We start from the raw sequence: 70,229 nt of genomic DNA on the forward strand, positions 1-70,229 counted from the left end.
GTGTGTGACTAGTAGCTCTAGGACCACCACCACCATGGATCACAGCAGGGATTCCCATTCTACGGAACGCCCTCAACTTTGAAGCAAAATGGTGGCAAACATTTATGTGCAGTCGCATAGATCCGAGCCAAAATGAGAACAATCTTCCAATTCCTCGGGCAGTCTTAGTTGCATCTATCATGGTCGGGTACCCAATTATTGTGGGTGCCATCATGTCGGCCAACATGTCGGTGGTTGTCAGGTAGAGTGAGAGCTCCTACCCGTATCCCAAAACTATCACAAAGTATCTCACGGATGCGGGGGTGGAGCCTAGGAGCTTTGATACGAAGGTTCGGGATAAGAAGCCTTTATCCTGGTATTCTCTGAAGGACCCAAGGAACCCAATGAACAAGGGTAAGTTGACTACTACCATAGGCCAGTCTGATGAGGCATCGGTGGTGGTTGCAGATTCAGATGCTATGCCTTCTACAACTTCTATGCCTTCCACAGCAGTCGGTCCTTCCACCGAGACAACTGGCATGACACCACCTCCATCTTCTAGACCATCAACATTAGTATCAATTCCTTCATCCTCCACATATCCACTCACTGCGTTGCGAGTCTCCCAGACATTGGCGAGTCTCAACAACTGGACGAAGACAGCTACTGCAAAGCTGTCTGACATATCCAGTACCGTTGCAGCACAGTCTTCTGCCCCAGCACCCCAGGTTCCTCCGTTAGTGGAGGAAACCTTGAAGAAGATCTTGGACAATCAGAAGACCATCATGGATACCTTGGTGGCACATGGGGTGGGGCTATTGAGGAGCTGGGTAAATAGGTGAAGAAGATGAGGAAATCACAGGCCTCGAGAAATTCAGTGGACAAGTTGAGATGTGAAGTGACCAAGATAGCAACAACTGGTGATCTTCCCTTTGACTTACTGATGGAGACAGATCCATCAATACCAACAGACCCAACAACACTATCAGCACCAGTGGCACCAGCTGGCCAGTCTAAGGAGCCAGACCTCGCTGCCCACACTACCGAGGAGGTGTTACAGATGTTCACCAACCACGCTACTCCCCAATCAGAGGATGATGAGATCCAGTTGGAGGAGCCTGAGGGTGGTGATGTTGCTATGGACACCGAGACCACATAGGGAGTCCTCTCTACTCTTTTCCCTCAATTTTTTGATTTTTGTTAAGCATTGAGGAAAATGCTTATTCTTATTCAGGGGGGTGGTCTATTTTGATTTGATATGACATTTGACATTGGCCTGTAATAACTATAATACTCTCTTTTTATTTTTATTTTTATTTTCATTATGTATATATTCTCCTCTCTCTATTGATGTATATATTTTCTTGCCCTTTTTCGGTTTGTATATTCATTTTTACTTTCAGTAGTTTATTTTATAGCTTCTTTATTCTGTTTTCTTAGTAGTCTAGCTTCTCATTTACTTTAATAGCTTCTTTTTGACTTAGTAGCTTCTTTTTTATGTTTTAGTGATCAATAAGCCTTTGATTTTTTTAATGCCACGGTTCTTTCCAATGGTGGTTTTTGTGTGAACCGGGTGGCTCTTCCCAACGATGGATGGCGTGACAACTTTCTTAAGGGATTGGGTCCGTTTTTGATGTTTAGGTAATAATGAATAAGAGAGTCAAGCATGCTTCACTTGGTACCAACACACTTAAATACACGCTTATGATTAAAAATAAGTTCTTGGAAAGAAATGGCTCTAGTTAGTAACCTTGTGATTCTTGCGTGACTTAGGCAATTATCGAGTAGTTTAGTTGAACCATTAGTGATTTTCAATATTGAATACGGTTGTTGTGGTCCCTCGACTCTATCCTCTTTAACAATCCAGTTGTGTGAGAGGCGGGATATTTTGTTGCAAGTCCAAGTACACGTGCGAATGGTCTAGAACTTGCCCCGAATGTGTTTCTAGGCGAAATTTTAAGTTTTGCTTAGCTTGAGAAGTGATTGTAGGCTCTCCTTGACCCGTTTTGAAATATTCCATGGCCCACTAATGATGTTATCCCTAGTCAACCCTTTTTAGCCTAAAGCCTTTCTCATTTGATAACCATGTTACAATCCTTTACCCGTTTTGTAGTGACCCTCTCTTGGCACTCGAGCTTTCCTTAACACTCATGAGAAGCAATTGGCGAAAACATAAGTTTGGAGGAGAGACGAGGAGTTTGAAAGTGGTATCAAGGTACAAAAAAAAAGAGAAAAGAAATGAAGAAAAAGAAAAACACAAAAAGAAAGTAAATAAATTTAACAGTTGAAGGGATTCAAAGAAAATCAAAAGTGCAAAGCATGGAGAAAATAAAGAAGGAGAAAATGAATATCATGACCAAGAAAGAGTGATGTCAAGTCTCTCTAGTTCCCCTAAGTAAAAAGAAAATAAATCAAAGAGTCGGCAAAGTATGAGCCAAAAAGGGAAAATGGAGTGCTTAACGAAAGATGAACCCGTTCTATTCCAACATTTCCTACCTTAGTCCAAAAGCCTTCATTACATGCCGAAAAAGCCCTACGTGATTTCAAGACGAGTGAGCTTACATTAGTGGTGATTTATATGAGGGAAAGCATATGGTACTTAGAGTCGTACTTGTGATATTCTTTTGAAAGTGATGAGCGAACTTTTCACAAATTACTGAATCAAGTACTACATTCTTAAGTGAGATGAGCTAACAGAGAGTATAGGAGGAGGAGTTTAGGATCCACAGTGATCTACATGAAAGTGCGAACTTCCTTGATGAGTAAAGTCAACTTTTGATGCTCAAGTATCACATTAGAGCTATTTGTGCTTTAACCTTCAAAACATTGCCTTGTTGATGATTCATGAGTGTGTGGGTAATTGTTGGTCCTAATTGATGTATGTTTGATTCACCTTAGCTTAGATGGAATGGCTCTTTTCTTATGGAGGTAGGAATTACCTTATTTGCTTGAGGACAAGCAAAAGCTTAAGTGTGGGGGAGTTGATAAGTGGGGATTTTGACTACTTATTTGCGTCGTTTGACTTTCGTTTTAGTTCAAAAATGCTTAAATGTATTTCCGAAAACTGATGAAATATGCTTACTTGCAGGAGTATTGGAAAATGAGCCAAAATGATGAAATTCAACTCAAGAAGGAGTGATTTTGAACAAGGACAAAAATCAAGCAAAAAGGCTAAAGTGTGGACCGCATAATTTTGTCTGCGGCCGCAAAACAAGAAGATAATTCAACAAAGCTTCAGTGTAAAGTCCGGACCGCACAATAATTGTGCGGACGCAGAAGTCAAAGTTCAGAGAGTGTCAAATTCAAGCACAACAAGAACTGCGAACCGCACTATAATTGTGCGGCTGCAGAAATCAAATGTGCGGGCGCACCCAGAATTATGCGAACCGCAGAACTCAAGAGATGCGGTTGCAATCCAGAATTATGCGGCCGAAGAATCCACTCCTGTCAAGAGCTGAAGAAAAGTGCGGACCGCTCACAGAATTGTGCGGCCGCAGAACCTCCTAAAAGGCAATTTTATCCGAAAATTCCAGCTTTATATAAATAGACTACTTTCACGAAATTAGGTCAAGTTCTGAATACCAAAAAATCTGTAGCTGTTTTTCTTTACTCATTTAGGCAACTTTAGCTCATCTTGTTAATTTTACATTGGATTTTCATCTATTTATCTTTCAATATGAGTTTTATCATCTTTTCTTCTTTATTTTCTTCATCACCCACTATGAGTAGCTAAATTTCTAGGTAGGGTTGTGACCCAACCCTAGTGTGGGCACCTAATGGTATTTGATTTAGGGCTTGTTTATGGTTGTGAGTGTAATATTTAGCCTAGTTCTTGCTATAATTGTAAAATTAATAGTTGCAAATATTGATTCAAGCCTATTTGACTTAGTCTCTACTTGATAAAGAGAGACTTAGTCTAGGAAAACTTGGCTAACAAGAAATTGGGATGAACTCAAGAAATTGATAGTCCCAATTAAAGGGTTGAATCTAGAGATAGTAAAACCCAACTTGAGCATCTATCAATCGTTTTGTGCATTATCCATTTGGACTTGAGAAAGCCAAATTGGGCAAAACCACTCCATTATCGAGAGGTATTGATTGGGTAATTGTGTGTTGATTGCTATAATACACCCCGACCAACAAAACCATCTCTAAAGCCCACAACCCATTAGGAAAACACCTAGGTGGAAGTCACAACCCTAGATCTTTTACATACTTGAAAAGCAATACCAAAAATATTATTCTCTAGCTTTACATTTGCAAATCGTAGCATAATTTAGAAGTAGAATCAAAACACAGTTTGTGGAAGTGTATCTTAGACACTTTGCGTGCTTAGTTCGAATATATACCTAATCTCATCTACGCTCCCTGTGGATTCGATCTCGACTCCTAGTTGGGTATTATTATTGCAATCGACCTCTTCACAACACCAAACTGAGGTATGATTTAGGCGAGATCAGTGGTACCTTGGGGTCCAAACTCAGCTTATGCACGGATATTTCCGTCGGGATACCTGTCATATTATCGTGCGACCATGCAAAACAATCATCATTAATTTTAAGGAATTTAATAAAACCAGACCTAAGCTCGGGATGCAGTCCTGTCCCCAAGTGAAATTTTCTTTCTAAGAATTCTTCGAACAATGCCACTTGCTCTAGTTCCTCTGCCATGGATTTTGTTGCGTCCGTCTCTTCCGGAACTTGGAAATATCTCGACACCTGATACTGTTCTGATGCCTCTACCCCTTGAATAACCTCTTCTAATTCGGTAGTAGGTGCTGGTTACTGCAATTGCTATGATGTGTGCTCCTTCCCTTTGCTACTAGAAATTGAGATTGCATTCATCTCCCTCACGATCACCTCTTACCTGTTTGATTCCTTCGGGCGTTGGAAACTTCAGCAATTGGTGATATGTCGAAGGTACAACTTTCATCTCGTGTAGCCATGGCCTTCCCAAGATGATGTTGTATCCCATGTCACCATCCACTACTTCGAAGAGAGTTGTTTTCATTACTCCTTCAGCATTCATGAGTAACAAGATCTCTCCCCGAGTCATCACACTCACAAGGTTGAATCTAACGAGGAGTTTTGTTGCCGAAATAATGCTTCCGGTGAGTTTAGCTTGTTCCAGAACTCTCCATTGTATGATACTAGTCGAACTTACTGGATCCACTAGGACACGCTTATTTTTAAAATCTAACACATTTAAAGAGATTACCAATGCGTCATTATATGGTAACAGTAATCCGTCTGCGTCTTTCTCCGTGAAAGTGATATCGTCCTCCCGGAGTCTTTTGCTGTGAGTTACCGATACTTTAGTCTTTTTTGCTGTCGAAAAGGTGACCCCATTAATTTTATTCCCCCCAAAGATCATATTCATCGTCTAGCGTGGGGATTCTTCTCCTGCCTTCGAAATTGCTCTTAACTCGATCACTGAAGAATTCTCGGAGATGACCATTCTTCAATAGCATTGCTACCACCTCCCGAAGATGTCTGCAGTCCCTTGCCTGTTAACCATTCGTCCCATAGTATTCGCACCATAAATTAGGATCCCTCTGGCTGGAATCAGACCTTATAGGTCTCGGTACTCGTGCTTCTTTAATGTTCCTCATGGCTGACACCAGTTCCACTACACTGACGTTGAAGTTATATTCTGACAGCCTGGGGTGAGAAAGGTCTCGAGGCCCTGACGTTTGTTTATCTTGAAGTAATCTATTATTTCAACCACGATCAGTCCCTCCGTCAATGGTGAACTTGTTTGCTGCTCGAAAATTCTTTCCACGGCCTTTAATGCGCTTATAGGGCAAAAACCGACCCCTGAAAGTCTGCCTATCCGCGTCGTAATCATCCTTTGATTTTTCTCTATTCTTCTCCCTCCCTTTGGCCGATGATGTAGAACCGACCTGTTCATCTTTGATACTTATCTTTGACTCATAACGGTTGTGAACATCTAACCAGGTCGTTGCTTGAAACTCAAGCAGGCTCTCCTTCAGCTTCCGGGAAGCGTATGAACTTCTCGGATTCAATCTTTTGGTGAATGCTTCACCTGCCCATTCATCTGGGATGGCCAGGAGCAACATTCTTTCTTTCTAGAATCGGGTAACAAACTCTCGCAATAATTCGGATTCTCCTTGTGCGATTCTGAATATATCGCCCTGACGTGAGCTTTAATAAAAGAATCTGCGAGCATCTCAAAGGAATCTATGGAATGCTCGGGCAGTGATGAATACTACGTTAGGGCTCCCTCGTGAAAGTTTCATCGAATTTCTTTATCAACGCAAATTCAATTTCGTGAGGACCTAGATCATTTTCTTTCACCACCGTTGTATAGGTGGTAATATGTTCTTGTGGGTCTGAAGTTCCATCATACTTTGGAACTTCAGGCATTTTGAAACACTTCGGGATTAGTTCTGGTGTTGCACTTGGCTTGTACGATAATTGAACATATTTCTTCGAGTTCGAGCCTTTCAATAATGGTGGTGCGCCCGAGATTTGATCCATACGGGGCGTTTACTTCCCTCATGAACCGCAAAAGCTCGTCTTTGAATGAATCGTTCTCGTTGTTAAGACCTGATCTGCTCCCCCCAGCCCCATCGGAGCCAACTTCACCCCTGAGAGTGTTGTTGTCGACTCTCTGTGTTGTTTGGTATGCAGGAACAACGGGAGGAACTGGGTCGTGCCTGTTTGCATTATTCGAAGCACCTGATAACACCTGCTTTAGTTCCATCATAACCTGATCCTGCCACGTGAGATGGCCTAGTATCATCGGGGTGTTTGCTCTTGCAGGATCCTCATAGCATCCGCTACTTGTTCCTCGTCAGCATCATCGGGGGTTGTCTCCCGAACCTCTCGAGGGTACCGTCGGTCATACACCGACGTGGCGCCATTTCCCTCATTGCGGGTGTCACTGATCGAGTCCTCGAAATGAGGCCGATCCCCTCGAATTTCAGGGTCGCGTGCATCGTTAACAATGTTATTTACCATTTTTTGCGATTTTTTCTAAGACAAAATAGTCAAAAAACGTTAGTAAAAAAGGCAAGGATCAATTTAATTGCACGACTGTCTAGGCCCCACGGTGGGCGCCAAACTGTTTACCCGTAAAATGGTACAGTTGAATTTATACGTGATTTCTAGACAAGTAAACTAATTTGATCCTGAAATAATATAATAATTGAAGAAATACACAATACTTAGCCTTAGAATGTAAATGAAATAGCAAAGATGATGATTCCGTGAACACGGTTTTCGAACACAACAATGATGAGATCTAAAAGCAAGAAAGTGAAATTGTATAAAGCTTTGCGTAGAATATAGTATATGTTCTTAACAGAAAATTTGTCCCCCTTACAATGGTAACTGAGCTCACTATTTATAGCTAGGCCTAGGGAAAAAGGTCTCAGGCTCATGCCCTCCTTTAATGACAATTATGGGGGTCATTGATGAAGATGTAACGTTGGGTATAAATGTCAAATTCTCTGTAACGGATCGTCGCTCTTAATACTGTAGAATATTCCTTAGTAAATGCTACCGGGCGCAGAGCATTTAATATACTTTTATGAACGTTATCCGTTCCGGTGACAAGCGCAGTGGCAGCATTCGGTCCTCAACCATCCCATTTTGGATTCCACATGTCCTCCTTTTAGCCAGCCACGTGTCATATCATATTTTATCCTATACAATAACGGTGGGCAGTGAATGTCATACTCTCTGTAACGGATCATGCACTCAATGCAATAGATTATTTTTCATTGAATGGATGACGGCATTTATTTTGTCTTTATGAATATTATTCTTTCCGATGACATACGAAATCATTGCATTCGGATTTGACTATCGTCTGTCTTCAGTTCCACGTGTCGCTTCCTTGTGCAATCATTAAATATGAACATATTTTACCCGGTACAGAAATAACATAGTAGCCAATCGTGTAGTTCTAGAGTGGGGAATACAAGATCCAAAGGGGGTTGATAATTTGATTGGTGAATCTTCGAAGTATCAACAAAGTGGATATTTCTGTTTCTTTCTGTATGTACAAGACGTTACACGAATATGCAAGAACAATAAAGATCCAATGGCATATGTAGCCCGTGAATGATAAAGTACACTCGGTGAGGTTAGAAGGTGCTAAATTAAATAGTGTATAAGTTGCTACAATTACTTCGACAGGAACTACTGTTGGTATTGGAAACATCCTTATTTCCTCGACTCATTATGTGACGTGAAGTCCCTCGTTTGCAAAATAATTATTTGGTTATATATGCCATTTTGGGTTTTGCTCTAGTAAAAAGTTTCAGACATAAAATTATTAATACTAATGTTTTGGTACCAACCGTATCGTAGTACAACTACAGCTTTAGTTAGGTAAAATGATTGGAAAATGCAGTTGTGTTTGTGCTTGTGGAGCTGTATCTTTGCAAGAATGTTGATGAGTTAACTGATTTATAATTGGGAGAAAATTCATATTGATCAAGTTTAGTCAAAGACACTGGGATATATATATATATATATGTTTGTTTCATTTGTTATAAATTTATTCCCGACCGAATAGAATTATAACAGTCTATCCTTGTCTTAATTTGATATGTTCATGCTTGGTATCGCGACTCATTGCATGCATTTCACAGGTTCATAAATTAATCAATTAGTATGTAAAAGAAATGGCTACAAATCCAGAAATTACCTCAGTTTTATGAACTCTTAAAAACAGAGGTAGGCGATAATAGTCACCTGCTAGTTTTGTTGTCTTTGTGCATTCAAGCATATGTGGTTTAATCGTCGATAAAGCTTGAACGAATTAAAAACCACAGAAGACGGAGGTTTGAATCTCAATAGAAGCAGGAAAATCAAGAAGAAGTAATCTTATTTCATATGTGTAAATTTGGATTAGGAAAATTACTCGATATCATTCTAGTTGAAGAATACAAGTATTAGATGAAATAATTGAAGCGGGAGCAAGTTAGCACGGAATACCACCGTTGCCATAAAAGAAAAACGGTCATGTTAAGCTTTGTGCTCCTTTGTTAATAGGTACTATTTCCTACTTTCTGGATTTCTTGGTTGATAACTCGAATGAAGCTACTGCATCATTTAACAAGGAATGTACAATATTAACAACTGGTGCTAACGAACTCTCTGCCTTTAGCTTTTAAACCATATACCCATTTGTGTGCATCTGTGTATTACTAAGTTCGTACTCATTATCACAAAGAATTAGTGGACACAATAATACTTCGCACCATTGAGTAAAAATTTTAAATATCGTTTCTATTTTTTACCTTCTTGTTCTAATGGTGAACTAAATGGGAGATAACAAACTTAGTGTGCGTTGGTATGGAAAAAATCGTTTTTTGGAAAACGTTTTCTAACTCTTTCATGTTTGATTGGTCAAAATATTTTTAATTTTTTTTATAGGAAAATAAGTTCCTTAAAAATCAGGAAAATGACTTTTCGAGTAAGAAAAATAAGTTTTCTAAGTGGCATTTCATGATGATTGTCTCCTCTCCCTCCCAACATCCCACTCCACTCCTTGCCCTCCGCCCCATAGTATTAACCTAAATTATATACAATAAATAATCTTAGAACAATATTTTTTGCTTATCAAACACAAAAAAATAAATTTAAAAAATTACTTATTTTTCGGGAAATCATATACTACTATCTTTTTCGTACCAACAAACCCTTAGAGTTGTTTAAACATTGAGGAACAATTTATTGTTAGTAGTTTTTATTCGTTATGTTTGATATCATAAAGGACCGAATTTAATTGTTAAAATCTTGAGGTCTTAATTGATTCTCACATGTGACAAACTAGCGGGTCGAGTCGGATATAAGACGGGTCAAAAATGGGTAATGCAAAAACGAATAAATTATACGATCCGACTAGACCTATATTTAATACGGATAAAAAATAGTTAATCGACGGATCCATGGTATATGATCATTCCCCGGAGAATTTCCTAATCTCCCAAACTTAGTAACTTTCAATTTGAAATTTTACAAATATAAAAGTTAAACTCATTAGTTATTCATTACTTATATTTTTATCTATATTTGACCTATTTTAAAAAATTTATTATCCAACCACAGGATAATATGATTGAATAATCATTTTCTTTTATCCATTTTGGCATGTCTAACCACTGAGTCGATAATTTACACGGCAAAACTAGCGTTAACGCATTGACGTACGGGTAGAGTCAGCACAGAAAGAAAAAATCCGAAACGCCAAAAAAGATTTGATTGATCGGTTTTATATTCACGTACTCTCCGTGACGGTGTGAGACAGCAAAGAGTTTTGCTCCACCTTTATGGTTATGGTGTACGTACACAATGCAACCATCCAAAAAACCATTACCCTCCATTGATCTGTGACCAACCTGTCACCATTTTCTCTCTCTCTCTCTCTCTCTCTCTCTCACACACACACACACACACACACCAAAAGCCATTGATGTCTTCGCACTTTCTCGCTTTTCATCCGATTTCAGACGTCGTCGTATGTGTAAGTTTTCAAATGCCCATACGAGAACATGGTTTCTTTCGTGATTTCTTCTTTATTTTTTATTAACTTCTTTTTTGGAATTAATAGATAGAGATTAATTCATATGCATAACGCCAACTAGTTGTTGTTGTTGTCTTCTTCATTTTTTGTGATTTCTCGGAGATAAGTTAGTGATAGTACATGCATGCATTCGGTTGGCCTTCGGTTGAAATTTTGATATGGGTTGTTAAGGATTCTCATGATTTTATTGAATTTATACATCTGAATGTGCAAATTACCCCTGCTTGGTTCCAGTGAAGAAACAAAAAGTAACAAAGGATATGAGAATACAAGAAGAGTTTATCGTGATTGTTGAATCTAAGGTGCACTCCATTTCTTGAGTTGTTACATTAGGTTAATTAACGCCTCTACTGCAATTCCTCTCCGTACAGAATATGATTAATGAGTCATGCTACTAGGAGAGGATCCAGAATTTAAATTACTTTATGGGTTCGAGTTCGTGATTCTACAAAAGCTTCTAAATTAATTATTTGTACTTATCTAGTGCATTTTTAATACATATAGGGTTCGAGCCAAAATTACTGGGTTTGATTGAACCCATAACTAATAATGCATCTGCCCCTGGGTACTAGTCTTGATCTGTATGAAACACACAGTTGCTTTCAGTTACATTGATAACTGACATACATACTCTAGAGGGGCGCTAATGTTTGATTAATAACATATCAAAATGGCTTGAAAAGGTGTACCTGCTATTCTAGGCTCGTTTAGCTTCTTCAAGCTTCTGCCCCTTGTTTATAATTTTTATCAGTAATGCATGCTGCTGAATTCTCGTTTCAATGCAGATTGTTGAGCCTCTAAATAGCTTGTAAATCCTTTAACTATAGGCTTCAGCCTTCAAGAATGTCAACACTTTCTGGGGATGTATCTAATCATGGCAGTAGTATAAGAAATGTGGACTCTTTCAGTAGTGTGGCCGAATTGGAAGACATTGATTTCTCGAGGTTACCTAGGCCAAGACACTTAAATGTTGAGAGGCAGGGCTCACTTGAGAGGTCCCTTACCGATACTCAACTGGGCTTCTCTCCTCATCCCCCTTCTAGAGCTGAAAATTTCTTCCGCGCTTTGGACCACTTTGATGGTGTTTTTTCACCCTCAAAAAGATCGGGGTTCACTACCCCTAGGTCACCTTTTGGACCTGGGCCAAATCCTATGATTGCCGAGGCTTGGGAAGCTTTGAGGCGTACCTTGGTACACTTTCGCGGGCAGCCTGTTGGGACTATTGCTGCACTAGATAATTCAGACGAAAAGCTTAACTATGATCAGGTAACGTGTATTATGTCATTGTAAGGTCAACGGTATTGTGCATTGTTGTTTTAAATAGTTAACTTCGTAGTGATCTGAGGAAGAATTTTAGTTTTGCTTAGTTTGAATCACTAATTTGACATTACATATTCTGCAGTCCATTACCTTGCTAAAAGTTATCTGTAGTTAATTTGATTGAGCAATATTTTTTGCTCTTTAACAGTAGAAAACAGCTTAGTATCTGTGGATGGGATAATTGTACTCTCTAGTAAAATTAATCAGGTCAAATTAGTTTTACCTTTGGGAATCATGTACTATCACTCTCTTAGGCTTCTTGGTCCAAATACTAAGTGCTCTTTTAAAGCCATCTATTGCAAGATAAAAGTTTGTCGGTCAACTATGTTTGGCTCTAGATAAATTATGGTAATTGCAAGAAGTCCTCTACTCAGAGGGGAGTTGAGATGCCATCTTATTCCTCTGAGCTTGTTTTATAGGCTTTCAATTAATGAGCTATAGTTTCTTTTATCATTGTAATGATGAGAGTTTTATCCTTGTCCAATTAAAAGTGTTAATATCTGGAACTAATTGCATCCCAATAATGTGTATTATTGCACTCTATCCCCCTTCCAAATTCACATTTACTGGGATATCCACTCTAGCTGTCTTTTAATACACTAATTTCAGGACTGGGAAATTTTTTATATGCTGTCAAAAAGAAGTCTGGTCCACTGAGCAATTGAGTTGATTTCTTCCAAAATCATTGGTTAATACAATTGTCTGGAATATCCCTCTTTTATAATTATATAAATGTTTCTAAAGACATGAAAAAGTGATTTTCATTTGTTGTATGTGGCATTTGGAAGAGTAAGCTGTACAAAAGTTCTAGATGTTTGTTAATAGTCATCTATAACTTCAGGTGTTTGTCAGAGACTTTGTTCCAAGTGCGCTGGCTTTTCTAATGAACGGGGAACCAGAAATAGTGAAGAATTTCATCTTGAAGACTCTTCGTCTTCAATCATGGGAGAAAAAGATAGATCGATTCCAATTGGGAGAGGGTGTAATGCCAGCTAGTTTCAAAGTACTCCATGATCCAGTTAGAAATACCGAGACATTAATCGCAGATTTTGGGGAGAGTGCAATAGGAAGAGTGGCTCCTGTTGATTCTGGATTTTGGTGGATTATATTACTTCGTGCATACACAAAGTCTACAGGGGACACTTCTCTATCTGAGATGCCTGAATGCCAGAAGGGTATGCGCCTGATACTCAGTCTATGCCTTTCAGAGGGGTTTGACACATTTCCGACTCTTCTTTGTGCCGATGGATGCAGTATGATAGATCGTAGAATGGTGAGTTTCCTTCTTGTTTATCCTTGTTCTCACTGTTCTGAAATGATATAGAAAGGTCTCCATATGTTTTGTATACTGAAGTTTCATTGAGGTTGTAAATTCAAATTACAAGGGCTGTCATCCTTGCAAACTCAAATCATCACTCTCATGTTAGTATTTTACCAAATTAAGGAGTAGGAAGTTGGAACTCAATTTGTTTTTGCGTCAGAGGTGTTAGATTTGTTCCAAACTTCCAATTGCTAATTTAATTTGGAATGTTCTTATACAAATTTATCCAATAAATACTATCAGCTGAACTGGACGACCAACGTTGATGATGTCCCTAGAATACTTTCACATACCACACATATAAGCATCATATTTCTGTTACCTTTTCATCTAGTTATATTGAGACATAAGTGGTATCTCTGTCTGGAATTTCCTAAACATTTCTCATATGCAGATCTCTCTTTATCTCTCCCTCTCTCATATTAACCTTTACATCTGCATAGCAGAATTAGCAAACATTTGCTGCAACTAAAAAAAACTAGTTCTTCTATCCCTTTTGTGCTTAAGTATGCACTTGTATCCTGAAGTTTCACTGACTACTTTGTGATACACAAACATTATCAGGGTGTTTATGGATACCCAATAGAAATACAAGCACTATTCTTCATGGCTTTAAGGTGTGCACTTCTTTTACTCAAGCATGACGCTGAAGGGAAGGAGTTCATAGAACGAATTGTGAAGAGACTGCATGCATTGAGCTATCACATGAGAAATTACTTTTGGCTTGACTTAAAGCAACTTAATGACATATACAGATATAAAACTGAAGAATATTCCCATACAGCAGTCAACAAGTTTAATATCATGCCTGATTCTCTACCAGAATGGGTTTTTGATTTCATGCCAGTTTGTGGTGGCTATTTCATTGGAAATGTTGGTCCTTCGAACATGGATTTCCGCTGGTTCTGCTTGGGAAACTGTATTGCAATTTTATCTAGCTTAGCAACTCACGAACAGGCAACTAAGATCATGGATCTTATTGAGTCACGTTGGCATGAATTGGTGGGAGAGATGCCTTTGAAGGTTTGTTATCCGGCTATAGAGGGTCATGAGTGGCGGATTGTAACAGGATGTGATCCAAAAAACACTAGATGGAGCTACCACAATGGGGGATCATGGCCAGGTACCTATTTGTTCCTGGGTGTATACTGAAGTTTGAAATAGAATAGTGATGATCATCTCAGGGAATAGCAAAATGTTCTTTAATTATAGTTTGAAGGTTATTTTAATCATATTTGAAAGATATAATTTGGTTGAGATATTGAATTACACTTTTAGTTCCTGGTAAAACAATCCCAAGGACTTCCGAAACTGCCTTAAACTGGGTCTTCAATTCTCTAGAAGCGGTCAATGATGGAAAAGTTTCTTGTCATGGATGTGCCGCTCATCTATGTATAGTATTTACTTATTGTGTTTTTCCTTATATGGCCTATCTTGATCTTTTCTCAAGCAATTCCATAATTCAGCTTAGATGGTCTTATCAAATGCTTAAGAATTATTAAAAAACAGATCTGACTTGCCATATGAATTCTTTAGTAATTTTATATCTTCTCTAAGATTGTGTAGAGCATTCTCTCATATTTCATTCTGTCTCTGGCTGCAGTGCTTCTATGGCTCCTCACAGCAGCGTGTATCAAGACCGGGAGGCCTCAGATTGCAAGACGTGCCATTGAACTTGCTGAACTTCGGTTGTCCAAGGATGGGTGGCCTGAATATTATGATGGAAAACTTGGCCGATTCATAGGCAAGCAAGCGCGTAAATACCAAACATGGTCAATAGCTGGTTATTTGGTGGCAAAGATGATGCTTGAAGACCCATCTCATTTGGGAATGATTGCACTTGAGGAAGACAAGCAATTGAAGCCTGTCTTGAAACGATCAGCTTCGTTTTGATTGCTATATCTCAGCTTTTGCATCCGGATGTTGCCTACTAGAAATGACAAAACTTTGTAGAATTAGTATACAATGTAGTCAGAATGGGTTAGTCTGATTCTTTTTTCCTGTTTACCTACAATTTTCTTCCATTCTTGCTATTAGTTTCTGTTCACCCATACTTGCTATCTTGATTCTTGAACTCCATTTAGCTGTATTATTGACCTGTCTAGTTTACCTGATGAGTTATGACATGATTTTTCAGCCGTATATTGACATGTAGCTCTTCATAGAGTTATATCTATGATGTGGAATGTCTATGATGTGGGTTATTGTCCGACTGCAAAGAGACAATTCAGTAGTGAAGACGTGAGGTGATGTGTAATGTCCGTAAATATAGTATGTCGTGCATGCATTCCCAAATAGACAATTCAGTAGCCATAAGTTGATTCTAATTGTAAAGTTATGGGTCCGAATCAGTAGCTCTGTCCGTGTGCTTGGAATATTACAGGAACATCACCTATCTGTCACCTTTTCTCCATCAGAAAATATAGTGTGTGTTCTAAAAATTGTCACTGAGCAAGAAGAGCTTTGAAGGAGCAGTCACTCCATGTTAGTAGCAGCTTTTTAATTTTGCTAGTTCCTTGTTAACTCTTATTGCTTGTATGTGTACTCATATTTTCATGCATCTTTCTGTTTTTTCCAGTTGTACCTGTCGTCTATGGGTCATTACAAAAAAAAGGGCAGCCCGGTGCACTAAGCTCCCGCTATGCGCGGGGTCCGGGAAGGGCCGGACCACAAGGGTCTATTGTACTCTGTCTTACCCTGCATTTCTGCAAGAGGCTGTTTCCACGGGTTCAAGAGGCTGTTTACACGGCTCGAACCCGTGACCTCCTGGTCACATGGCAACCGCTTAACCAGTTTCTGCAAGAGGCTGTTTCTTTCCCGTAGCGTGATCTTAATAAAAGAATATGATTCTGGAATGGAACTTTCACACTTAATTGGTTGTCATAAAACTTGGAGTCTATAGAACAAAGATTGCAACTCAATATTGATGATTAGAAACATTGAAAAGAACCTGTTACTAAACGCAAGAGGAAGATATTGTAGATGCTAAAATCTACTGGCATCAGGAACAGGGCCACTGGCAACAAAGATGGTAAAAAAGTGAAAGAAAACAACGATAAAATGAAGACTCATGATGTCGAGAAACCACCATGAATGTGGCTTCTTTTGTATTCTGATTTGAGTTAAAGTTCCTAGTAAAATTACAGCATCATCTTTCAATTTCCTAGAGTCAATTTCGAACAGAAACGCACAACCGGAGTAAAGTATATATGATCATGGCTGCTATGTGGCTAAAGTCCAGGTTACAGTACTTGAATATTTGTATACTCTAGAACACAAGATCTGTATCCAGATCCAGTGAATATTTGTATCCAGACCCATCTTCATTGTAGCTCTAACATGCCTCGGGCTCCGTACCAAACATCCACACAAGTCTAATACGGATTCGCTCGCGCGATCAAACCACCACAATAACATCCGAAACCACGAATTGGACCTCAAAACACATGAAATTTACATTGAAACTCAAGAATTTCTAAAAACACAACCACGCGTCCGATTCCTATCAAATCAACTCGGAATGACACCAAATTTTGCACACAAGTTCCAAATAACAAATCGCACCTATTCCAAGTCCCAAAATCAAAATCCGTACCCGATATCCATAAAGCCAAACCATAGTCAAACTTAAGGAATTTCTAAACCTTCAAATTGCCAACTTTCGGCAAAACAAGCCAAATCAACGTAGGGACCTCCGAATTCAATTTCGGGCATATGCCCAAGTCCAAAATCACTATACGAATTTATCGGAACCATCAAAACACCGTTCCGGGGTGGTTTTCACAAAATTCAAACCTCAGTCAATATTTCCAACTTAAACTTCTAAATGAAAATCACTCCTCCAAATCAATCCCGAAACATCCGAAAGTAGAATCCGACCATACACGCAAGTCATAATACAGAATATGAAGTCACTCAAAACCTCGAACCACTGAACGGAACGCTAAAGCTCAAAATGACCGGTCGGGTCGTTACACTACTATCCCCAGACTCTACTTGTGGGATTACACTACATTCATTATTGTTGTTGTTGTTTCTATATTTTGTTGATTCGATAATTCAAATAATTAGCCAATACACGCTTTATGCAATTCAAAACACATATTTCAAATTCCTGCTGATCTAGTGTATTACCATATTCCACCAATTGTCATTCTTTAATTATCTGGTCATATTGTAGTTGCTAATTTTCCTGTATTTCTTTAGCCAAGCCTGGTCAAAGTTTGGAAGTGCATATTTACCAAAACAGAAGATTTTAATATTGGCAAAATTTAAGAGGAAGTAACATGTTTCTATTTTATCATCTCAAACATAATTCTCATACTATGTATGTGATTAAAATTTTAAAATCTTTGTATTATGAAGTTTACGAGCTACCCACAATTTTGAGTGAACTATGTTGGTGGAATATCATGGTTATCCATGTATGAAAAATTATGGTATTGCTAATCCAATGGTTGTTATGTATAAAAATAGTATTAAATAAGGTGTATAACTAATACAAGTATTGGTTATATATAGATTGAAAAATACTACCAAACTAGAATGATAGTACAATATATATATATATATATATATATATATATATATATTTTATTTTATTTTATTTTTTTTTTTGCTATTGTTTAGTTGACCTCTGTTTTCACTTTACTTCCCCAAAGCCTAATTTTTATCCTTCCGAAGCCCCAACAAGGTATACTGGTAAAAAAAAAAAACCATCGGTTAGTGTCCAACAAGATCGACTCCTCTTAATTAATGAATTCTTTCGCTACATATTCTATTTTCACCAATATTCACCTCCTCGTATATTTCAATCTTAAAGTTTAATTTCGTTATCGAATATTAGTCATATTCATCCGCAAATCGAGAAAAAAAAAACAAGCAGCATGAGGACGACACGGAGGCCGATCCACGCCGTGTCGACATGGGTCCGCCGGCAACCGCCAAAGGTGAAGGCTTTTCTGGCGGTCATCACCGGCATGGCGGCGCTTGTTCTCCTACGCGCCATCGTTCACGATCACGATAACCTCTTCGTCGCCTCTGAGGCTGTTCACTCCATTGGAATCTCCGTTCTCATCTATAAGCTCATGAAAGAAAAAACTTGTGCCGGTAATTAAATTCATTCCTCCCTTTATTTACGAATTGTGTAATTGTTACCCGTTGTTTTATTGTCAAAAGATTGCTTCGTTTGCCTGAATTTAGAAAGATCTAACTTTTTGGGTTCAGCTGTTGATGAATTCTAGGGTTTTGTTTGTTGATTTAAATTAGGAATTGAAGTAATCTAGAGATCGTTGCTTAATAATTTGGATAACAGATCGTCACTAGGTGCAATTTCAGATTAACAGCTTTTTTTTATGGATTTGATGAGTGGGATGGTGTTGGGGGGGGGGGGGTTGATTTTGTTGACTCTATAATATGTTATGATTGAAGGATAGCCTCGAGGTCGGTAAAGTTGTCTCCTTGACCTATATAGGTCACTTGTGAAATCGGTCACGCTATGCGTCAGGGTAGGCTACCTACATAATACCCTTTGGGTGATCGTGTGATCCTTCTTGCATCGGGCTGCCATTATTGAATGTGACTGATGAAATTTATGATGCAACAGTTTTCTAGGCGGAATATTAAGCAGTGTGACGCAGACCTATGTTAACTTTGCCTACCGGTGCTTCTGTTCTTAAAGAATGCAACCATTCTTGTGGGTTAAGATGAAGTGGCGAACAACTTGCTAGGGTTTTTTCCTTTTCATTACAAACATTAGTCATAAGGAGTATCTTCAGATATGTAAAGCAGTCCTTTTCTCGTGGCTAATAATTTTAGATTAGGGAGGTGACAGGTGAATAAGAGCTAAAGCACTTGCTTGATTTTTTGGAGCTCGTGCTGGTTATGGTTTCTTTAAGGACTAGTAAACATGGCTTATACTATTTTATGCGCATGCTTAAAGTTCTTTGAAAAAAAAAACGTCAATAAACAAGTAAAATATGAGACTGTGGAAGTAAAAGGCAGACTGGAACTTTAAGCATGCGCATAAAATAGTATTTTGGGAGCTTTGCCTTTTATTTCTGTTTCAATCCTTTGCCTCAGTTTTTTCTGATTGCATATTCCATAAGCAACAATAGTAATTTATAACTCTGTCGTATATTGTTGCAGGGCTTTCACTCAAATCGCAGGAGCTCACTGCTATGTTTTTGGCTGTTAGACTGTATTGTAGTTTTGTCATGGAATATGATATACACACTTTACTTGATTTAGCTACATTCGCTACGACCTTGTGGGTTATTTATATGATCCGTTTTAAGCTTAAATCAAGTTACATGGAGGACAAAGACAATTTTTTAATCTATTACGTGGTAAGTCACAAACACCTTATGCATACCTTTTTTTCAATTTTCTTGTTAAGTGGTACTTAGTTGTGTCATTGGGGCTAGTTTCTCAGTTGGCATCTTCCTCTCAAAGAAAGATACATGATTCCTGGTTTTGACATGTTAATAGTGTGTTTATGTATGTGTGTGCATAGCTATATATACATGCGTGTAACGAGGCAACTATGAGTTATTATGGCTTCAGAAGTCTATACCTTGATGTAAAGGTCTATGATTGATTTAACAGTCCATGATAGATACAGCTCTCACCAGGATCTGCTAGTGTTGAAAAATCCAGTTTTACAGATATAAACAAAGAAAGATCTTGACAAATGACAAGTTTTTGGTGTGGATAAAATCTGACATACAACTTACTCATCCAGTCTAACAATTCAAAAGTTTAAGTTTAGTATGCACGACTAACAGTATCATGCTCTTGGTCTCATCACCTGCAATGCTATTTCCAAAAAATGATTTGGTGTCTTTTGTTTTCGCCATACAAAAGTAGATTCTGGTTCAATCTGATGTTCGATTTCTTTTTTTTTTTTTGCGCATAAAATAAGAAGTCGCTGGTGATTTTTGCACTACTTTGTCATAATTAACAATTTGCTCATTATATGAAAATGATATTAAGTTATAGATGAAAGGTTATTTTGCTCTGAATATTTTATTCTACTCACTCTTCTCTGCACTGTTTTTTTATATGAATTGGTTGCTGGAAAACGATAGGATAGTTATTGAAAACTGTAGAATGCCAAAGTCTAAAAGGATTACCAGGACGTCGGCACTCTCTTTTATGCCATTCTCCATGTACATGTACTGTCCCAACTCTCAAGTAATGAAGGATAACATTTAGATGCGTCTTTAAACTTTCTGTCAAATAAAAGGTTGATGTTTTAAGAGTTGTTTGACCTACTTTCTATTTTATCAGAAAAATGTGTAAGTATTAACTTTTACATATTTTGAGTTTAGTAATATTTGTCACTCGTTCTGTCTATTCAAAATTAATGTAATTGATAGGAATCCACTATTGTTATAATAACAAAGCTATACTATGTTTTCATCTAAACTATCCAGGATATGATAAATAGATTTTGTTCATTTTAACATCATAATTGCATATAAATAGATTTTGTTCATTTTAACATCATAATTGCATATAGTGTGGATCCGATGATATTTTCTTATCAGGTGTGATTATTTTCAACATAATGTGCATTAGGTCTTTGCTTAGGCAAGATACACATTAGATCCGACATATGACGCAAAGAACTAGCTCACATTAGGTTTTTGCTTAGGCAAGATACACTTAAGCATTGATATATGTCAAAACTTATTTGTATTAAGTTATCAGGATCGGTATTATTTAGGGGTCTTAAGATAATGAAAATTGTTCAACTAATTTGATTAGACGTGAAGATTAGAGGAAAAAAGAATTTTATTGTATCTATTGGAAGAAATAAAGAAATATAATCTATGTCTAATTATCATATTTAATGTCAAATTTGAACTTAAAATGGTTCTCAATGTATTTTAGTCAATTGGGTGTATCTCAAGTTACAGATAGCTTAGGCCTCCTCCTAGTAACCTCTGCTCCCACAACAGAAGAAGGTAAAGGCATAAATGAACGGGCTGATCATCTTGTTATAACTTTTCCTTGTTTTCTATTTATTTATTACTTTCAGTACGGCAAATCAAATTCAATAATAAAGCACCTTTCTTGGTAATATAAGAGTAACCAAAAGTTCAAAACACAGTTCTTCCTTCAGGAGCCTAAGAACTGAAACACATTTAGTTGTTGCCATCTGCAGTGCTGTATTTGCTATCTAATTTAGTTATCCACTTCATAAATTTATTAATCTTATGTTCCTTTTGATAGATGAAAGCTAAAGGGTTTATTGAACTCACACTCAAACCTCAAGTGCTATCCAATGTTGATATTTGATACCAGCATATCCTATAATCTCTCTGCCCCATTTTTATGGTATTCTTCTATTTTTTAAAGTTTCGACACTATTCCACTAAAAATCTTATTTTATATAATATATACAACTTTTGTAATTTATAAGATTCAGAATTTAAACTTTGATGCCATGTTTCCTCTATCAAACTTTTTTTCAACCTTTAAAATAATAATTTTTCTTCCACTATTACTTATATAACACACAAGTCAAATTCGAAAGCTTAGACTCAATGTCCAATCAAATGGTGTAAAATAAAGTGACATCGAGGGAGTACAACCTATTTTCTAGTAAGCATTTCGAAGTAGTAATTTATTCATGGATTATTTTGCCAGTTTAGCAATGCCATGTTAGTGAAGTGACCAGAGACTGCTATTTTGCCATTGCTATAGAAGCTACCCTTCGGACCAATATATCTCTGGCATTGGGGATTAAGAATCGTTTTGCAAATAATTTTCTGTGGACTCTGAATGGAGTCTGTGTGGCTTTCAGTTTTATCTTCATTTCAAGATTGTAAAGTATCTTTGATTCATTCAAGCAGCTGGTTTCATTACGTCTCCTTGTTTTTGTATTAATTTTGTTTGCATGACTCTTGTAATGCCATCCTCTGCAGAGTTTTTTCTATTTTCTTTTGAGAAGAATGTATGTGTGTTTTTTTCAATTTTCTGCAGGTGATCCCTTGTGCTGCCTTAGCTTTATTAATTCATCCATCTACATCACATCTCTTCGTTAATAGAGTCTTCTGGGCTTTCTGTGTTTACTTGGAGGCAGTTTCTGTGCTACCTCAACTTCGTGTCATGCAAAACACTAAGGTATAATTGCATGTAATTATTTATGAAATGCAGATCCCCCCCCCCCCAACCCCCGTCAGTATTTTTGTGTTGCGGAACTAGAATCAACTGCCTTTGACAAGTCCTTTGATGTTTTGTATACAGATAGTTGAACCATTCACAGCTCATTATGTATTTGCATTGGGTGTTGCAAGGTTCTTAAGCTGTGCTCACTGGGTTCTCCAGGTTTGATTTGCAAACTCTCAGTTCGTGAAGTATTTGGATATCAAAACTTGTCAGATAATTTATTTCTCAAAATATCACAATTTGTCAGATAACTTTATTTGAAAATGTCATTCATATTTCCTGGATGGAGCCGCGTTTTACGATTTTACCCAGCATAGTTTGTTCTGAAGAAATTTAACTAGCTGATATGATGCTCAGATTTTATCTTCTTTTTTTTAATAACTGCCTAATTGGCTTAGCTTAGGGGTACTGTATGGAATATATTTAGTTAAGCAGGCATAGAATTGCATTGTTATCATACCGAGTTCTCACTATGTTGTGTGGAATTCATTAAGAATGTTCAATTATTTTTCACTTGGTTGATCAAGATGTTTGATGTATGATAAGTTGTCAATGCGGGAATATGTATTGGTTGGTCATATATTCACATCGTAGGATCTTGTTGGCATTATAAACTTTGCTATTACTATTTAAGGAGTATTTGAGTTCTCTTAGTCTCCAGATTCATTTGTACACCCATGCTATACAGTTGTGATAACCTTCTGGTTTCTTCTTGGCTTTGTGTCAGGTCTTGGACAGTCGCGGTCATCTGCTGGTAGCATTGGGTCATGGTCTATGGCCTTCTATGGTTCTTATATCCGAAATTGTCCAAACCTTTATCTTAGCAGACTTCTGTTACTACTATGTTAAAAGGTTGAAAATGCTCTGCATGTCAATTTGTTTCTTATCTTCTGGCTTTCACAAAGCTGTATTGACTATGACATCTGCACATTTTAAATTTATTGCAGTGTTTTCGGTGGACAGCTGGTCATGCGCCTTCCTTCTGGAGTAGTGTAACTGATGATTGTGTTGGTCATGGACAGAAATTTCACATACGTTTGTTGCCTTCCTTTTGCTTATCTTTGGTCTCTCTACAAGGTCAAAATCTGGTCTAGGGCTCTCCAGGCGTAAAATCAAGAGTGCGGTGGTCTGTGAAGTTAGTATTATCTAAAATATTTTCTGGTAATCCTAGATTATACTTTACTTTTTTAGCAGTTAGCAATGTCTTAAAATGAAGCAGTTGATTTTCTCTCAATCCTAGATTACTTTACTTTGTTAGCACTAACATCATATGGCTTTCAGATATGTACTCATTTTTGTACTTATGTACCACTGTGAATGATTAATGATTCTGATTCCGACACAATTTATCCCTGTTTGTTGAACAACTGGATGTACCCCACCCCTCCCCCCTTTCCCTTTCCCTTTCCGGATGGTCATATTGCAAGGGACTAAGAGTTTGTACCTTCCAGTCATAGAGGCTTTCATTTGTACGAACTTGTGACACAATTTTTCTGAATGGATATGCAACAATGGATCTACCACTCACTCCACCACAAAGATAATGTTACTTTCATTTCTATTGGCCCCTCAGGCAATCATCTGCTTTTGTTGAAAATGAGAGGTATACCTGCTTTTAGGTCTAAAGGATTCTTGGTCCTTTCGTTTTTTTTTTTCCTTTTCTGATGAGGTGGTCTCTGAGGCAACTTGCATGCGCTTCGATTATTTCACCGGTTATTTTTGTTATTTCCACCAGTACAGTAACTCTTATTATGGCTAAAGATATATATGAGAATAAATCACTATGTCTTTGTTGGGAACTCTGGCTTCACACAGGGCGGGCCTCGACCTTCATTTTATTGTAAACGGTTGGGAATTTTTGGTTGGTGTTTTAACATCAGAAGTTTGAAATAATCCTTTTTTTTTCCTTCCAGCTCTTTCTCTTTATAACATATGTTGTCCCTCTTTATCCTTGAGGTTACTTATAGCCTGTTTGGCCAAGCTTCTCCGAGCCAAAAGCACTTTTTTTCCCCCAAAGTTTTGAGTGTTTGGCCAAACTTTTAGAAGAAAAAAATTGCTTTTGAGTAGAAGCAGAAAAAAATAATTTTTCTTCAAAAGCACTTTTGAGAAAAATACACTTAGAAGCAGTTTTTAAAAGTTTGGCCAAACACTAATTGCTACTGAGAAGTGTTTTTCAAATGAATTAGCCAAACACAAAGTGGTTCTCACCAAAAGTAGAAAAAATACTTCTCAAAATAAGTTGATTTTTGCAGCTTGACCAAACAGGCTATTAGACTTGTGGACTGTTGCATCAAAGCTAGTCATAGATGTGTAACGATTGGGTTCCTCTCCCTGGTCACTTGATTCAAGGGTTAAGTTTGGTATTCCCACCATTGCATTTGCACAGTGCCTGCTTCTGTGAACTGATAGTGTACATTTTTATATCATCGTCTAAGAAAAGTAATTGAAACAATTCTCGATTTAAATACACTATAGTAAGTATTTTCAATGAACTTGTTAGAATATCTAATAACAATCTTTCACCTATATAACACTAAAGTAAAATGATGAACTTGTGAAGTTTCTTGAAATAATTGTAATCAGCTTCCCCGTTGGTGAAATGCCAAAAATAAAACAAGGAGTTGTTTTACCACTCGTGGGCTACATAAAAAAGTCACTTCGGTCAAAATTGACTCAAGTATTTTCCGAATATTCTTAAGTTTGTGTATGATTTTTTTAACACGATAAGTATGTGCATGATTTGAAGACGAAAGTGATAGGAGTATTATTGACGTAAAAATCTTTTTCCTCATTAGTTTTTGTCTTTTTTTACTTTTTTGTTGCCTTCCAATGCTCTTATTAATCGTGCGTCTAGAAAGTTTCCAAGTGTCTAACATGTTGTTTTTTTCCAAATCGAAGAGCTAAGATTTAAATATAATTTTTTGTGGTAATCCTTTTGGAAAAGGAGAGTTCCAGAATACAAACAGCTGTAGTGCAACAAGATGCTAGCTGTTGTATTAACTCATTCAATAGTAATCACATTACACAACAAAAAAGGAAGTAGCATTCATAGTAGTAGTTGTTATAAGATGTTAACTTTTGACTACCAAATCATGCTCTTATCTTTCCATTATATGTATCTTTATAAGTTTTTTGAATTAATGGCTCAAACTCCTAAATGATTATTTGATGCTTTGCTCAACTTCAACTACTGGTCCAAACGCGTTTCGTTAAAAAAAAGGAACTTCTTTTGTCATATAGCTTTATTATTGGTGTTCTATGGATTAAGATGGATTCCCTATTTCGGTAATGAGGAGATTGATTGAACTTTAAAGTTTAAACTGCACCTTACTTATCTGTCACTCAACTTGTTTCTTTACCTCTGTTAAATATAAAATGTTGAATTTTTATTTATTCTTGTCTTATCGGTTTCAACACATTAATTCGTATTCGATTTAACTCGGCCATTTGTCATGCTAGCTAGAACTGAGTTCTCTCAAGTTCAAATAGAAATATTCCGGGGAGGTAGGCGGAGTAAGAATTTCAACCTTATGAGTTTTGAATTTTAGAACGATTTTAACTATTAATAATATAATTGAGTTTTAAATTTAATATTTGTATATATTTATTAAACTTTTTAACACAAACACATTGTTTGAGCAAAAATTAATGAGTTCGCCCGAATCTAACGTCAGGCTACTAGCTCTTCCCTAGGAGGATTGAACAAATAATTGACTTCTACTATTACCTTTAACTCGAATTATGTATACGTAGCTGATATTTTATAAGAAAACATATACTTATTGTAAATTCGTAGTTATTATCACAAAAGAGTGTCATATACTATATTATTTGCGGTTATTCGTAAGAATCTTGAGTTCTTTTCTGGCAGCGGATAATGTAATTAAATAGAACTCAACTTGTTTTAATTAATTCATGTAATGAAACGTCTGAGACTTTATATGTTAGCTTTGTCCACCTACTACTGCAATTATACACACCTTGGGAAGTGTACTAATAATTCCAGACTCTCTGACCAGGCTGTTAAATTTTACTTCCTCGAAACATTTCGTCATTTTACTTTTTTTTCAAGTGATATACTCTTATGTTTCCAATTAGTTAGTAGCGTGTTAATTAAATAAGATATTTTAAAAAAGGATAAAAATAGTCTAGAGACAAGTATTTTTATGATTAAAGCTATTAAATATTTTTAATTAATGGTTTGCAAAAATATTCAAAGACAAGGGAGCAATTATATTCTTTCTCTATTTAACTAGTATACTATAGCGTAGTTACCTACTACAATTAAGCATTTACGTACCTAAATTTATTCGCATGCATGCTATTCCTCCGCGTACTTGCCTTTATTCTTCTTCTTTTTTTAATTTTTTTAATATAATTTTTGGGTGTTTCTATGCTATTTGTCCTCAAATGAACCTACACACTTCTTACTTGCCTATAAATACCTCATTGGTCTTCCTTCTCAAGTCACACTAAAATATTAAGCTTTAAACAAATTTCCATTACTTCTAAAGAATTTCAAACTTCCAATGGCCATTTCTAAAACTCTCTTTGTTTCATTAGTTCTCTCCTTGCTCCTCCTCGATCAAGTTCAATCCATTCAAACTGATCAAGTGGTAAGTATTTTTATCAACTCCTTTGCTTACTTCAAAACCTAAAAATATCATATTTGGTTGATCATCTATATTTTCGAATTGCTCATTTTAGTGACCTTCACTATTTTAACCATATGAAAACAATAAATTTTCCTTGCTACATAAGTAAGTCTTATTTCTTAAACTCAAGTTTCATTCAGCTGATGATGTTTGATTTTTGCAGACCAGCAATGCTATTTCTGAAGCCGCTTATTCCTACCCGAAAATCGGTATGCTATCCTTGTCAACTTTAATTACTCTCTGATGCCATATACTAACATTTTGTCACCTTCTTTATACACTTTTTTTTGGTCGTGTATGTCCTGTCCTTTAAGCTTTGTTTATTATCTATTGAAAAACCATATTGTTCAGAGTTACATAAAACTGACAAAAGAAACTTTTGTCCTATTTAATTCATTAAAAGAATTTATCTTTTATCCGTTACCGTGTAATTAATGAAATTTCTTTTTACACTCGTAAAGCATTTAACCGGTTTTAGCATGCCACTAACCATCTTTTTCAGGTTATAATCTCGAGTTTACTATAATAAAAATTTACATACAGTTAGCTCTTGATTATTCAAATACTCCTATTATTTATACCATCAGCATATAAGCTTAAACTCTATCTTATTCTGTTTTAAGAAAGTATAATTGTACTTTAGTATGTTATTTGCTCTATTGTCTAAAATACCAAATTAGACGTACAGTTTACCAGTTGCATATGTTATTGTAGGTCACTTTAACCAGATAATATAAAAAATCTATACAATATCAGTATATATACAATGATTACACTCTTTATTAATGGGCTTTATTGTGTGTGTGTGTGTGTGTAAAGATTGTGGGGGAGCATGTAAAGCAAGGTGCCGTTTATCATCAAGGCCAAGATTGTGTAAGAGAGCATGTGGAACTTGTTGTGCTAGATGTAACTGTGTTCCTCCTGGCACTTCTGGCAACACTGAAACTTGCCCTTGCTATGCAAATATGACTACTCACGGCAACAGACGCAAATGCCCTTAATTTATTAATCTTCTTTTTAAAATCTTCTGCTACTTATTGTTTTCCTCAGACTATACTATATGGTCCTGTCCATATTGTATCAATAAACAAAATGTAGTAAATGTTTTTACGATATTTGTTTTTGTGTCTTTTCTTTTTGAGGAATTGTGTCCTCTCCTCTTGGTGAGTTAATACATTTGTAATGCTTTGTATTCTTGTTTGTATTATATGAGATGTGGAATAAATGAAGTTTTGTATAGTTTTTGATATTCTCTTAAAGAAGTTTCTTTTTCACATACAACCATCCAAGCAGAGTACGTATAAATGTGGACATCTATAACTAATAATAAAAACCTCAAAGGAAACAGTAGACGCAAGGAGGTCAAACCTTATTTTAATTACTAATCTTTAGCTTTAAAATTGGAGTCAACAAAAGATTTTACAACATAGTAATTAATTATCAATAAACCATTTATGAATGACAATGAAATTTAGATCCTAATGTCATACTTTTTGTTCAATTATATTATGGACTAGACAATAAACAAAAAGCTTCAACAAGATCAAGAACTATAAATTGAAAGCAAGAGGACTTGCAATGAGTACTCTTTAACATATTCAAATGGTCATATTCTTTTTTGTTTATTGTTTTGACAACCGAGAAATTTTCGAGGACCAGTGACATACAGCTCAGACGGTGAGATTCTTTGTGAGAATACCCTCAAATGTGATTCCAGGACCAAATGCAAGTATCAATCCCCAGTTAGAATCTTCTTGATTTTCTTTCTTCTTATCTTTCTTTTCCTCTAACATGTACTCTAACACATAAACAATAGTATTACTACTTGCATTTCCATAATCAGCCAATGCTCTTCTGCTAGCACTCAATTTCTCAGGAGACAATTCCAGCTTTTTTTCTAGCCTGTTTAAAATAGCAGGACCACCGGGATGAACTGCCCAAAATAGCTTGTTGTATTCTCTATCATTGTATCCTGTAATACTAATTAACTTGTCACAAAAATCTTCAATATTTTCTTCAATTATCTGTGGTAGTTCTCTTTCGAGCTTGAAACTAATTCCCTCTTCAGTAAGCCTGGGAAAAAACAAATTCATGTTTTAGTAACCAGCCCAACTTAAAACGGGTTGGATCATGACTCTGTTCGTTGATTTGATTCAACAGGTTGAACATGAAATAACTCATCAAACTATTGGGAAAAAAACAAGGCAAAATAGTGTAGCGCGTCAAGTCAAAATACAACCCAAACATACAAATATGGAGATTCAGAATTAAGTAAATATAGAGGAACTTAGGCTAATAAGTTAAGAAACATATAATAGCTTTCAATTGTTCTTTATTATTATTTTTTTTTCAAAAAGCATACTAATAGAAAAGGAAGGGAAACTGAGTCATATTAGATGGGTTTAGTTAGGTTATGACTCGACCCAGTGGGACCAACTCATTTTGACTTAAACAAACATTGAACTGGTTGAGTCATGAACCGTTTATTAATTTGACTCGTCTAATTTTGACCCAACTTGCCCGTTTACCTGCGCGCCCATTTACCTGAGTAATTTTCTTTTCTTTTTTTTCCTTTTCAAAAAGCATACTAATAGAAAAGGAAGGGAAATTAGGTCATATTAGATGGGTTTGGTTATGATTCGTAATTTGACCCATTGCGACCCGACTCATTTTGACCTAAACAACATTGGACTGGTTGAGTCATGACCCGTTCATTAATTTGACTGGTCTAATTTTGACCCAACCCGCCCATTTTTACCTGCCATCAATGATCTTTTCTGTGTCAGGCAAGAAATGCTGAATAGCAGTATGCAATTCAAACAGAGGCCTTTCAATATCTTGAATCGGGTTCGAGCCAATTATCATAGCTCCAGCACCATCACCAAACAGAGCCACTCCAACTAAATCATATGGCCTGTCAACACTTGGTGGTTTGAACCCAATTATTGTAGTCTCAGAAGTAGCTAACAGGACTCTGCTTCCTGGATTATTCTCAGCAATGTCCTTAGCAACACGAATGCCCGCGACTCCACCAGAACAGCCAGCAAAATATAACATAACTCGTTTAGTTTCTGGGCTTAAACCAAGTCCTTTTGCTAAATAAAGATCACCTCCTGGCAATCTAGCTTCACTTGAGGAAACATATACTACGTGAGTAATGTCTGAAATTGGTCTGCCCCATTTGTTAATACAAGATTGTGAGGCTTCAATTGCCATTTCTGTAACTGCTGCATTGCATATGTCTAGTCTTTGTTTTACTGTTGGAAGGCCTTCGACTGCTAACTCAGGGTACTTCTTTAGGATCTCCTCTGACATTACCACGTACCTTGTTTTTACTGTTGTTGTCTTGCCTGCAAACATTCCAATATAAAAGTTTTAAAAAAGGAAAAGAACCAGATAGTCCAATTTGTAAAAATCGGAAAATATTGCACTTACTAGTATATATATTTTTCTTAAATTTTCAACTATGTATAGGTAGGTTGAGCAAAGACAGTGACTTTGTTTGTTAAGAAAATGAACACTGGGCTTCACTCAACCTCAAAAGTTAATTCATGAACTGGTGATTGTTCGATACGAGACAACACCCGTTCTTCCAACCCTGTGATATTTAACACCTCCCCCAGCACTGGACATCTCATGCCCGTATAATATAACATAGTGGCTCAGCATCGGTAAACCAAGAAAATGTCATGTTAAGAAAATGTTCGTTGTACCTAACTCAAGGTAGCTCATGAAATGAGGATTACTCAAATTCATATAACGACAACAACTCATTCAACCAAATGGGGCACTTTACAGTGTCCGGGTTAGCTTACAACTCAGACTGTCCGTTCCTGATCAACATGAAAATCTAGTTCGACATTTACTGTTAAAAGGCTGAAAGAAAGAAAGAAAAGAGATTACATAGCCGGGTGAGCCTCTGCTTGAGTTCTGGATCGTCGCAGTTGGTGTTTTTGAAATAGCCATCAACCAAAAACTCTTGCATGACAAGCTGATGAGGGAAGGCTTTGCCCAGAGCTAGGATGGTAGCGTTTCCGGTGTTGGTCTTCTTCCCTCCTTCCATCTTCTCCAATCTCCCCATTACTCACTACTTGCCGTTGGATACCATGGTTACACAACTTTCTATTTATAACTCCTACCAAATAGTTTTTGTTATTAAATAAAGGTTTTTAGTTATATCATCAAAATGTGGAGGGGCCTAAATACTTCTGTTTATGGAGTTCTTGGGATTAGTTGAGGAACAAGATGTCCATGATTTTGGCAAGTCCAAAGTTTAATCTCGATTTAGTACTGTGAGATGTTGATGAGTGGTTGGTGGAATTCTGGTTTAATATAATGTACTTAGATCGACTGAATTCTGGTTGAGAAGCAGTTTTGTTAAAGCAGCACAATTGGAAAATATTTCTCTTAGTTAATGTAGAGGCTGGCCCGCTCTTAAAAACCAAGAGGATTGTTTGGTTAAGCAGAGATTTTAATACATGAATTATTATGCGGTTAATAATCATACAAGGTTCGTTATGCTTAAATTGTGAGAGTAAAGTCAAGAATTATCTTCTAAACAAAATTAAACTCAAATTATTCAATTCGACAAATGGAGGTTTCCATCCAACACTGGACCTCAGGTTGCTGAACAGTAGTTCATGTGGTTCGCGGATTATTTGTTCTCAAATCACTTTACTTATATAAGAATACCACAACGGCACAACCCTACTACTCCAACTAAATAAAAATTCTTAATTAATTTTACAACAGTTTCAAAATAGCAGCTACGTTTAGAAACTAGCTGGAACAATGTGAGGCTGATGCAATGCACTCTAGAAGAATATTATGCAGTTCGAAGGAACGTCACATTTCCACTAACTGGAAATCTGAATGTCACCTAATGAGACCACAGATATTGGAAACCCAGTATTGTCCATTTTGCACTGAAGCATGCACAGGATGAAATAAGATTAGATCACAGTTCGGACAAGCATTTCCCACTGATGCAATCAACAACTTGGGTGGCAGTTTGATCAAGAGCAGCTGTTACTGCTGCCAGATTTTGCAAAAACTCCTCCGCTGTTGGTTTATCACCATCCACAACGTCTGTCACAGCTTTCAGAAAAATGACAGGAACTTTCAACAGATCTGCCACATAAGCTACGGCTGCTCCCTGGAACCCAAAAACACATGATCAGAAAAAGAGAGAAATCCATGCCCTAAAATAGAGAGCAAAGCTAAATTAAACCAAAGTTACAAACGAACACCCAGTACAATTACAGCTTTCAAATATCATACCTAACAATGCCATTAATCATGCCTGAGAGAGGATCGCATTTTACTTTTTAGATGGAGCGGCAATTTGTTTTATATTATAAGAAAGGTGATCCTTGAGATGTAAATTTCTTAGAAGACGAGTTTATATGATCTACGCAGTATGTGGAGCTACAAAAGTTACTTACTACCCTTAGATCTTCTTCTAATTTATTTTTTTGGGGATAAGTAACTTACTACCCTTGGACCGTATATTCTCAAAATAAGGACATCCTAGACAGGAAGAGCAGACACATGTTAACGAGTCTGCAGAGCAATATTTGACATCCGCTAAATCGTTGGAACAAAACGACCAGGGGCATAGAAAACAGAACAAACACCTATGCACAGGACACTAGTTTCTCTAAGTCTTCCCAAATGCCATCATACTGAACTTAAGACATTTAGACGGTTACCTCCATGTCTTTAACTGTTGCATCATTTGCAACGATAGATGCTTCATCCATTGGAGACATATCAAGAGAGTCACCAGTGGACAGTTTGCCAACCTGAAACGAGAAGTCAAGTTTCACGATAAACTAAACTTTAATGCCATTAAGATATGCCAAAGTAAATGTAATGACTCTGCAAGTACATGTGCACTATTAGCGAGCCAGGAAATAATCAGAAGTTAATAGTGGAAACAAGTGTACACATGGATATCAATAAATTGATAAAAACAGCAGGTAGACAAAAAGTCTTTCAAAGCTAAAATCTAGATCATCAATAGACTTTCTTGAAGAAATTGTTGTTTAAGAATGAGAGGAACTTGGCACTTTCGAATTTCACATGCCGATTCATGAGCAGGCAAATATGCCAATTAAAGAAATTGCTAAGAGGTCATGTAAAACTGGTAGACATCACAGGATAAAAAGTTAGCACATCTTAAGTTGGTAAGACTTGTCTAGCTGGTCTATATTCAAGTGTTGTATTTGGAAGAAGATAGCAGATAATGTACAAGTACCGACACAAAGTGGATTGTGGGAAGGTTTCATATTACATAATCCACCAAAATAATTTTGGGATTGAGACGTAGGGTGTGTTTGGTATGAAGCAAAACATTTTCCGAAAAATATTTTTCAATTTTCCCATGTTTGGTTGGCTTAAATGTATAGGAAAACATTTTCCTCATCAACAATTGGAAAATATTTTCCCTCCTTTTTCAACCTTCTCCACCCTATTCCTCATGCCAACCAACCCTCACCCACCCCATCCCCAAACTACCCCAACCCCCTACCCCCTCCCCCCGACCACACCCCACCCACCCTAATAGAACTACTTATTAAGAGAACTTTCTTTTCATGTTGTAGATAGAGTACTTTTTTTTATTTTAACAAAATGAGTATATTCTTTTCATGATGTAGTAAAAGTATTTTCTTTCATTTCAACAAAAAAACAATACTTTTTTTTCATGATCTAGGAAAAAGTATCTCTTTTTTTTTTATAAGGTAAAGGTTTTATTGATAAAAGTACCAAGATGGTACATAAGATTACACCAGGATCAGACAACACCTATAATAGCATACTTCCAGTTACAAGTTGCTTAGCACATCCAAAAACTCCATATATTTTCTTTCATTTCAACCAAACGAGTACTTTCTTTTCATGATGTAGAAAAAATATTTTCTTTCATTTCAACAAACTAAGTATTTTCTTTTCCTAGAATAGAAAAAGTATTTTTTTTTTCAAAAAACGAGTACTTTCTTTTCATGATGTAGAAAAAATATTTTCTTTCATTTCAACAAAATAAAGTATTTTCTTTTTAGTTATCGAGCTCAAATTTTAACGTTGTTGTGTGATAAAGTAACGTAGCACATTAGTTCCTTTGAGTTTGTGTGAATTTTGAAAAGAATAATTAGATTCTTGAAGAAAATAAAGTCGGGGTCGGGGTCGGGGGGGGGGGGGGGGGGAGTACATGATACATGGGGATTTGGGGGAAGATGGGTTGAGGAGAGTAGCATTAAAAATTATTTTCCTAGAAATATTTTATACTGTCTAACCAAACACTAGAAAATATTTTCCGGAAAAATTTTTCCACTCACCAACCAAATAAGGAAAAATAAGTGATAAAACCACTCATTTTCCAGAAAAATATTTTCTAGGAAAACATTTTCCTTCGTACCAAACACACCCGTAGTATTTTGATTTTGCAGCAAAATCAACCACCATCCAGCTTGACAAAATGACAATCAAAGGACAATCTGAACCCACATAATTTTAACTCAATGACAAAGCAGCTAAAGCCACACTCAAAAAGTACATCCACCAGCCATAGACAAGGATAGATATCAAAGCATGTGAGCTATGAGCTATTAGATTTGGTTCTTTAATATGCACGGGTGAACAGTGTTTACCTTTAGGTTAAGCTCCTTCAGAAGATTGGGTGTAGCAAAAGCCTTCCGCGATCCAACTCCATATATATCAAATACCTGGAGGTGCACGAGTGCAGCCAACAACCTTTAGTTACTTGCTGATGATTTTACCAACAACGCTATCCAAATCATAAAGTAGGTGAATCATCTATTGAGATTTCCAATAAAACACCAGGAATTTCTTTAACTTGGCTATCAATCCAAATCTCCTCTTCCTTTTTTTTTTTGATAAAATTATCAATCCCTATTTCCTTAGCACGGTTGAAGCACCAAGTCCAGTAAATATACTGGAAAAGATGTTAACGATAGAAGTTTAACCACAATAACAACGGGAATTGTGATCTCTTGTTAGAGTTATAGTAGCAAAGATAAATATTCCGTCATCCTAGTGTCAGATTTGTTCCTATTTCCTGCATCCCATATGTTTCTTGCACAACATATAGAATTCAAAAGGCCTGAAGCAAGGATGGGAAATGAACATTTTTTTGAGAAAGGAAAAAAAAAAAACTTGAGGATGGGAAATGAACATTACTGGGATTGGTATTCTTCTGTCATGGAAAGCAACTTCTGATGCAAGAAACACATCTCCTATAGAAGCACCTTTGGCCTGAAAATAACTAAACGTCAGTCAAAATTAACATATCGAAAGAATAATTTATACAGGGTTGCTCAGTACAGAGGAAAGGATAGGAAAAATATTTGACAAAGATCTTGTAAATGTGTTCTTTACTTCTTTCATATCTTTAAGTGGACAAGCTGCAAATAGTTACCTTTCTGTAGTTTCTAAAAGTCTACATATTTTTTTAGAAGGATAAAAGTCTACATTTTACTGGGAAAAAATGAATTGTCCTATACTCCTATGTCCAATTTTACACAGACAATTAATCTAATCAGCGTTCGATAAGAGAGATGAGACAAGTACATTGGGAAAGAGGGAGTATCAGGGAAAGAGCAACGGGAGATTATTTCATAATGTATAGGCACAAATCTTACCCCAAATGCACCTGCTGTGCCAGCATTTATGATAAGGTCTGGCTTTAATGCTTGGATAGAAGCATATGTCACAAGAGATGCAGATACCGTGCCCACACCATCGACCCCTGTGTTAGACCACTCATAAGTTAGTTCTACAAATTTTAGGACACAACTAGATTTGATGCATACAAACTATTCGATATATATGAAAGCATACAAACGTGCAAATTAAAAACATTAAATTAATTAGAGCATCAGACACTTAATGGTCTAGCAAAGTTTCCGTCAAGCAAGAGGAAGGTTTCCATATATCTCCTCTATTAGCTCTAAGAATTACTTTTCTAGTTTGTACTGACACAAGACTTGCCTTTTGTTCTTTTTGTCTTTCTGGAAGTCTTGTAACTAGGGTCTGTTTCTATTAGCACTCTATCTTTGTGCTAAGTTCAATTTATAATGAAATCTGTTACCATTTCAAACAAAAAAAGAATTACTTTTCTAGTCTTGCAATCAAGTAGATATCTGGAAAATTAAAACCTTGTTGTTGGAAATGCAATTTGATCTTTTTGAAGAATAAAACTATCTAGTCTAGGTGAACACAAACTCAGTAGCTAGGCCATATGCGTCTCAAAGATGAATTTCCCGATCTTCACCACAAATGTAGAAGCCACCATGACTCAGTGCAAAGACAATGGAATTGGAATATCACCTTTAGAAGAACTAGGAGGTTACTGAAAATTCTGGAGCTAGTGGCTGTGAAGCATGGAGATCTGATTATGTGCAAAGGTGCAAAAAAGATACTTTTACAGTTATAGCATGGTACCAAAATATGGTCCATTCAGTGAAAGCTGATAAAATATGGCTATGGCAGATTTTTGGAAGAGTAGAACCCCCACAAAAGTATCCTGTTTTGGATGGGTACTATGCATGAAGCATGTCTTACACAAGAAAATTTGAGAAGGGGCCCTTCAAATGTTATCTTGTGGTACTGATAGTGAAGATGCCAACCACACTTTTTTGGGACTTGATCTGTGTGACATATGCTACTTGAGTCTGATGGATAGTGAACATATTAAATATTCACTTTCACATCATGGAATAGCAAGGAAGATGATATATAATTCTGAAGACTTTTAGGTTGCATTGGATGATGCCAAGAATCAAAGGGTGTGGCCTAAAGGTTAATGAAATGGATGAACTGAAAACCATGGAAAACCAGGATTCAAATCCCAATATAGACACAAAAAAATATTAGGTGATTTCTTCCCATTGGCCTAAGCCTTGGTGGATAGAATTACCCGATCCTTATGCTGGTGGAAAATAGCAGGTAATTGGTGGAACATTAGTGCAGGCAAGATGGCCTGGACACCACTGTTATTAAAAAGGACTATTAAGCAAATGTAGAAAAAAAACCTCAGGTTTCCCTGTTTTACTGTTTAGACTCTTGGAAGAAGAGAATAACTAGTTGCTTTGAAGGAAAATTTAAGCCTCCTTGTAGATTGAGGGCCTTTTGTAATTTGTTTAATTGCTTTAGCTCTTAGGTATGTTTTCGTTTTGTTAAGATGTAAAAGAATTTTTGGATTTCATAGGCACTCTACATTAGAAAAAGGGATGACCTTGCTTCTTTTGTAACTCATAGCACTCCCTTAGTGCTGAGTTAGCGAATAAATACAACTTCACTTAGAGATGAACTTTTCTATATAATTATGTTGCACATGTCCACTCAATATATTTGATGATTTGATAGGACACATCCCACGTAAAAAGATGAGAGTATCTGGCATCAAAATCCACCATTTCAGGTTGAAGTATTAGTTGGTGAAACTATGTCCTACCACTAAAAGAGGCAATAAACAACCTGCTAACACTTCATAGGGAAAAGTGGCTTGTTATTGGAAACATAATTTGCAATCTCAAATATAGGAAAGACTTCATGCAGCGCATCATCAGTTAGATAACCATCCAAGTTCATAAGATAAAATCAGCAAAGCAAAGAGTTTCAAGATGAAAATACCCTACCCAATGCTGGGTCTTTCCCAGGACAAACAATGTTAATGGCGAGACCCTTGTAATTACCATAGAACCGCACCCAAGGGACTCCCTTTGGGAACCTGCATTGTGCACATCAGAAATTAGATCTAAGAAAAGACGGTAAAACAAACCACCAAACATGGTGAATATTTACTGCATGGATAATACACTCTACAATTGAGTACATGGAAAACGTGGAGATTCCTGGTATCCATAATAACAAAATTCCCATACCTTTTCAAGAGACTAAAGATCCAAAAGTTCTCTTAGCAAATTTAGTTTCTAATAGGATATCATTTTTTCCCCAAATCAAATGAATCATCCTCAAATATTTCAAAGCTCGAATGAGTATTAATGCATACATAACGTATCATAATCTTGCTATGTTGTTTAACATGCAACCGAATACCACATGATTCAACAGAAAACACTTTTGCAACATTTCTATTGTCACTTTGAGTAACATACTTTAAACCCTATGCATAAAATGTTATTCATAAAATGTTATTCCCTCTGTCCAATAGCAAAATCTCTTGTAAGTAGAGCTCTTGCAGTCTTGCTTCCTCAAAGGATTGTGAAAACTTAAAACTCCAGTTACCTAATTGACAAAGTTGATCAGGTAAAATCGCTTAGATATACCAGTAGACAAGCCTTACACGTTCTTGCTGGTAAGAGCTCTAGCATCTAAAATATTTACCACCTCAAAAACTTGTCTAATAACTACTACTTCATTTCTTCTACTAGTGTTGGTTATCTTCACATTTCCTTGTTAATCTCAAAGTGAACACGCATCACTCTGTTTCTAAAGAAAAGGTCAATATTTTAAACCTTTGATTATATATTTCAACATTTTTAAAGAATAGCTTTAGCTACGAAATTGTGATTTATTTAACTATGTATGTTATATTTCAAAAATGAACAAGTCATGTCCAAAATCACTATTTTTGTTGTTGATAAGTAATAAGGACAAAGTTACTACTAAAATAAAAGTGTTGAGTCCTCCTACTCTTAATCTCAACATCCGCGAGGAAAAATGAAAAGATAAGTGGAAAAGCGAAAAAAGAAGAACTCTAGCAACTTTTTAGTAGTGATTTTGTGCAAACTTTCTTCATCTTTTAAGTGAGTAAAAGACTCAAAATAAGAAAGAAAAGAACTTACAAGGAATCGAGGTCCTCAGTAAGCTGAAACTTGTTAACAAGTGGTAACGCCTCCGTTTGCATAGCTGCCGATTCACATATAATTTTTTTTTACCGTCAACACAATTTCTTTTACTAAACATTAGATGAAGCACTTATACATATAGAACAAACAAAGAGAGTAAAAACTAAATTTTTCTTTTTAAAAAAAGTACCGATGATGAAGACGATGGTGGAGATAGGGCGGTTATCAACGGCGGCGGACTCCTCCTTGACTTCTGCTGACTTTTCGCCGTGAGGAGGAGGAGGAGGAGCCATTTTTTTTATTTATTTTCCTTTTACCTTTTACGAATATAAAGTTGAAATGAAATCTACTCTTCGATCTCAACTTCTGCAATTGAGAAATTAAGAATCGAAGTGGTAAGTGGTAACCGATACAGGGGATAATTGGCTATTATTAGAGTACTATAAAGTATAAACAGCACTGACTGAAAATGTGGGTTTAAGGGGCCCACTTGTCCTACCGACCCATCCGGAATCCAATGGAAATTGGACATATGGCGACTCATAATTTTAGCAGTCGACAATTTTTGGAAGAATCTTTTGAAAGGAATAAAATAATTATATGCTTGAATAACCAAATTTTGTAAAGAGTAAGGTTTGTAATTGAATCCATAAATTTATTACAACGTTCTGTTCAATCAAACATGTAGGATAAGATAAAGATGTATATTATAATCATTCAGCTAAATGTGGTAACTGGTAAGCTAGGATACAGGCACTGATGAAAAGTAGAAAAATACCAACGAAAAAAGAGATAAACACATAAGACTAGAGATTGAAATTTTATCTAAAATAGGACGGAATAGATAAAGTAAGATAACTTTTTATCAAAAGTGCAAAGCAGTTCTTCAACAAAAAATTCTAATTTATTGAAATCCGTTTCTGAGAAAGTTAAATACAAATAACAAGTTTGCATACAATTTTTTTTTCCTTCCGAAATCCGAATTGATATTTTACCAATTAAAACTCAAGAAAAAACGACACAAAGTTCAGTCATAGTTAAAGACACCTCTTGGCATCTGCAACCTCGTACAAAGACGTTTATCTCAATTATCAGAAATTGTTCATTATTCATTCTTTACTTCTTTTTCTTTTTCTTTTTCCTTTTTCTTCTTTAATACATATTGTCTCCCTTTTTGCCTTTTTGTTTTCTTTCTCTCTTTTTTTTTTTTTTTTTTTTGAGCCGAGGGTCTTTCGGAAACAACCTCTCTACTCCTTCGGGGTAGGGGTAAGGTCTGCGTACACACTACCCTCCCCAAACTCTATTAGTGAGATTTTATTGGATTGTTGTTGTTGTTGTTCTTTAATACATGAACGTCATTTAGTCGGTTATTATCCAAATTCAATGATTTCCTTTTATCTTTTTCTTTTTAGCATAGATATTATGTGTATGACTTGTTCGTAAGCAAGACCTTAACTATAGTTGGCCAAACAATAAGTTATGAAACGAGGAGCACAAGGAATTTCGATGGAAACTATCTAGTGAATATGGGCTTTTTAACAAGCGGAAAAAACTTGCTTCCAGATATGGATTAAAAATCTAAATTAAATGAGTTTAAATTTTTAAGGTATTATCATTAAACTTTTTGTAGTTTTGAAATTATAGGTTTAAAATTTAGTATCTCTTGAAATTTTAGTAATTTTTCACTTGTATATTTACGCTCTCATGAATGATAACTAAGGTCCATCCGCCTCTGCTTGCGTCCTGTCCCTTCTAGAACAGCTGTTAATATGAGGAGTGATCCTATGGGGCGTATCCAAATTTGTGTGGCTTTTTTATTAGAATGCCTATGGTCTTATTTTCCATGTGAGTTAATTAGTGAAGAAAAGAGAAATAAGAAATGCTCCACGATTGGATGTCAGTAACAATTTGTCAAATTTTTACCAGAACTGGCTATAAAACTCAATTCTGTTTGCATATTGGTACAAAAGCAGAAGCTAATTACAACTAATGTTATTCCTTTTACCCTCGTTTTTCATATGTATGCGGTATGCCTGAATACAATTATGAGCAAACATGTACAAGTTGTCAATTTTACAAGTTAATCATGTCAAAAGGTCTCAGAACAATAATGTTAACCATGGTCCACTTTTTTGGAACCGCCCTTGAGCCAAAAATCGAAGAGCTCTTCAAAGGATTTATTGCTGGATTTCCGCTACATCTACTTTGATTATTGATTTCTCACATTCGGCCTCTGTACTATATGCTAGTCCCGCCAATATTGCTGTATTTGTAAATAATAATTCTGGAAAATATAAGTTATCGTAATGAAACAGTAATTAATTCGAGCCCACTGAATTCACAGTGTTTCCTTAAGAAATTTAGTCCCCTCCTAGTACCCAAGGTTATGGATTATTTTCTCCCAGGATAAAACGAATCACACACTGGTGTAGCGGAACTTCAAACCCCAGTGTTTCAGCGAACACAAAGTTCGGCAGCAAATCACACTTACAGTTGCTTTGTTTGAAGTTAAAACAATGCAGAACAAAGGAGTAAAAACTCAGAAAATCGTATGGAAATGCTGAGAGGAAGGAGTGCAATGTATAGCCAAAGCTGAGCATTTTCAGTTTTGTTGGTTTTTCGTATCTTTCTTCAATAGCTGCTGCAAATATTTATAGCAGTCAGCTTTGAAGATGAACGACCCTCCACCCTCCATGGTGGAGCATGCACTAGCTTGTTTGTGGAGCAAGCACTTGGCCATGGTGGAAAGAGCATTAGGCGGCTGCTATTGCAGCTGGTGGTCAATACACGGATTAGAATATATCCGTTACAAATGCGGATAATATTACATTAATATTTACTATTAACAAATAAATTTGGTCCAAAAAATTAATCGATCATTTGACCAAATCCAAATCCGAATCTGAATCTGAATCCGAAGCCGAAGCCGAGCGAGCGACGACGGCGACGGCACGAGGCTTGCTTTCTTCTTAACTCTTTAAGAGCTACAAGAAGAGCAATTATATATATATACCCACCAAAAATCTTTTTCTCTTCCAATATGGGACAATGTTTCATTGTCAAGAGGGGGAAACTTAAAATTTTACTCAAAAATTTTATTTTCCCTCCATTTCTCATTCACCCTCATTTTAAGACTATTTAATCTTAAATAACAAAAAAAAAAACCTCAACAATCCCCCACATGAATGGGGATTGGCTATATCACGGAAGTATGCATGGAAAACCCGTATGATTTACAAGCAAGGATTAATCGCATCTGGATAAGTAGGTTTCCCTTTGAACTTTCCGTAGTAAACTTATGTCGGATATACTCGGTCAATCGGTAGATTTGAAATCTTTGAACCGTCGATCTTTGGTGTATACCTAGACAACCATAAGTCACACAATCAACCCTTAACCGTCTTTGGTTCTCATTATTGTGTTCGTTTCAGCCATGAACACCGCCTGGTTTCATAAGTGCGTAGAGAACTGGCCTTACTAAGTTCTCCTTGAAGCGGCTAACACTTCACACTTACATAGGTGATTCCTAAACGTGTCATTATGTAGATACACTATTTGATATACCCCGTATCAAATTTAGAAATTATTAAAAAGCCTTAATGCTTTATCCTTGGTACTGAACATTGTCTCATCACGAGAACGGACTAAAATTTTATTTGACAATGTTGAACCGTCATTAATGACTTTGTTTGATCTCCTTGAACCTAGATCTTGGGATCTCCAGTCTTCTAGGTAGAGTTACCGCCACAATGACTTATTCTCGGCCATAGCCCCATTTCCCTTGATGATTTCTCAACTACCTCTCTAGTTAGGCGTTTTGTAAGTGGATCCGACACATTATCACTTGACTTTACATAGTCAATCGTGATAATTCCTCTAGAGAGTAATTGCCTAACGGTTTTATGTCTTCGTCGTATATGACCAGATTTACCGTTATACATAACGCTCCCAGCCCTTCCAATTGCCGCTTGACTATCACAATGTATGCATATTGGTGCCAACGGTTTGGGCCAAAATGAAATGTCTTCCAAGAAATTCCGGAGCCATTCAGCTTCTTCACCGGCTTTATCTAAGGCTATGAATTCAGCCTCCATTGTAGAGCGGGCAATACATGTTTGTTTGGACGACTTCCAAGATACCGCTCCTCCACCAATAGTGAATACATATCCACTCGTGGACTTAGAATCAGTTGAACCGGTGATCCAATTTGCATCACAGTATTCCTCAATCACCGCAGGGAATTTACTGTAGTGCAAGTCAAAGTTCTGGGTATGTTCTAAATATCCCAAAACTCGTTTCATTGCCATCCAATGAGATTGGCCTGGATTGCTCGTATATCGTCTAAGTTTACTTATAGCACAAGCTATATCTGGTCGTGTACAATTCATGATATACATTAAGTATCCCAACACACGAGCATAATCCAATTGTGATATGCTTTAACCTTTATTCTTTGCTAATGCAAGATTCACGTCAATTGGAGTCTTTGTAACTTTAAAGCCCAAGTGCTTGAATATTTCAAGTACTGTCTTAATATAATGAGATTGTGACAATGCCAGACCTTGAGGAGTCTTCTGGATCTTAATTCCCAGAATTAAATCAGCAACTCCCAAATCTTTCATATCAAATTTGCTATTGAGCATACGCTTAGTAACATTTATGTTGGCAATGTCATTACTCATTATCAGCATATCATCCACATATAGGCAAACAATGACTATGTGATTTGGAACATTTTTAATGTACACACATTTATCACATTCATTTATCTTAAAACCATTTGACAACATTGTTTGGTCAAATTTCGCATGCCATTGTTTGGGTGCTTGTTTTAGTCCGTAAAGAGACTTAGCAAGTCTACATACCTTCTTTTCTTTACCTGGAACCACAAACCCTTCAGGTTGTTCCATGTAAATTTTTCCTCCAACTCTCCATTTAAGAAGGTCGTCTTAACATCCATTTGATGAATTTCAAGACCATACACTGCAGCTAATGCTACTAACATCCGTATGGACGTAATTCTTGTAACTGGAGAGTATGTATCAAAGTAGTCTAGACCTTCTCGTTGTCTATACCCTTTGACTATGAGTCTTGCCTTGAATTTATCAATAGTGCTATCATTTTTTATTTTTCTCTTAAAAATTCATTTAGAACCCAAAGGTTTATTTTCAGGAGGAAGATCAACCAATTCCCATGTATGGTTGTTCAATATGGATTCTATTTTACTATTGACTGCCTCTTTCCAAAACAATGATTCCGAAGAAGCCATAGCTTCTTTAAATGTTTGAGGCTCATTCTCCAATAAGAAAGTCACAAAATCTGGTCCAAATGAAGTAGACGTTCTTTGACGTTTACTACGTCTTGGATCTTCCTGATTACATGTACTTTCTTTTGTTTCATCCCGATGTCGTTTAGATCCTTCACCAAACGACTCACATTCTCTTTTATACGGATATATATTTTCAAAGAACTCAGCATTATCTGATTCTATAACTGTATTATTATGAATGTCGGGATTTTCTAATTTATGAACCAGAAATCGATATGCTTTACTATTTGTCGCATATCCTATGAAAATACAATCAACGGTTTTCGGTCCTATCTTTACCCTTTTGGGTTTAAGAACTTGCACTTTTGCCAAACACCCCCACACTTTAAAATAATTCAAGTTGGGCTTCCTTCCTTTCCATTTTTCATATGGAATGGATTGTGTTTTTCTATGGGGCACTCGATTTAATATTCGATTAGCCGTAAGAATGGCTTCGCCCCACAAGTTCTGTGGCAAACCAGAACTTATCAACAACGCATTCATCATCTCCTTTAATGTGCGATTCTTTCTTTTCGCAATCCCATTAGATTGGGGCGTGTAAGGGGCTGTTGTTTGATGAATAATTCAATATTCTAAATATATTTCTTCAAAAGGAGATTCATATTCACCACCCTTATCACTTCTTATCATTTTTACTTTCTTGTTAATTTTTGTATTGCCTGAATGCGTCTATTGCTTCATCTTTACTATTCAGTAAGTAAACATAGCAATATCGAGTACCATCGTCAATAAAAGTTATGAAATACTTCTTTCCACCGCGAGATGGTATTAACTTCATGTCACAAATATCTGTGTGAATTAAGTCTAAAGGATTTGAATTCCTTTCAACTGACTTATAAGGATGTTTAACATACTTAGATTCCACGCATGTTTGACATTTTAATTTTTCGCATTCAAACTTAGGCAGTACTTCCAAGTTAATCATTTTCCGCAAGGTTTTATAATTGACATGACCCAAACGTACATGCCATAAATCATTTGACTCAAGTAAGTAAGAAGAAGCTGAAATATTATTATTGTTTTCCACAACCATTACATTCAGATTGAAAAGGCCCTCGGTGAGGTAACCTTTTCCTACAAATATTTCATTCTTACCTATGACAACCTTGTCGGACACAAAAACGCACTTAAAACCGTTCTTAACAAGAAGTCCAGTAGTGACTAAATTCTTTCTCATTTCGGGAACATGAAGGACATTGTTCAAAGTCATGACCTTGACAGAAGTCATTTTCAGAAATATCTTCCCATATCCTTCAACTTTTGCTGTTGAAGCATTTCCCATATAAACTGTCTCTCCGGGTCCAGCAGGAGCATAAGTAGCAAAAGCTTCTCTAACTGCACAAACATGGCGAGTGGCTCCAGAATCAAACTACCATTGTTTAAGATTTCCCACCAACTTATATTCAGAAAGCATGACACACAAGTTATCAATATCATCATGCTTTACTACCATATTTGCTTGACCCTTTTTCTTGTCTTTCTTCGGAGCATGACACTCCGTAGATTTGTGTCCGATTTTCCCATAGTTGTAGCAGTTTCCACTGAACCGCTTCTTGCTTGGGTTGTATTTCGGAACAGAAGCCTTCTTCCTCTTTTTGTTATCTTCAACAATATTTGCTCTCATTATTGTTGAATTTCCACGGTCTCTCCTTTCAGCAGCTTTATTGTCTTCTTCGATTCTCAACCGAACAATGAGATCTTCAAGGGACATTTCCTTTCGTTTGTGTTTCAAATAATTTTTGAAGTCCCTCCACAACGGAGACAACTTCTCAATCATTGCTGCTACTTGGAATGCTTCATTGATGACAAGACCTTCAGCTAGTAGATCATGAATAATCACTTGCAATTTCTGGACTTGGGTAATAACAGACTTGCTATCTACCATTTTGTAGTCTAAAAATTTTGCGGCAATAAATTTCTTCATCCCGGCATCTTCAGTTTTATATTTCTTTTCAAGCGCATTCCACAATTCTTTTGACGTCTCCACGCCACTGTATACATTATATAGATTATCATCCAGTCCGCTAAGAATATAATTCTTGCATAAAAAATCAGAATGCTTCCACGCTTCAATCACGACAAAGCGTTCATTCTCTGAAGTTTTATCTGGAAGATCAGGAACATCTTCCTTGATGAACTTCTGTAGAAATAACGTAGTTAAGTAGAAGAATATCTTCTGCTGCCAGCGCTTGAAATCAATTCCGGAAAAAATTTTCGGGTTTTTCTGCCGGTGCCAACGTCGGTGTTCGGCTTGTCGATGCGTTGGCAGTTACCGTCGGAACAGCTTGGTTTTCGCTTTCAGTCGTCATTTTTTTTTCTGTAAAAGAATGACACAAACAAATGTTTAATAAACGTTTTCAAACCGGAGTAAAAATCACGTAGATTTTAATCTCCAACAAAACGCCACGAAGGCTTTACTCTCCAAAACGGGAGTACACAAAACCACAAAGGTTTTAGTTTGCAGAATAATAAGAATAACACAAATACAGAAATAAATATTAAATTCCTTAATATTGTTAGTCCCGCTAATATTGCTGTATTTGTAAATAATAATTCTGGAAAATATAAGTTATCGTAATGAAACAGTAATTAATTCGAGCCCACTGAATTCACAGTGTTTCCTTAAGGAATTTAATCTCCTCCTAGTACCCAAGGTTATGGATTATTTCCTCTCAGGATAGAACGAATCACACACTGGTGTAGCGGTACTTCAAACCCCAGTGTTTCAGCGAACACAAAGTTCGGTAGCAAATCACACTTACAGTTGCTTTGTTTGAAGTTAAAACAATGCAGAACAAAGGAGTAGAAACTCAAAAAATCGTATGGAAATGCTGAGAGGAAGGAGTGCAATGTATAGCCAAAGTTGAGCGTTTTCAGTTTGGTGTTTGTGTGTCTTTCTTCAACAGCTGCTGCACATATTTATAGCAGTCAGCTTTGAAGATGAACGACCCTCCACCCTCCATGGTGGAGCATGCACTAGCTTGTTTGTGGAGCAAGCACTTGGCCATGGTGGGAAGAGCATTAGGCGGCTGCTATTGCAGCTGGTGGTCAATACACGGATTGGAATATATCCATTACAAATGCGGATAATCTTACGTTAATATTTACTATTAACAAATAAATTTAGTCCAAAAAATTAATCAATCAATCATTTGACCAAATCCAAATCCGAAGCCGAGCGAGCGACGACGACGACGTCGCGAGGCTTGCTTTCTTCTTAACTCTTTAAGAGCTACAAGAAGAGCAATTATATATATACCCACCAAAAATCTTTTTCTCTTTCAATATGGGACAATGTCTCATTGTCAAGAGGGGGAAACTTAAAATTTTACTCAAAAATTTCATTTTCCCTCCATTTCCCAATCACCCTCATTTTAAGACTATTTCATCTTAAATAAATAAAAAAAAAACCTCAACACTATATTGCAGCAAATAGAAGCGATGGAGCTGATTCTCATGAGGTGGGGCAAAGGTAATCTTAAGGAGGAAGTTGCAAAATTTTGATCTTGGACCAAAAATTAAAGTGTTTTGTAAGTCAAATAAAGCAAGACTAGAAGAGAAAGATGGCTTCTATAAGGATTTTTCTTTGAGCAACCATTTGGAAGCATAGGGAAAGTATCTGGAAGGGGCATTTCACAGTTCTCACCATTGAAATATACTCTTCTTGGAAAAGCCCATCCATTACTAAGTGTAAATGAGTTCATGTCCTTAAGTAAAAGTATCTCTGTCATCACAGATCCTACTTGCTTTTCTTCAGCTTGCAACAACGCATCGTTGTAGAAATCTAAACCCCAGAAGAGTGCAACTTCATCTGCATTAATCATATATGAACAAATGAAAAACAACCTTAATATAGTAATTAAGGGCAAAAGGAGGGATGTCTTTATCCTGATTTCACAGATCACAAATGCGCATTGCATCAAAATTGTGCTATATGAACGAAAAGCTCCTTAAAAAGAAATGCTTAAAAGAGTAGAATCATTGAAGTCCAAGATGATCTATCGTCAAGAAACTAAGAACAAGGAATGCAAACATGCAGTAAGAGAAAGGATTTAAGTTATATATACTGATAGTATAAATATGGAGGAAAATGGTTTTGTAGCATGAGATAATAATACCTGGGACACCAACAGTTGGGAGCACTGTATTGTTGAAGCTGAAGACAGTTGATTGCTGGCTAAAACCAGGATGTTGGACTACCACATTCCAGTTGGAATAGTTTTTACCTAAGTTGTAATTGGAAATGGTCAGTTTCACCCTCCAATAATTCCTGTAGTTCTTCTTAATGTGCCAGTGAACTCGAAGTGGACACATATGATCAGTGCACTGAACTAGCTCGCGCTCAGACGATGAACTTTGTCTGTTCCACATATATTAACCACAACAAAATCAATAAACTATGCACATTTATGGAGTTAAGAATGTCATAAAAATTGGGCGAAATTGCAGTATTTCAGACCTAATGCATGATTTTGCTTCATTGTCAGCTAATTTACATCCACAGCTACACAAACGGCATGGTGTAACCTCAGGATTGTAAAATGTTGAAAGAGAAACACAACAGGTTGGCGATCTGTTGGCCAAGAAAGTTGAGTATGTACATGTTGATTTCCATGTCCCTAAAAGTAATGTAAGTAACAAAGAAGAAAAGCGATTTAGTGATGCCAATCCAACAGTTTTTCCATGCATACTTCCGTGATATAGCCATTCCCCATTCATGTGGGGGATTGTTGAGGTTTTAATTTTTTAAGATGTAATATTCTTAAAATGAGGGTGAATGGGAAATGGAGGGAAAATGAAATTTTGAGTAAAATTTTAAGTTTCCCCTCTTAACAATGAGACATTGTCCCATATTGGAAGTGGAAGACATTTTTGGTGGGTATATATATAATTGCTCTTCTTGTAGCTCTTAAAGAGTTAAGAAGAAAGCAAGCATCGCGCCGTCGCTCGCTCGGCTACGGCTTCGGCTTCGGATTTGGTCAAACGATTGATTGATTAATTTTTTGGACCAAATTTATTTGTTAATAGTAAATATTAACGTAAGATTATCCGTATTTGTAAACGGATATTTTCCAATCCGTGTATCCCACCATGAAGTGCTTGCTCCACCATGAAGGGTGGACGTTTGGTCTTGCACTCCTTCTTGGCTGCTATATATATGAGCAGCAAATGTTGAAGAAAGATACCAAAAACTCAACATACAATTCGCTCAACAAATTGGCTATACATTGCATCCCTTCCTCTCAGAACTTCCATACGTTTTTCTGAGTATATACTCCTTCGTTCTGCATTGTTTTTTAACTTCAAACAAAGCAACTGTAAGTGTGATTTGCTACCGAACTTTGTGTTCGCCGAAACACTGGGGTTTGAAGTACCGCTACACCAGTGTGTTATTCGTTCTATCCTGGGAGGAAATAATCCATTACCTTGGGTACTAGGAGGGGATTAAATTCCTTAAGGAAACACTGTGAATTCAGTGGGCTCGAATTTATTATTATTGTTTCATTACGTTAACTTATATTTTGCAGAATTAATATTTACAAATACAGGAATATTGACGGGAATAACACTTCCTGCAAGCTAAAGGTTTAGTATAAGGTTCCGAATGGAGTACTTACTGATAACTTGTTCTTGTCTTTTGCCTTCTATAACCGAAGATATCGTTGGATCAGTGTCCACAAAGTCATCACAAGTATAACCAAGTCCTGGAGCCATTAGTGTGAGATTTAAAGGCTTGTGAGCTGTATAATTGCCCCTCAAGTTTCCAACTTTCATCTCAAAGGATACGAAAGAATTGGAAGGATTAATAGCCGAGGCAGCAAGAAATCCACCGTGACAGCAACCATCTGATCTTTTTTCTGGTGGAGCTTCTGGGGCGAGATCAACAATAATAGGATCTTTCTTGCAACAATGTGGAATTTCAGACTTGAAGGTTGAACAATTCCCTTGTTTGGTGGCAAAAGCACCAGACATTGACCAAATAACCTCATTACCAGCCCATGTCCACCCTAATTGCCAGCCTGGTTTCTCGATATGTCTATACTGATAGTAATTTTGAATGGTTATCCTTGCCTGAAGCATTATAGTCAAATTAGAGTGCGAAGAATATAAACCAAATGACTCTACCTTTATAAGCTTTGGCTTCTATGAAACTACACTAGCTGTGTTGTTTAACTATTTAAGTTGCTAGAAGATAATATATACTCTTTAAGTCATAAATCAAAAGTCAAATGACCTAAGCTATGAACATTGTTCAAGTTGTCTAAATTATGAACTCGGTACTTCTGGTGCTAAGGAATTTAAATCAATCTAATACACAGGTCGCAGCTGGATTTTGCAATTACTTCTATGTAGCACACAATGACCTAATTAAGTTTATCCATTCTACCACAAAATACTTCTCCATTTTCCATCACCAATATATCTCCCCGAGCAATTTTTTGCTCACATATTGTGCCCGTTGCCCCATAGAAAGTCTATAATACCACAGGCTAATTCAAAACTTAAATTTTGGGGTCTCAACCTTTAAAGCCTTAACACTTAGAGGTCATTTGGTAGAGTGCATTAGAGAAAATAATGCATGCATTAACTTTGTGTATCAGTAAAATCTTGTTTGATACACTTTTTCAATATATGTACAACTAATACAAACATTAGTTATACACCCTATTTGGTATTATCTTATGTATAACTAATGCATAGCAAACCATGGTATTAGCAATCCCAAAGCTATTAATGCATGCATTAGCATGGTTAAAGACAAAAATATCCTTAAAGTCCCTTAAAACTAAATAATATGGAGGGCATTTTTGTAAACAAATAAATTTCTTAAAAATTATGCAATTGTTTTTAATTTTAATACACCATACCAAACAACGGATAAGAAATAGTCTTTGCATAGCTAATGCTTGCATTACTAACCCATGCATTACTAATCCCTGCAGTATTAATACATCTTATTCAGCATTACTCTTATACACCCTACCAAACGACCCCTAATGTTAGTATACTGTATTTGTAAAGTAATTCTGGAAATAGAAAATAGCGTAAAAACAGAAATATAGAAGAAGCAGATATTAATCTGAGCACACTGAATTCGCAGTGTTTCTTTAAGGAACTTAATCCCCTCCAAGTACCCGAGGTTATGGATTCTTTCCTTCCAGGATAGAACGGATTACATACTGGTATAGCCGTATTTCAAACCCCAGTGTTTCAGTGAACACAAATGATCGGTAGCAAATTACGTTAATATTACGTTAACCATAGCTTTGGATTAAAATAATATTATGTAAATCTTAATATTAAATAATAAATTTAGTCCAAAAAATTAATCAATCAGATCATTATTCGAATCTAAAGCCGAGCTAGCGACGACGACGCGAGGCTTGCTTTTTTCTCAACTCTTTAAGGTCTAAAAGACGAGCAATTGTATATATACGCATCAAAATTATTTTCCTCCTCCAATATGGGACAATGTCCCTTTTTTAAAGAGGAAAATTTAAATATTTTATTTTTTTCTCCATTTTTCATTCACCCTAGTTTAAGCTATAACTAGCTAAAACCCAACACTTAATACTGTATACTTTTGTAATTATGGGTTTAAAATTGGATATTTTGTTGAATTTTTTGTGGTTTGTCACACACACACATCATCTAGTTACACTTGCTGAGTACTTTTTGCCTTCCAAGTAATTCTACAGAATAACGCAGACATGTAACCAAAGAAGAAGGTCAAAAACTAAATGCATTATGGTGATGGGTCAAAAACTATAGAATACACATAAAAACTTATCCACACGTCAAGTAGATAAAAATGCACAATTAAAGAAGTAGATATTGGGGGCCATGGGGTGAGGTGTCGTTTCCAGAGGTAAACCCCCAATCCAAAAGTAGTTGATTCTATTCAAAACCCCCTTCTCTCTCTTTCTCTTTCTCTGTGTATAGTGTCGTTTCCTAATTTAGGGTTTGATCGTGCGTGCCATGGATGTTGAGGCAGCCGAGTTTCAAGATTGGGAGATGCTTCACTTGAACCCCAACTCTGACTCGGAATCGTTAATTACTGCCGGCGGATCAGCCGGAGGAAACACGAACTGCCTCGACGATGAAATTGGATCAGAGACGGGCGGTATATTTCAGGTCAATTACTTCTCCATAGATTCTCAGAGCAGGCACATGAGTGCTTTTACTTGCGCTGATGGAAGCGATGAGGTTTCTGAAGAATCGGATAATCCGAGTTGGATTGATCCCGGTTCAGAGAACCGATTTACCATGAAAAATTCCGGCGAGTCCTGGTCGGACTCCGGCAGTGAACAGTCCGAAACACGAAAATTCGGTGAATATGAGGGTAGAGATGAACTGTGTTTCCAAGGAAATGAAGAGATAAAAAGTGAAAATGGAAAAAAACCGGAAAATGGAGAGGCTGAAGGTGAAAAGAAGAATGAAATAACTGAAGTAGCAGAACAGAGGAAAACAGGGGAACAGACGAGGAGCGTTGTGTGGTGGAAGGTGCCAATTGAACTTCTAAAGTTTTGTGCATTTAGGGTTAGCCCTGTGTGGACACTTTCTGTAGCTGCAGCTGTATTGGGATTAGTTATTTTGGGTCGTAGATTGTATAAGCTGAAGAAAAAGACTAAGGCATTAGAGCTGAAAGTAACTGTGGATGACAAGAAAGTATCTCAATTCATGACCCGTGTTGCACGCCTTAACGAAGCATTCTCCATTGTGAAGCGAGTTCCTTTGATTCGGCCACAGTTGCCAGCGGCTGGAGTTACACCGTGGCCTGTCTTGAGTTTGAGATAGTGTGTAATATTTGGTAAAGAAAAGGATACACATACAGTTGAAGTCCCATTTGGTAAGTGATCATGCTTTTGCGCTTATATAATCTCTGTCTATTTGTGCTGCTGTTTGTATCTTAAAGCTATGTATAAACTCATTTATAATTATATGTAATATCTCTTGCATTGGCTGTCAAAAAAAGGAAGTAGATATTAGAATGATGTGTTATTCTTCTGACCTGATAACCATCATCTGTCCATTTAACAATGTCATATGTAACTGCAATATTTCCATTGGGATCCAGAGGGTCATAACAATCTGTAATCAAGGAAAAAGTAAGTAAAGTGTTCACTAATTTGCAAACTAGAAACAAAATGAAGGTAGAAAGAAAAAGGAAAAGGGTGTTGCCTGAAAGATTGCACATGGTAATTATCAATACAAAAATTAGGGGAAAACACCCTGTTCCAAAACTGATCAAGTCCATTTTCGTTTCTTGAAAAAGCAATTTGGAACAGAGATATAGTTCTTCAAAAGTAGAATGGTACATATAATGAGACAAACTTTTCATGAAGAAGGTTACTGATAGTAGAAAGGAAGATTCTAATAGTTCTTGGAGTATTCCATCTGGGAAATATGTCCTCCATGTTTGGTTGTAACAAAGCAGAAGACCATTGGAACTATCAGCAGGATGTTAACAGACAGATTCAAAAAAGACATAGGCTCAATAGACTAAGGAACTTTTCATCCGATAGTCTAGTGAGTCATGAAATTTAAATACTTAAATAACGGAAGATAAATTTTTGGGAGGCATTTTTGTCCTTTCCCCCATCCTTTACATATGGAGGCAAACGTGTAATATGCTTTTGGTGTTTCATACTATGTCACACTATTTCCGTTTTAGTCTAATGTTAAAAAACTGACATCTTTCTATATCAAAAAACAATTTAATTTTAAAATTTCTCATTCACAACTTTACGATATTATTTTAGAGTTAAACCTTTACGATATTATTTTAGAGTTAAAGAAATAAGACTGCAAGTTTAAAAAGTATTTCTTCTTTCTCAAAGCATTAGTAGCTCTTGTCCTTCGAGAAGTTCCAATATTACCGACTTTCGATTGAGGTATAGAATAAACTAAGTAATCTTTGTTTAGTTGAGATTTCGAGGAAAACAAGCTTATATGGTAAACATGAAAAGCTTACTTCCTTGCTCGACCGATAATTTCAAAGTTTACTACTTATCCTCCAAATGTCAACTCTAACATGAGTTGACTTACTCCTGCATCAAGATTTTTAGTATTCGTGTATGACTCACAGAATGACCTCGAACTCGCAGACAAAACACGAATCTTGATCTTGGAACCTAAAATAGGTTTAACCATGATTGTCAAAATTCCATTTTTTTGGCTTTATGTCTCCTGTATCATCAAAACTACTGGTTCGCCTAATCCAATTTCACAATGTATAGGTATAGGGCACACTAAGGGCTTGAAAACTCTAGTTAATGGTGGAGGAATGCCCTACTCGCCAATTTTTTTATTCGCCATAATTTACAAAATCAAAATCGCAGACGTCACACAACATTCTAAGCAGTTACAAAAGCGCATTCTGAAACTATCAGCCAATCACAGTCTTTAGCGAGTTTTTCATTCACAAGTATTTACAAGTACTTAGTAACCATGTAATTACTTGAGCCAATGGGTGAGCCTAAAGCTTGATATAAGTGTATAGGGTAAAATATGTTATGACACGTGTCCATCCAAAAAAGGGACACGTGAAATCCAAGACGGGGATGACCAAAGATCGAAGACAACTGTTTCGTTTGTCACCGGAAAGAGTAACGCTCATAAAGATGTGATAAATGCTCTTTGCCCGGTAGTATTTAATAGAGAATATTCCATGGCATTAAGAGCAATTACCCGTTACAAGGAATTTGGCATTTATGTTCATCGTTACATCTTCATCAATGTCCCTCATAATTAACATTAAAGAAGGGCACGATCCTAGGACCTCATTCCCTAGCCATAGGTATAAATAGTGAGCTCCGTTATCATTGTAGATGACACAAATTTTCTGGCAAATTTATGTTACATTCTATACAAAGCTTAATACCATTTTATCTTCGTACTTTTTGATTTCGTTGTTGTTGTGCCCGGAAACCCTGTTCCCGGAACTGTTGCTTCTACTGTTTCGTCAACATTCTAAGGCTAAGTATTGCATAATTCTTCGATTATTTTATTATTTCAGGATCAAATTAATTCATTTGTCTAGAAAACACGTATAAATTCAACTGTACCGTTTTACAGGTAAACAGTTTGGCGTCCACCGTGGGGCCTAGACAGTCGTGCAATTAAATTGATCCTTGCCTTTTTTACTAACGTGTTTTGATTATTTTGTCTTAAAAAATCATAAGAAATGGCATATAACAATGTTAATAACATGCACAACCCCGAGATTCAGAGGGATCAACCTCATTTCGAGGACTCAATTAGTGACACCCACAAAGAGAGAAATGGCGCCACACCGGTGCATGACAGGCAATATCCTCGACATGTTTGAGAGACAACTCCCGATGATGCTGATGAGGAACATGTTGTTAACGCGGTAAGGGTCTTGCAAGAGCAATATGCGATCATTCTAGGCCACCTCACGCGATAGAAAAAGGTTATGATGAAACAAGCGCTGTCAGGAGCTTCAAATAATGCAAACAAACAAGATCTGATTTCTCCCGGGGCTCCCGCGAATCAAACAACGCAGAGGGTCGTCAACAACACTTCCAGGGGTGAAATTGGCTCCAATGGGGGAGGGGGGGAGCGGATCCGGCCTCAATAATGAGAATGATCCTTTCAAGAATGAACTTTTACGGTTTATGAGGGAAGTGAACGCCCGTATGGACCAGATCCCGGGCGCGCCACCAGTGTTGAAAGGTCTAGACTCGAAAAAGTATACTCGATTTCCATACAAGCCAAGTGCAGCACCAGAGTTAATCCCGAAGCGGTTCAAAATGTCTGAAGTGCCAAAGTATGACAGAACTTTAGACCCTCAGGAGCATATTACCACCTACACAACGGCGGTAAAAGGGAAATGATTTAGCTCCTCACGAAATTGAATCTGTGTTGCTAAAGAAATTTGGAAAAATCCTCACGAGAGGAGCCTTGACGTGGTATTCGCTGTTACCCGAGCATTCAATAGATTCCTTTGAAATGTTCGCGGATTCTTTTATCAAGGCTCATGCCAGGGCTAGAAAAGTACAGGCCCGAAAGGCCGACATATTCAGGATTGCGCAAGGAGAGTTCGAGCTACTACGAGAGTTCATTACCCGATTCCATAAGGAGAGAATATTGCTCCCGGCTGTCCCGGATGAATGGGCGGCTGAAGCATTCACCAAGGGATTGAATCCGAGGAGTTCAGACGCTTCCTGAAAATTGAAGGAAAGCCAACTCGAGTTTCAAGCAACGACCTTTGCGGATGTTCACAACCGGTACGAATCAAAAATAAGGATCGAAGATGATCAGGTTGATTTTTCGTCGTCGACCAAAGGACGAGAAAAGAACAGATAAAAATCAAAGAATGATTATGACATGTACAGACGGACTTCGAGGGGTCGGTTTTTGCCCTACAAACGGACCAAAGGCCGCAGCAGAGGTTTCCAGACAGCGGACAGGTTCGCCATTGACAGGAGAACTGATCGCGGTCGGAACAATCAATCACTGCAGGATAAAAAAACATCAAGGTCACGGGATCCTTCTTATCCCAAGTTATCAGAATACAACTTCAACGATAGTATAGTGGAGTTGGTGTCGGCTATGAGAAACATCAAAGAAGCACGGTTCCCGAAACCGATGAGATCTTATCTCAGCCAGAGGGATACCAACTTATGGTGTGAGTACCACAGGACGAATGGCCATCGGACATGGGACTGTCGACACCTCCGGGAAGAAGTGGCAACATTATTGAAGAATGGTCATCTCAGAGAATTCTTGAGTGATCGAGCTGCGAACAGTTATGGTCGTAACCGGGACAACGCGAAACCCTCGAAAGCAGGAGAAGATTCCCCGTGTCAAACAATCAACATGGTCTTCGGAGGGAACGAGATTAACGGGGTCACCTTTTCAGCAGCAAAGAAGATGAAAGTATCAATAACACATATCAAAAGGTTTCGGGAAGACGATATCACTTTTACGGGGGAGGATACAGACGAATTGCTGCTACCACACAACGACACACTGGTAATTTCTTTAAATGTGCTAGATTTTAAGATTAAACGTGTTCTAGTGGATCAAGGGAGTTCGGCTAATATCATACAATTGAGAGTATTGGAGCAAGCTAAACTCACTGGAAGCATTATTACGGCCACAAAGCTCCTCGCCGGATTCAATCTCGCAAGTGTGACAACCCGGGGAGAAATTTTATTACTCACGAACGCTGAAAGAGTAATGAAAATAACTCTTTTTGAAGTGGTAGATGGTGATATGGGATACAACATCATTCTGGGAAAGTCATGGTTGCACGAGATGAAAGCTGTACCATAAACATATCATCAATTGCTGAAGTTTCCAACGCTCGAAGGAATTAAGCAGATAAGGGGAGATCTAGCGGCGGCAAGGGAGATGAATGCAATTTCGGTCTCCAGTAGCAAAGAAAAGGAACACGCGACATAGCAATTACAAGGACCGACACCTACTCCTGAACTAGATGAAGTTAGCCCGAGGGCAGAGGCGTCAGAATATTATAAGGTGCCGAGATATTTCCAAGTTCCAGAAGAGACCGATGCAACGAAGTCCACAACGGAAGAGCTGGAGCAAGTGACATTGTTCGAAGAATTCCTAGAAAGGAAATTCCACTTGGGGACATGACTGCACCCAGAACCCAGGTCCGACTTTATTAAATTCCTTAAATCTAACGTCGATTGTTTTGCATAGTCGCATGAGGATATGACAGACATCCCGATAGAGGTAGTCGTACACAAGTTAAACTTGGATCCCAACATACCTCCGATAAGACAAAAGAAATGCTCGATTGCCAAAGTCAGGAATAAATTCGTCAAAGAAGAGGTAACCCACTTACTTAATATCGGTTCGATCTGAGAGGTAAGATATCCAGACTGGCTAGCCAATATAGTAGTAGTTCCGAAGAACAACAATAAGTTTCGCATGTGTGTAGATTATAAAGATCTTAACAAGGTGTGCCCGAATGACTCGTTCTCACTGCCAAACATTGATCAAATGATTGATGCCACGGCCGGGCACGAGTTAATGCATTTCCTCGATGCTTATTCCAGGTACAACCAAATTAAGATGACCCCGGAGGATCAGGAAAAGACTTTGTTTATAACGAATTTCGGTATATATTACTACAATGTGATGCCGTTCGAGTTGAAAAATACCGGAGCCACTTATCAACGGCTCGTGAACAAGATGTTTGAAAATCAAATAGGAAAAACTATGGAAGTTTATATAGACGATATGCTCGTTAAGTCTTTAAATGCAGGTGATCATCTTAAACATCTGTAAGAAACTTTCGGCATCCTAAGGAAGCATAATATGGAACTTAATCCCGAGAAATGCGTGTTTGAGGTCATCTCTGGTAAGTTTCTGGGATTTCTGGTATCACAAAGGGGAATTGAGGTAAACCCCGATAAGATCAAGGCCATAGAAGACATCCCGGATCAACTATCAAACGTGAAGGAAGTCCAAAGGCTTACGAGGAGATTGACAGCTTTGAGCAGGTTCATTTCTCGGTCATCAAAAAAGTGTCATCATTTCTTCGCACTGCTCAAAAAGAAAAATAATTTTGAATGGACCCCGGAGTGCTAGCAGGCTTTGAGGTATTTAAAGATGTAGTTGTCTAGCCCTCCATTGCTTTCAAAACCAAAAGAAGGTGAAACGTTACTAGTTTATCTCGCGGTCTCGGAAGTTGCGATAAGTGCGATTTTAGTCCGAGAGAATGAAGGTACGCCATCTCCAATTTATTATGTTAGTAAAATTTTAACGGGAGCAGAAACTCGCTACTCACATTTGGATAAACTGACCTTAACTATCGTAGTCGCCGCTCGGAAGCTGAGGCCTTACTTCCAATGCCACCCGATAGTCGTGATGACTACTTTCCCTTTGCGGAACATCCTCCATAAACCCGAGCTCTCGGGTAGATTGGACAAATGGGCCGTCGAAATGAGTGAGTTAGACATAAAATATAAACCAAGAACTGCAATTACGTTGCAAGTCTTGGCTGACTTCGTGGCCGATTTCAGTCCGAGATTATTGCCTCTGGCAACCTAGGAGGCAGTAATGTTGTCGGAATCGACATCAGGGGTTTGGACCTTATTTACGGATGGAGCTTCCAACGTAAAAGTATCCGGGCTCGGTGTAGTCTTAATCACGCCTTCAGGGGAAACCCTAAGGCAAGCCATCAGGACGATCCCTTTAACTAACAATGAAGCATAGTATGAAGCTTTGATTGCAGGGCTTGAATTGGCCCAGGGACTTGATTCTGAGGTCGTCGAAATCAAATGCGACTCACAACTGGTAGTAAATCAGGTCTACGGGATCTTCGAGACCAAAGAGGAGCGCATGCAACAATACGTGGTAAAGGTTCAGGCTCTGTTGGCACAATTCTGGGAGTGGTCAATTACTCATATCTCAAAGGAAGATAACGCAGAAGCAGACGCATTGGCAAACCTAGGATCATCGACGGAAATAAAGGGATCGAAGTCCGGGACGGTAGTACAACTGATGAACTCAGTCCTGGATACATATGGTTACTATGAGGTAAATTCGACTAATTTGGTCTGGGACTGGAGAAATGAAATCATCGATTACCTCGAACACGGGAAGCTACCTGAAGACCACAAAGCATCCCGGGCGCTGCGCGCCAAAGCATCGCGATAGCTTCAAGAGAGGCCAATTGTATAGAAAATCTTTTCAAGGCCCGCTGGCCCGATGCTTAAGGTTGTGGTCCGCGAAATGACCGCAAAACTGGGTGCTAAAACTGAAAAAAAACTGACCTGGTTTGCGGTCACTATGCGGCTCGCAGACCTGTTCTGCGGTCGCATAATGCACTGCAGAACGGTTTTGCGGTCGCATAGTGCACTGCAGAAGCACTGCAGAACCTCCCTCCGAAAAATCCCAAGGCGGGATATGCGACAAGAATGCGGCCCGCGAAATGGTTATGCGGTCGCATAATGGCCGCGAAATTGGGCATCAAAAATGCCCCAAAAATCTGCCCCACTGTGCGACCAGTCTGCGGTCCGCAGAGGGGTTCTGCGGCCGCAGAATGGCCACAAAAATGCCTACTTCTGCCCAGCATTTTCCTTCAACTCCCTAGCGCACTGTTCAATCCAAAAAGTCCGAACCGTCTACTAATATAACCTCTACGCCTACTTTGGTATCACGGAAAACGGATTTTTAGGAAAAATTTTACGGGGCCTTACATATACGATAATAGTTTACGCTTATGGTGTATCTGAATATGGTTGTACTTAAAAATTAATATTACTCATTCAATCTTTAAATTAGTCAAAGACATTATGTAACAGTTAATAGCTCAAATAAATCCCGTATTAGTAAGGCATTATCTCTGAGTCATTTCTAACAGAAATTTACATAATACATCCCCTGTTATTCTTTTGCGTCTAGTTCCATAGGATCAGTTACATCTCAGAATTAGATGGAGGCTGCAAGAGTGTAGAGGCAGAAGCAAGAGGCTCATGCACAACTGAGTTTGTGGCCACTGAAACTGGATTTCCTTCTAATTGCAGCATCATGCTCCCCAGTACTTCTGTCAATAATTTCTTGAACTCTTCCTCTTTAACCATCTTCCCATCATCAGCATCCAACATCTTACAAGCTTCAATTATGATCTTATCCATCTGCAAACACGCGGAATACAACTATATCACACTCAAAGCCAGCTTTTAACCAAAGCAAAAACATGACGTATTAGTTGATGAGTTTAACTACTATACACTAATAGTCACGTACAAGATGAGATAACTACATAAAAAAGTGACACTAGTAACCTGATAAATAAGGTAGATTACTTGCTACAATATGTTAAAAATGCTGATAGTGTAATTTCTTTTTTACACTTTCAGTCACATAAGTAAAATCCTCAGTTGACAATTACCTGGTCAACAGCACCAATGGGAGGTAAGCCAGCTGATGGTGCAAGGAGATCGAGTGCAACTCGTAAGTATTCCTTTGACATTTTCCCATGGCGATCTTTGGGTACAGTCTTTGCAGCAGAATCCAGCGCCTGCACCACCATACATAAACACCAAAGGTTAAGTAACTGTCTGAAGAGAACCAAGTGGTAAAAAAGGCAGCCCGGTACACTAAGCTCCTGCTATGTGCTGGATTCGGGGAAGGGCCGGACCACAAGGGTCTATTATACGCAACCTCACCCTGCATTTCTGCAAGAGACTGTTTCCACGGCTCGAACCTGTGAGCTCCTGATCACATGATAGCAACTTTACCCGTGACAAGAAAGTGACATAACAAGTGACAAGAAAGTGACATAACAAGAAATGAGGTTTCATAAAAGTAAGGGTTTCTATGGTGGTAAATGATAGTTTTAGTGGCTACTCTGTAGTCGCCCATAAAGTAATATTTTAGTGGGAACTATACTTAGGTCGCCACGAATATGTACTAAACTTTTATTTCTCGATAAGAAAGAAAATTTTGGCAACCTTTAGGCCACTAGGAATAGTCTTTTATGGCAACTTTTCCACTTATTGTGACGAGTTAGTCGCTACAGAAGTCTCATTTCTTGTAGTATGATATGTTATTAGGTCCAAAAGAGAATATCATGGATGAACTTACATACCTTATCCAATTCAAACTTGTTAGACAATAGTCTTCTAATTCCACTTCCATCAAATGTATTCTCACTGTGAGCAACAATTACTGGCTGCTCCTTGAGACGTTGAGCAGCACTCTCTGCAACTTTCTTAAATTCAGCCAAGAATGTCTCTTGTGAAACAGGTTGCTCATTAGATGCTCCAATGCAGGAATCAACTACTGGCTCCACAACATTACTCATTACCTACAGAGCAAGAGTAATAACAAAGCAATATGCTCTAGTAATTAGCAAAGAACTCTCATCACAAATATAAATGCGTAACAAATAAGTTACATGGGCTAGCAAGCAGCAAAGTTATGAATCAGTAAGCAACCACAAATTAGCTAGGTCAGAGGCGGATCCAGGATTTTAGGCATATGGGTTACTACAAAAATATGAGTTAATATACGATACTAACTGGATGAACGGGCTGGGTTCCAAGCTAAATATTCTTATACATTTAATGGATTTTTCAATACAAATACAGGTTATAGAAAAAAGCTATTGGGTTCACGGGAACCCGTAGCTATTGAATTGAATCCGCCCCTGAGCCAGGTAAGAATAGATACCATGTGTAATATTTCTTATCGCCTTAGCCTCAGTTAGAGAGGTATTATAAAGAAAATTTTTAACTTATATGCACTTGCAGCTTAAAAGATTTTTTGCGTGTAGTTTTACCTATTGTAACACGTAATTTATCATGTTTTGCAGGTTATCAATTTTAAGTGACTTGATAGTATAAAATTTCTTTATATAATTTTATCATGTTTTGCAGGTTATCAATTTTAAGTGGCTTGATAGTATAAAATTTCTTAGTGTATATTAGTTAATAATGCTTGAAAGTGTGGTACTATTTACTAGTTAGCTAGGCTTATGTAAACCACCAAATAGAAAAAATGAACTTTTACCCATGAGTCTGAAGCAGGAGGCATCCCTTGATCAACTGTAAGCTTCTCAAAAGCCTTGATAATGTGATCTTTAAGAGATCCATCAGGCAATTCTATCTCAGAGAATATGGAGAGAATTTCTGGTTCAAATGCAGGACTTTTAACGAACTCAACAAGGTCTTCGCCATCCATACGAAGAAGTACAATTGGATCTCTCTTTAGACCAGCAGCCATGCCTAGTAGAATATCTGAAAGAACCTCTTTGAACTCAGTCTTGCTTACTTTCTCTTGTTTTCCATGTGTGAACTCTTGAAGAACCTTTCACATGCAACACGTCCCCCTAATCAGAATTAGATCAAACAGGATAACAGAAAGAGGTAACAATATAAAACTGGATTCAGTGAAAGAGAATACTGAGGTAACAAAATGAGCATAAGTTTGTAACATCCAGTGCTGAAAAGTTTGTCTTAGGTAAATCCTATATCGGAATGAGAGGGAATAATTAGGGACCATACAAGGTAGGATCAGAAATTCATGTGTCGAGGCGCCTTTTGGGTTAAAGCATAAGGAGACAATATTGTGAGGCCCAAATGCTTGACCTGGGCCACTACACCATTTCAGTTTTAGCATGCCTCTAAGAAAAATCCTCTATATATTAGAATCTCATATTTACAAGGCATGGCTTCAAGGTTTTAGCTCACAATATAGTTGTAGCCTTTATGATAATTGAAGATGTCTTGGCCCATAGTACAACCACAAAAATCTGGCAAGCATGCCAACTTATTACTCCTCTTTTAGCAAGCATATGTTGTCACATCAGCTTTTAACATGCGCATAGAAGGTCATACTTACAATTCTGGATTGTGCTAATCATGTAAAATTGACTGGTTAGCTATGTCTAATTACATCACTACCCGACTTAATTGATTCTTTTTCTTTCTTTTTGTAAAAGCTACTTATAGAGAGAGGATGTTTGAATCTTAAGGTGATTAAACAAAACAGTTTTGGCACAGAGATGCAAAGTCGAACTAAGCTTTATATGCATAGGACTGAATTTTTTTTAACAATATTAGAACAATTTAACTGGATAAAGCATGTAGTTATTCTATTATTCAGGTTATCGTATTAGACTTGCTAGAAATTAATTGTATGCAACTTAATGTGCACAGAATTTAACCTTCTTTTTTTAAAAATCTATCTTCACTAAATGCACCTAGGAATCAGGTGCAGAAATCTCTCAGTCAACAACAGCAGGAAAAAGAATAAAACGACGGCCAGAGGAAACAACGAGGAAGTTTCATCTGATCCCAAATATAGCTACTGTTCTGTAGTAGATACCAGATTCAGAATTCCAGATAATGGTAGAAGAACGTAGTATAGATAAGTGCAAAAAACTTGGACCTAGAAAATAGGTAAGTGCAAAAATCCATATGATAGTTGAAACTAGAAAGTCAAACAAATGAGATCACATACAAAATATAGAAACTTGGACCTTTGAATAAAAAACGGAGTAAATAAACCGACAGTCCAGACACCAAAAGCAAACTGAGTGGCTTTGTCAGCTCTACCACTCCCATCACTAAACATCTGGCTATACGACCCATACCATCTCCGTAATTTGCATTTACCATTTCTCTAAATTTTCGAGTACAAGAGTGAGAATTAACAGTCAATGAAGTAGATAAAAATTAGGAAATCACCTAGTCGAAACAAACGACAGCAAGTGGTTTACTTTATTTTTCTTACGTTTTGGTAGATAGAGTTACTGGATCATTGCGTGCAAACCGGCCCGACCTTTCTTCTTTTTTTAATGTTCCTCTTGACCTTAACTTTGGTTAATATGGTATTTAGCGAGAAATCCAAAGATTATAACTTCATCAAAAGAAAAAAGAAACAAAGAAATCAACAGAAGCAAAGACCAATTAAACACAAAAACTTGAGTGGTATGTTCCAAAAATAATATAGAAGGAAGTGATCAAGAGAAATAGTCCGAGTGAGCCATTAAACTAGGCCTCATTCTTGATTCTTAGACAAGAAAAAAAAGAGAACAATTTACCACCACATTTACAACTTAGGAAGCATAAAAAAGAGGGTATTTTACCGTGACAAATTACCTCAGAGTAAATATGATCAGATTCAGGAGAAGAACCTTGAGCAGGTAAACCAAGAGCAACACCAATATCAGCAACAGCAGGTTGTAACTCCTTTACAGAAAGCTTACCGTCTTGGTCTATGTCCAGTTCTTCAAACTTATGATCTACAAAATTACTAAACACTGCCTCATTTCCAACTAACTTCATTATATCTGAACCGTCCATCACTTCATTTTTCTCCATTTTCTTTTCACTTTCTAACTTTCTAGTATACTTCTCGTGACTAAATTTTCTTTCTTTTCAAAAGGGTGTGTCTTAAATCAATGTATAGTGCAATTTCTTGAGTGAATTCTAGAGAAAAAGATGTTATACTTATATGTGGTTGGGACAGCTGGGGCGGTTAGGGTGGCATTTGTACGAAGTCTTTGTGACCTCATGGGATTTGAACTTTTTGTTTACTATAGTTGTCTCTGGTCGGCAATTTAACATGTGACGCGTGTCCAATTTTTACGGGGCACGTCTACCGTAGTGTACACGTAATTTGGTTCTCGTGGGCCAGGGCTTAGGGAGAGAAAGGAGTTATGGACCGGGTGAGGAGAGAAATGTAAAAATAACACGGGCTACTCAGTTTTCGAACTAGTAATTCAAAAATAGTCAGCGTTTGCAAAGTCATTAAAAAATAATCACTATTTTGCTGCAACATGGACCGGTCCAGCATAATATACTGGAGATTTGTGCACTTGTGTATGAACTTCCAGCATATTATGCTGTAACTCCAACACGCGGAAAGTTCCAGCATAATATACTGGAGATTGGAGCACATGTGTATGAACTTCCAGCATATTATGCTGGACCGGTATATTATACTAGAACTCCAGTATATTATGCTGGAATATTTTTCAGACTTTGAATAGTGTTTCGTTCAGATTTATCTTTACATAAAAAATAGCTAAATTTCAATTACTTTTGAAACTGTGACTATTTTTCAATTATCACTTATAAATCTGGTTATTTTTTAATTTCTCCCTAGAATTTTGGATTCCTTGGGCTTTGTTTGTGTGGCTTCAATGCTTTCAAAAGGGAAATAGTGGAGTACAGGACTAATGCTTTTCGTTAACCTTTCGAATTGGACTTGTTGTGATTGGAATATGGACTGGTGCTTTGCGTATTTGTACCGGAATATTTTTTACACGTGCTTTATGAGCAGGCAGCCGAATTGTGGATTTGTCTTCCACTTGCAAAGCAAAATGTTAGTTGCATGATTTGTAGTAATTGTTTTAAGCTATAGGCATGTAATTACCTTTTTTTTTTTGGCAATCGATTAGGATTCTCGTTAGATAGACCCATTAAGGTTTGTGAAGCATCATCTACTAAGATTTATCTATTTTTACATATCAAACCTAAAACTCATTTAAGTTTAAGTGAATCTCAACTATCTTAGTACACCTCTCAATGGTAACATGTAATTGTTCAAGAATTAGAATCGTCAATATGGATTTGGCCCGCTATTTTACAAGAAAATTCAAATACACTTGATAAAGATGATTTATTGGTGTTTTAAGAAGAGTTAGTGGACCGCGTGAGGAGTAGTTTTGGATTCTTTGGGTTTTGTGGCTTCAATGGTTTTAAAAGGGAAGTAGTGGAGTACAGGACTAATGCCTTTCGTTAACCTTTTGAATTGGACTTGTTCTGATGGAATATGGACTATAGTTCTTTGCGTATTTGTTCCGTAATTTTTTCGTACGCCTGCTTTTATGAACAAGCAGCCTAATTATTGATTTGTCTTCCACTTGCAAAGTAAAATCTTTAGTTGCATTATTCGTAGTAATTGTTTTAAGCTATAAGCCTGTAATTCTTTTTTTTTTTTTTTGGCAATCGATTCGCTGTTAGAATTATAAAAAATCCACTACTAAGATTTCTCTATTTCTATATATTAAACCGAAAACTATAGTTTAAATCAAATTGAAACTCACCTATCTAGCACACCTTTTGATAATAACATGTAATTACTCGACAATACACAATCAACCGATTTTTAATAAAAAATAAAGTTATGTCAAGTATGTCTTTTTTGTTGATATTGAGACCGGTTTTTCTTTCATAATGATGCGTGCACGCATGCATTTAGATTAAGAAGCTAATATAGTGGGGTTTTGGCATGCTTTTTGTGGCTATTGACACCGATTGTTCTTTCATAATTTCATTATGATGCGTGTAAGCATGCATTTATCTTATGAAGCTAACAAAGTGGGGTTTGGACTATGATTAAGCAGTTCGGAATTTGCATTGTTTTGGAATATCTAGTTTCAATCTTGTTTTTGATCAATATTAACCAATCAGCTGATAGGTAACTTGCTTTTGATTGAGGTTAGAAAATAGATAAAGAAAATTCGACCAATGTCATAAGGTAGTACCGAGTACGGAAGACAAAAAGGAAGTGGTATAGTTTTTCCCTGCGAACTTTATTGATATTACTTTTATCCAATTTTTACCATAAATGTTCTTGGATGGAAGTTCGAAAATTGATACTTGAATTATAAAGTCTCTTAGTTTAGCTTGTTTTATTGCAAAGTACTCCCAGGATGTAAAAACTATGAATTTGAAGAGATTAAATTGATTTTTAGGTTTCGCATAAGTGCTACTATTTATTTTTTATTTGCAGATTAGTTGTTTATCAATATTGATTACAATTTTTGCTTCAACTTATCTACTTTTAAAAATATTATAGGAGCAAGCATTACAATATTGTTTTCTTGATTTTGTATTTCATTACAAAAAAAGAATAAAAGAAGATATCTTCTAACGGCTCAGATTTTGATACAGTGATGACTGAACAGGCCACGTTAGCAAACATCGTTCCTTCCGTCAGCTCCTAACTTCCTATCCAGTCATCACGCTATCTTAAAGATGAACAAATACTCATTTCACTCCTCTCCTCCACTCCCACTTTCACTTCTCCAAATCTTCCAATTTCATGGACTCAATCTTCTCTCCAAAACCTCACACGCTTTCTTTAATTTCTTGCTCTCCAATCTCATCTTCTCTCATTCCTCGCCGCCACCAATGCCTTTCCGGTTCTATCCAGAATAATTTACGGTCCCCTGGCCTTCTTCGCTTGCGGAGGAAATGCCGAAATATTGGCTTTCAATTCAGCGCTCATTCTTCGCGATTTGTCCTCAGAGCTTCTCTTGATTCGCAATCGGTTGTGGTTGTTGCTGCCGTTGTCACTATCTCTGCTCTTACAATCATCTTTTTTGAATTTTCCAAACGAAATGCCAATATTAAGGAGGTAAGCTCCGTGATTACTCGGTCTTTATAACATTACTGGTTCACTTCTTACAGTTTTTTGGTTATTTTTCCAAAAGAGATGCCAATTTCAAGGAGGTAACTCTCGTAATTTTACGATGTGTATGTGTCTGAGCCTGAATTCCTGTTTTAGCGTGTCTATTGTAGTAAACGAATGTGCTTTAGTTAGTGAATTAGTGTAAATGTTCATGTCTAAATGCTATTGTCGTTGTTTAATGTCGATTATCATCGGTTCGATACATGCTCTTTGAATATGCTCCAAAGCTAACTCTTTGCTTCTTCTAATTTGGAGTAGTATATTATAAATGTGAGGGAATATATTACGCTAGTTGTTAAAGTTTAGTTTGATAGAGATATTTGTACAAAATTTTTACATATGAATAGTTATAAAGGTTGATGAGAATTACATAAAAATAATACTCACTCCGTTTCAATTTAAGTGACTTAGTTTCCTTTTTAGTATGTTAAAAAAGAATGCCTCTGTCTAGTAACTCTCTGGTAACAATATCCATACGTTGTTTAAGACTACAAGATTCAAAGGGCAATTTGGTACATTATACGCTTCATTAATTTAAGATGACAAGATTCAAAAGTCCTTAATTTTTTAAACTTTGTGCCTAGTCAAACTAAGACTCTTAAATTGAAACAGAGGGAGTATTATTAGTAGACATCCTAAAATATAAGGTGGAACATGAACATACTCTAGTGTAGATGTTTATAGCTAAATGATATTATTCACACAGTTTAATGTAGATTATTATTAATTCACCATATGCTGTTCGAATATTATCCAAAGCAAACTCTTCACTTATCTTCCAGAATTAGGAAAGAAAAGAGATAAAGGTTGATACTTGTATGTATAACAGACTCATGCAGATTGTGATGTGTGGTTAATTTTCCTGGAATAAACTAATTAAATAAAACAATTGGACATGGAAAAAAGTCGGTAAATGTAGCAGGGCTACCAAAGGTTGGAAATGCTTTGGTTTTGCAGATCAGTTCTGATACAACAATAACAAACCCAGTTAATTCCCACCAGTGGGGTCTGGAGTGGTTAGTATGTATGCAGCCTTACCCTTTTGACCATTTTTTAAAAATCTTTTTCTAGTTTTGAGTTGCTTCATTTATCAGTCTATTAACTCCCATATGATACTTGAATGACATTTTAAAATGTCGTGGAAGTTAGTACGTTGTATATGAGAGACCAAAACTAGGCAAAACACAACCTCTAGAACAACGTTTCTTTCAACAGACAAGTGTTTGGTCTTAGTAGTCATCTTGGAAACGTTGGGGTCTACCATCTCAACTCCTAGTTTCTGAATAAATTTATGGAAATTAAAAATATTACATCTGAAGTTTTCTGGTCATTGGCATCTAATAAAGTAAGATAGAATTTTCGGTCATTGGTACTTACAACAAGAGTAATTTGTTCTTAAGACATTAACAAGAGGTGTTACAGTTTTACCATAGTTAATTGAGGAGGAGACATATTTCTGATGTCCACAATTTTTCATAGATTTCAGCTGAGCTAACTCTTGCTTTGCGGCGACAAATAAGACATGTGATGAACTGGTTTCCACGTCATGTATTTGCTCTTATAAACATACAGGAGGAGAAATCCATCGAAACTCCAATGAAGGAAGTATCCAAAGTCAGCAATGAGCGTGAGAATGGGGGGACTGATGTGCAACTAGGTGGAACCTATTTGATGCAAACCGTCATTACCAACAAAATTGAGTCTGCAGATGCTAATCAGATGGCTTCTAGTTCCGGTGGATCTTTGACCTTAGGAGCACCTGGATCTAACACACATGCTGAATCAGATGTAATACCATCATCTTTTGTGGCAGAGTTGCACAACAATTATCTGCAGGAACATCTACAGGGAACTAAAACGAGTAACAGATTGACTACAGAGGAAGTCAGTTCAGAGCATAGTGTTGGTTTGTTTCCTGCAATCAACATAGATAAAGGAATTGAAGAAACCAAGAAAACAGACCATGCACTCATGGTGGACGGCGGACTTAAGATAGCCCATAAACATGTTGCAGAGGATGAAGTTAGTATCCATAATCTTATTTTCAGGGATTCTGCACGCAAAGAGTTGTACTCGTTCTTTGAGGCATCTACCAAAAATCTAAATGGTCAAAAAGCATTGAC

General features: G+C 37.0%; 8 protein-coding genes across 10 annotated transcripts in view; 4 read left to right on the plus strand and 4 right to left on the minus strand.

Moving 5' to 3' along the window:
- Window positions 1-10,315: 10,315 nt before the first annotated feature.
- Window positions 10,316-15,347, plus strand: LOC107797521 (putative alkaline/neutral invertase B). Of its 2 annotated transcripts, none has more exons than XM_016620419.2 (5): window positions 10,316-10,479; window positions 11,325-11,805; window positions 12,701-13,132; window positions 13,745-14,303; window positions 14,784-15,347. In XM_016620419.2, the coding sequence occupies exons 2-5, from the start codon at window positions 11,383-11,385 to the stop codon at window positions 15,071-15,073; spliced, it is 1,704 nt and encodes a 567-aa protein (XP_016475905.1). In that variant the 5' UTR covers window positions 10,316-10,479; window positions 11,325-11,382; the 3' UTR covers window positions 15,074-15,347. The 2 variants fall into 2 exon arrangements, with proteins under 2 accessions (XP_016475905.1, XP_016475906.1); XM_016620420.2 differs by having other exon boundaries at window positions 10,344-10,479; window positions 11,367-11,805.
- A 2,587-nt stretch (window positions 15,348-17,934) lies between these two features.
- On the plus strand, window positions 17,935-23,718 carry LOC107803195 (uncharacterized). The gene is made up of 6 exons (XM_016626833.2): window positions 17,935-18,289; window positions 19,328-19,527; window positions 22,172-22,312; window positions 22,436-22,516; window positions 23,085-23,209; window positions 23,305-23,718. The coding sequence occupies exons 1-6, from the start codon at window positions 18,067-18,069 to the stop codon at window positions 23,351-23,353; spliced, it is 819 nt and encodes a 272-aa protein (XP_016482319.1). The 5' UTR covers window positions 17,935-18,066; the 3' UTR covers window positions 23,354-23,718.
- Window positions 23,719-26,812: 3,094 nt separating this feature from the next.
- LOC107803188 (snakin-2) lies at window positions 26,813-28,251 on the plus strand. Its single transcript, XM_016626824.2, has 3 exons — window positions 26,813-26,973; window positions 27,176-27,221; window positions 27,832-28,251. The coding sequence occupies exons 1-3, from the start codon at window positions 26,887-26,889 to the stop codon at window positions 28,011-28,013; spliced, it is 315 nt and encodes a 104-aa protein (XP_016482310.1). The 5' UTR covers window positions 26,813-26,886; the 3' UTR covers window positions 28,014-28,251.
- Window positions 28,252-28,550: 299 nt separating this feature from the next.
- Window positions 28,551-31,197, minus strand: LOC107803179 (type III polyketide synthase B-like). Its single transcript, XM_016626815.2, has 3 exons — window positions 30,916-31,197; window positions 29,771-30,362; window positions 28,551-29,085 (listed from the first exon to the last, which is right to left on the minus strand). Exons 1-3 carry the CDS (start codon window positions 31,091-31,093, stop codon window positions 28,683-28,685), a joined length of 1,173 nt encoding a protein of 390 aa, XP_016482301.1. The 5' UTR covers window positions 31,094-31,197; the 3' UTR covers window positions 28,551-28,682.
- Window positions 31,198-31,590: 393 nt separating this feature from the next.
- On the minus strand, window positions 31,591-39,294 carry LOC107803169 (5'-methylthioadenosine/S-adenosylhomocysteine nucleosidase). Its single transcript, XM_016626808.2, has 8 exons — window positions 39,034-39,294; window positions 38,841-38,904; window positions 37,671-37,762; window positions 35,673-35,779; window positions 35,212-35,286; window positions 34,662-34,736; window positions 32,724-32,816; window positions 31,591-32,167 (listed from the first exon to the last, which is right to left on the minus strand). The coding sequence occupies exons 1-8, from the start codon at window positions 39,134-39,136 to the stop codon at window positions 31,970-31,972; spliced, it is 807 nt and encodes a 268-aa protein (XP_016482294.1). The 5' UTR covers window positions 39,137-39,294; the 3' UTR covers window positions 31,591-31,969.
- An 8,258-nt stretch (window positions 39,295-47,552) lies between these two features.
- Window positions 47,553-53,789, minus strand: LOC107803130 (COBRA-like protein 1). The gene is made up of 5 exons (XM_075238105.1): window positions 53,186-53,789; window positions 49,791-50,244; window positions 48,632-48,791; window positions 48,291-48,532; window positions 47,553-47,983 (listed from the first exon to the last, which is right to left on the minus strand). The coding sequence occupies exons 1-5, from the start codon at window positions 53,513-53,515 to the stop codon at window positions 47,691-47,693; spliced, it is 1,479 nt and encodes a 492-aa protein (XP_075094206.1). The 5' UTR covers window positions 53,516-53,789; the 3' UTR covers window positions 47,553-47,690.
- A 6,630-nt stretch (window positions 53,790-60,419) lies between these two features.
- Window positions 60,420-65,184, minus strand: LOC107803154 (uncharacterized). Its single transcript, XM_016626795.2, has 5 exons — window positions 64,785-65,184; window positions 62,692-62,988; window positions 61,769-61,987; window positions 61,070-61,198; window positions 60,420-60,812 (listed from the first exon to the last, which is right to left on the minus strand). The coding sequence occupies exons 1-5, from the start codon at window positions 65,004-65,006 to the stop codon at window positions 60,594-60,596; spliced, it is 1,086 nt and encodes a 361-aa protein (XP_016482281.1). The 5' UTR covers window positions 65,007-65,184; the 3' UTR covers window positions 60,420-60,593.
- A 2,487-nt stretch (window positions 65,185-67,671) lies between these two features.
- The window catches only part of LOC107803137 (pentatricopeptide repeat-containing protein MRL1, chloroplastic), a 13,936-nt gene continuing 11,378 nt past the window's right edge, over window positions 67,672-70,229 (plus strand). The window contains exons 1-2 of one of the 2 annotated variants that reach the window (XM_075238102.1): window positions 67,672-68,052; window positions 69,679-70,229. The exon at window positions 69,679-70,229 is cut by the window's right edge and continues 68 nt beyond it. In XM_075238102.1, the coding sequence (XP_075094203.1) occupies window positions 67,738-68,052; window positions 69,679-70,229 (866 nt within the window). In that variant the 5' untranslated portion in view covers window positions 67,672-67,737. Of the gene's footprint in view, window positions 68,053-69,585 lie in introns of both variants that reach the window. The other variant, XM_075238101.1, reaches the window with a different exon arrangement.

This window comes from Nicotiana tabacum, chromosome 19 (assembly GCF_000715075.1).
Source record: "Nicotiana tabacum cultivar K326 chromosome 19, ASM71507v2, whole genome shotgun sequence".
Lineage (NCBI taxonomy): Eukaryota > Viridiplantae > Streptophyta > Magnoliopsida > Solanales > Solanaceae > Nicotiana > Nicotiana tabacum.

Bases quoted from the DNA above. Each gene is read 5' to 3' on its own strand.
- LOC107797521 (XM_016620419.2), top strand. From the start codon at position 11,383: ATGTCAACACTTTCTGGGGATGTATCTAATCATGGCAGTAGTATAAGA. The intron at 11,806-12,700 runs GTAACGTGTATT...CTATAACTTCAG, and splicing joins AAAAGCTTAACTATGATCAG to GTGTTTGTCAGAGACTTTGT. The intron at 13,133-13,744 runs GTGAGTTTCCTT...AAACATTATCAG, and splicing joins GTATGATAGATCGTAGAATG to GGTGTTTATGGATACCCAAT.
- LOC107803195 (XM_016626833.2), top strand. From the start codon at position 18,067: ATGAGGACGACACGGAGGCCGATCCACGCCGTGTCGACATGGGTCCGC. The intron at 18,290-19,327 runs GTAATTAAATTC...ATATTGTTGCAG, and splicing joins GAAAGAAAAAACTTGTGCCG to GGCTTTCACTCAAATCGCAG. The intron at 22,517-23,084 runs GTTTGATTTGCA...GCTTTGTGTCAG, and splicing joins GTGCTCACTGGGTTCTCCAG to GTCTTGGACAGTCGCGGTCA.
- LOC107803188 (XM_016626824.2), top strand. From the start codon at position 26,887: ATGGCCATTTCTAAAACTCTCTTTGTTTCATTAGTTCTCTCCTTGCTC. The intron at 26,974-27,175 runs GTAAGTATTTTT...TGATTTTTGCAG, and splicing joins CCATTCAAACTGATCAAGTG to ACCAGCAATGCTATTTCTGA. The intron at 27,222-27,831 runs GTATGCTATCCT...GTGTGTGTAAAG, and splicing joins TTATTCCTACCCGAAAATCG to ATTGTGGGGGAGCATGTAAA.
- LOC107803179 (XM_016626815.2), bottom strand. From the start codon at position 31,093: ATGGGGAGATTGGAGAAGATGGAAGGAGGGAAGAAGACCAACACCGGA. The intron at 30,363-30,915 runs GTAATCTCTTTT...GAATGTTTGCAG, and splicing joins GCAGAGGCTCACCCGGCTAT to GCAAGACAACAACAGTAAAA. The intron at 29,086-29,770 runs GTAAAAATGGGC...GTTTTTTCCCAG, and splicing joins GAAAAGATCATTGATGGCAG to GCTTACTGAAGAGGGAATTA.
- LOC107803169 (XM_016626808.2), bottom strand. From the start codon at position 39,136: ATGGCTCCTCCTCCTCCTCCTCACGGCGAAAAGTCAGCAGAAGTCAAG. The intron at 35,780-37,670 runs GTAGGGTATTTT...GGTCTAACACAG, and splicing joins TGGGAAAGACCCAGCATTGG to GGGTCGATGGTGTGGGCACG. The intron at 32,168-32,723 runs GTAACCGTCTAA...TTTGGGTTCCAG, and splicing joins CAACAGTTAAAGACATGGAG to GGAGCAGCCGTAGCTTATGT.
- LOC107803130 (XM_075238105.1), bottom strand. From the start codon at position 53,515: ATGAAAAGTTTGTCTCATTATATGTACCATTCTACTTTTGAAGAACTA. The intron at 50,245-53,185 runs GTCAGAAGAATA...ATAATGCTTCAG, and splicing joins GGACAGATGATGGTTATCAG to GCAAGGATAACCATTCAAAA. The intron at 48,792-49,790 runs GTAAGTACTCCA...CATTACTTTTAG, and splicing joins AAGACAAGAACAAGTTATCA to GGACATGGAAATCAACATGT.
- LOC107803154 (XM_016626795.2), bottom strand. From the start codon at position 65,006: ATGGAGAAAAATGAAGTGATGGACGGTTCAGATATAATGAAGTTAGTT. The intron at 62,989-64,784 runs GTAATTTGTCAC...TGCATGTGAAAG, and splicing joins CTGATCATATTTACTCTGAG to GTTCTTCAAGAGTTCACACA. The intron at 61,988-62,691 runs GTAAAAGTTCAT...CTTGCTCTGTAG, and splicing joins CTCCTGCTTCAGACTCATGG to GTAATGAGTAATGTTGTGGA.